This window comes from Nomascus leucogenys, chromosome 5 (assembly GCF_006542625.1).
Source record: "Nomascus leucogenys isolate Asia chromosome 5, Asia_NLE_v1, whole genome shotgun sequence".
In the NCBI taxonomy this organism is placed as follows: Eukaryota; Metazoa; Chordata; class Mammalia; order Primates; family Hylobatidae; genus Nomascus; species Nomascus leucogenys.
In genome coordinates, this window is record NC_044385.1 from 16,536,981 (window position 1) to 16,609,069 (window position 72,089).

At 38.7% G+C, this 72,089-nt stretch overlaps 1 protein-coding gene across 2 annotated transcripts; it reads right to left on the reverse strand.

The window, feature by feature from the left end:
- Positions 1 to 3,739: 3,739 nt before the first annotated feature.
- TSNAX (translin associated factor X) lies at positions 3,740 to 43,487 on the reverse strand. Of its 2 annotated transcripts, XR_004030071.1 has the most exons (7): positions 43,208 to 43,487; positions 42,671 to 42,775; positions 34,365 to 34,479; positions 29,064 to 29,194; positions 8,907 to 9,034; positions 6,612 to 6,776; positions 5,649 to 5,732 (listed from the first exon to the last, which is right to left on the reverse strand). XR_004030071.1 is itself a non-coding variant. In XM_003267262.4 (6 exons), the coding sequence occupies exons 1-6, from the start codon at positions 43,221 to 43,223 to the stop codon at positions 5,355 to 5,357; spliced, it is 873 nt and encodes a 290-aa protein (XP_003267310.1). In that variant the 5' UTR covers positions 43,224 to 43,487; the 3' UTR covers positions 3,740 to 5,354. The 2 variants fall into 2 exon arrangements, 1 of the variants encoding a protein (XP_003267310.1); XM_003267262.4 differs by lacking the exon at positions 6,612 to 6,776 and having other exon boundaries at positions 3,740 to 5,732.
- Between the last annotated feature and the right edge of the window lie 28,602 nt (positions 43,488 to 72,089).

The following is a 72,089-nucleotide window of genomic DNA, read 5'->3' on the forward strand; positions in this document are numbered from 1 at the left end:
CAGAAAAAAAGTAGACCAGTAAGGATGACTTTTATCTTAAAATCTGAAGATGATATAACTAAAAATTAACTATAGATATTCCTTTTATTCTGCAAGGGCAAAAAAAAAAGATTTTTCTTGAGACACACAATTACATATAGATAGAAAACAATCAGAATAGGTAATCTCTGAATTAAAATCAGTGTGACTCTATAAAATGAGAACTTCAGGGGAATGGGGTGCTACAACTATGCAACACTCATTCAAGAGAACTTCATTTATTGTCTTAAAAACAAACATACAAAAGAAAATCCAAATGCTACATAAATACTGAGAACTGCTTAATCTAGTTAAAATCCTAATAGGTTTGGAAAGCCTTTGATGGTGCGTGGGACCTTAAGAAATCATCTATGTGATGGCTAATACCGAATGTCAACTTGATTGGATTGAAGGTTACAAAGTATTGATCTTGGGTGTGTCTGTGAGGGTGTTGCCAAAGGAGAGTAACTTTTGAATCAGTGGCTGGGAAAGGCAGACCCACCCTTAAATCTGGGTGGGCACCATCTAATCAGCTGCCAGCTCGGCTAGAATATAAGCAGGCAGAAAAATGTGAAAGGAGAGACTGGTCTAGCCTCCCAGCCTACATCTTTCTGCCATACTGGATGCTTCCCGCCCTCGAACACTGGACTCCAAATTCTTCAGTTTTGGAACACAGATTGGCTCTCCTTGCTCCACATCCTGCAGACGGTCTACTGTGGGACCTTGTGATCATGTGAGTTAATACTTAATAAACTCTCTCTCTCTCTCTCTCTCTCTCTCTCTCTATATATATATATATATATATATATATATATATTCCATTAGTTCTGTCCCTCTAGAGAACCCTAACCCTAATACAATCTATACCAGGTGATTCTTAGTTTTAAGTCAAAAATCCATTTGAGAAAGATATGAAAGCCATGAGTGTTTCTCTCTAGAGAAACACTCTAACGCCAGGCACGGTGGCTCATGCCTGTAATCCCAGCACTTTGGGAGGCCACGGTGGGTGGATCACCTGAGGTCAGGAGTTCGAGACCAGCCTGCACAACATGGTGAAACCCCGCCTCTACTAAAAATACAAAAACTAGCAGGGTGTAGTGTGCACCTGTAGTCCCAGCTACTTGGGAGGCTGAGACAAGGGTTCTTAATCTGGGTTTCAGCAACATAGTTTTAGAGCATCCATAAATTTCAGAGGATCCATGAATCTCCTTACATTATATGCAAAATATAATTACATATGATTATGCATTATATATAATTGTGGGTATGGTCTATTGAATGAGGTATATTCCTGGGAGGCTGAGGCAAGAGGATCACTTGAGCTTGGGGTTTGAGACCAGCCTGGGAAACAAAGTGAGACCTTGTCTCTACAAAAAAGAAAAGAAGGCTGGGTGTGGTGACTCATACCTGTTATCCCAGCACTTTGGAAGGCCAAGACGGGTGGATCACCTGAGGTCAGGAGCTCGAGACTAGCCTGACCAATATGGTGAAACCCCGTCTCTACTAAAAATACAAAAACTAGCAGGGTGTAGTGGTGTGCGCCTGTATTCCCAGCTACTCGGGAGGCTGAGACAGAAGAATTGCTTGAACCCAGGAGGCGGAGGTTGCAGTGAGCCCAGATCGCACCACTGCACTTTTTACTTCTGTATGGTTGGTAGTAACGTTCCCTCATTCATTCCTATTTTAGTAATTTGAATCTTTTTTTCTTGATCAGCTTAGCCAAAGGTTAATTTTGTTGATCTTCACCAAGAATCAAATTTTGATTTTGTTGCTATTCTCATTATTTATTATTTTTGGATGGAGTCTCGCTCTGTCACCCAGGCTGGAGTGCAGTGGCTCACTGCAACCTCCGCCTCCTGGGTTCAAGAGATTCTCCTACCTCAGCCTCTCAAGTAGCTAGGAATACAGGCACATGCCACCACACCCAACTGACTTTTGTATTTTTTAGTAGAGACAGGGTTTCGCCATGTTGGCCAGACTGGTCTCGAGCTCCTGACCTCAGGTGATCCACCGGCTTCAGCCTCCCAAAGTGCTGGGATTACAGGTGTGAGCCGCCACGCCTAGCCCTCAGTTGTTTTTCTCTTCTGTATTTTGTATTTCTGCTAAAATCTTTATTACCTTTCTTCTGCTTTTGTGGTTTACTTTGCCCTTCTTTTTCTAATTTCTTAAGGCTGAAGTTTAGCTTATTAATTTGAAACCTTCTTTAAATGCAGGCATTTAAAGCTATAAAGTTCCATCTGAACACAGCTCCACTGCATCCCATATGCTATTGTATATAAATTTTTTCTTTCCATTCACCCCAAAGTATTTTCTAATTTCCCTGTGATTTCATCTTTGACCCACTGGTTACTTAGGAGTACGTTGCTTAACTTCCACCTATTAGTAAATTATACCACTTTCCTTCTATTGATTTATAGTTTCATTCCATTGTGGTAAGAGAACACATTTTGTATGATTTCAGTATTTTTAAATTTATTGAGACGTTTTGTGGTCTGAAATTTTGCAAAGAGTGTTTCATGTGCACTTGAGAAAAATATGTATTCTGCTGTTCGGTGGAGTGTTCTGTATATATGTCTGTTAAATCCAATTGGTCTACAGAGTGGTTCAAGTTCCTTACTGATCTTCTGTCATGGTGTCCTAGCCATTGGAAGTGGGGTACTGAAATCTACAATGATTACTGTTGAATTGTCTATTTCTCTCCACTTAAATTTTGCTTTATGTATTTTGGGGCTCTGTTAGAAATATGTGTGTACATGTATACACACACATATATAATTGTTATGTATTCTTGATGGGTTGAGTCTTTTATTATATGTTGTTTCTAGCAAAAAATAATTTTCTTAAAGTCTATTTTGTTGGATATTATTCATATAGCCACTCTAGCTCTCTTTTGGTTACTGTTTGCATAGAATATCTTTTTCCATCCTTTTACTTTCAATCTACTTGTGTGTCTGAATCTAAACTAAGTCTTATGTAGACATAAAGGGATTGGATTAAATTTTCAAATCTGTTCTGCCAATCTAATTTAAATATCATCTTTCTTTGAGGCACCTTCAAAAAGCCCCAGGGCACTCAATGTGTACTTTAAAAATCACTGGTGTAGGCTGCGCACAATGGCTCATGCCTGTAATCCCAACACTTTGGGAGGCTGAAGTGGGAGGATCACTTGAGGTCAGGGGTTTGAGACCAACCTGGCCAACATGATGAAAACCCCATCTCTATTAAAAATAGAAAATTAGCCAGGCATGGTGGCATGTGCTTGTAATCCCAGCTACTTGGGAGGCTGAGGAAGGAAAATCGCTTGAACCCAGGAAGTGGAGGCTGCAGTGAGCCAAGATCATGCCACTACACTCCAGCCTGGGCAACAGAGAGAGACTAAGTCTAAAAAAATTAAAAAGTTCACTGATGTGAATACATGCCGGAAATTATTTATGAAAGAACCCAATATTCTTTCAGAATTTTGTCAGCAACTTACCATATGACCTAGAACCAGTTTCTTTTTCTATTAAAGATGAAAACTGTTACCACACATGATGCCATCATAGTAAGCATTTTTAAAAGTGAGACACTCAGAGTTGGCATAACACCCACAGTACTAGTATGACATGAACTGTGGAGATATATCAGTAGCAATGGCACCAACTCACCTGTAGTGAGTTGACTACAGGTGAGTTGGGAAACCAAAAAGCCCACCATCACTAACACAAACAAAAAAACAGAATTTACTAGGCATGTCCATGTTTTATTTTCTTTAGGTGTTTTTCTGGAAAATTACATTTTCAAGGAATCAGCCCTTACAAACAGAGCTAATCTTTCAAAAAATAAAACCCAGTATCTAGATTCTCAAAACTTACAAAACCAACTGGAAATGTCTGGTTGTCATGCTCAATTCAGTTTCACATCACAAGTAATCATCTATAACTATTTTAGTAGGCAAATTCCAATTCTAAATATTACTAACGATTACCATTGTTATTCTCCACTGTGTTGACAATTGTCTTATTGCTGAATTGTTCATAATACATTTTCTTTGGCAACTTTATTCACACCACGGGACAACTAAAGGTCTGGATTAACTTAGTATTTCAAAACTTCATTATAATTATTTAAATGTAAATGCTAGACTTAAATTATTTAAATTTAAACGCTAGATTTAAATTATTTAATTTTAATAAAATTTAAATTTAAATGCTAGAATAGGAAAGCCTCCAAACATGCCTAATATAACAAAAACAAAAATTGCTAAATAATCACTACTAAAAGCATTTCCATTGTATGTACAAGTATATAATTCAACTTTACCAACAAAAATATTATAATTTAGCTCCAATTCTCTATCAGACCTTCTGTGATTAAAAAAAAACAAAAAATAAATGGAGAAAGTAACATCTGGGCACCTGTCAAATTTTTATGGAAGGTTGTTTTATATAAATTTTAAATGGCCTAAAATCAGCCAGAATGTGAATTTTTCACTATAATACTTTATAAACTTGTACTTTTTTTTTCTTTTCTTTTTTGAGATGGAGTCTTGCTCTGTTACCCAGGCTGGAGTGCAGTGGCGCAATCTCGGCTCACTGCAACCTCTGCCTCCTGGGTTCAAGCGATTCTCCTGCCTCAGCCTCCCAAGTAGCTGGGATTACAGGTACGTGCCACCACATCCAGCTAATTTTTGTATTTTTAGTAGAGGTGAGGTTTTGCCATGTTGGTCAGGCTGGTCTTGATCTCTTGACCTCGTGATCTGCCTACCTCGGCCTCCCAAAGTGCTGGGATTATAGGCGTGAGCCACCACACCTAGCCTAAACTTGTATTTAAATTATATAGTGATAGCTTATTCATTTTTAATTCTTGTTCCATGGAATAAGCCTATTTTTGAGGATTGGCACAATATTAACAAGAAATTTAAACAGGACGCTCAAGTCCAGAAGTTTAACTAAAAAATCTTTCCTATATATAATAAAATCACCAACTTAAATTACAAATTGCTTCCACTAAAAATTATCACTCCAAACTTCAGAAAAAGTAAATTAACATAGGTTTATGGCAAAAAGTACACTCTGAAGCATGTTCACATTACAAAGATAAATGATAAAGGTTAACCAGCAAAAATTCAAAAAGGCATATATGCAAACATCTGTATGCAAACTTTCATGAATAAGATATAAGAAATGATTCATTTGGCTAATTTTATGTACAGCTTGTATACAATTTAAAACAAGTATAACTGATTATGTTTCTATGTAAAAGCCACAATAAAGTTAAATGAAATACTAAATAAGTCTTACAAATTGGTCTCTTAGGAGTTCTCAAAAGAATTAGTAACTGAGTAATGTTAGATTCTAAGAAATGCCCTCTTCTTGATCTATCATTTCTGTTTTAACTGAAAACACATCTGCCAACATATGTTTTGGAATTTCTGACCCTCTGACTTTCAAGGCATAACAAGCATTCTCCACTTTGGCCAAACTTTGTTTCAAGGTATACAGCTTCTTAGACACCTCGTAAGGTCCAGTGTTGCCAATGAATGAAAACCCATCATAAACCTGACGTAAAAACTGGCTCACTTCAAAGGGGGTGTCAATGTCCCCATTCCCCACACTGTTAATACACATCCGCATCAATTCTCCAGTTAAGTCAGCTACTCCCAGAAGGTAATCGACAGGTGTGACTCTCAGTCTCCAAGTACCAAACTGCTTATCCTGTGCATCAGAGGAAGGCTGGTAAAAAAAACACACACACACACACACACAAGAAAGAACACTGTGAAAAAGAGTGAATATAGCATGTATCACATTTATGATAGAAGTACAAAATCAATAGCAAATCAGTCATACTAATTTTTTCTAAATAAAATACATCTATTTTGCTTAATAACCATTTGGGATGTTAAAGGAGGAATCTGTGCCCTGGGTAGTGAATTGAACCAGATGACTTCAAGATACTTTTGAAATATATCATTATGAAACCAACTATTTCCAACTCCACTTGACGTACAAAATAAAAATATTCTTAAACTAGGCTTGGTAACTTTATTGCACGACACTTACTTACTTAAATGAAAAACCATACGGCCCTCCAAGTTTGTGATCCATTAATGTTTTCCTAAGAAGCTCAGTCTTTTTCTGGCTTCTTGTCTTTCCCTACTCAGCCCTGACCATCACGATTTATTATTCTCTCACTGCATCCTCAATTCCCTTAGACTGCTATATTTTCTACTGCACCTACCCATCAAAAACAGAATCCTCAATCAATACTAAAATCTACTCATTAGTCCTTTATTCAGGTGGCTGAGTACCACTCACTGAGTTAAAAAAAAATGGTAATCACAACTGCAGGGTCTGTACCGCTACAAATTACTCTGCAATCCTTTTACTTATCATTAGATGGTTCTCTTTCCAGCCTCTTCAAACACAATTTCAATCCTTTCACCACTCTCTTCAGTGCTCTACTCAAATCCCAAACCTCTTCACTTTCAGTAGACAATCTTGCCCAATTTCAGTGACCTGGTCATTTGCCAGCTTACCTAGCACAATTTCTTGCAACTGCCTTTATCCCTACCAAAAAAAAAAAAAAATTATATCCACACCCATCTTTACCTTCTATCCTCCAGTCTCAGATGATGAGTTGTCCCTCCTCTTGTTTGAGGTTAACTCTTCCAAATGACCTTGACCCATCTCCTCCCACCTCTTCCAGGACCTTGCTTCATAAGGTGTATGCCCTTGGGCAAGTTATTTCATCTCTCTAAACCTCAGTTTCCTCATCTGTAAAATGGGATAACAGTACCTACCTCAGAGGTTTATTTTAAGGGTTAAATAACATTTACCAAGTTCTTGGCATAATGCCCAACACAAAGTAAATATTCAACAAATGCTAGCTGCTATCATGATTACTATCATCATGAAATCTCTCTCCACATCAATTTCCCTCTACTGAATTCTTTCTGGTAGAGACAATGCCTAAATTGTTATTAAAAGCCTGTATGTATAAAAGGGTAGGTGAAGTTGCAGTTACATCAAAGGACATTTCAGGTAGTGGGACCTACAAAGGCGTACAGGTAAGAATTGTCCATTTGAGGAACTAATGAGATAATTATTTTGAGTAAAGTTTAAAGGAAGTTACATAAATATAAGCTGAGACGAGGGAGATAGCTTTATTAAGATCACTCTTTGCTATGTATCTAATACATGAATCCTAACATTGTTTGGACTCTGCAGAGACCATCTGGTGCAACGTCCTCATCATTTAGCATAAGAAATGGGGTCCGAGAAACATCACAGGTAATATGATGTTGAGCTACGGGAATATGATAGCTAGTTAGTGGCACTATTGTTTCCATTCTATTTTTCTGCATGTTTGGAATTTTTCACAAAACTTTTTAAAATAAAAATTAAATAGTTTTGACAATATTCTCAACAGGCAAGTCAGAGCAAAATACCTTTCCCAATCAAATTCCCAGAAATTTCAGCACCAAGCATCTTTAGCACTAAAACTTATTTATGAACACAGTCTTAAACTATTTGAAACGTGTATATGAATATTATAGCCCCATAATCTTAAAATAATCTAGTACCTAAGTCCTGAAAACAGTACTTTGACTCTCCATTTTCTGGCCTTTTCTCCAATATTTTCATTTTGATACACAGAGAACTTTAAAGGAAAGTGTGGTAACTTCCCTAATATCATGTGAGAAGCAGGGTCAAATAGGCCTACTTTACTTCTTTGTGTAATTCAGTCTACACTATATGAATAAAAAATATAAAGAAATTTTACTTCTCAAAATAAATTTCCTCCTTAATACACTTCATAAAATTTAAAAAGTTAATACATGGCTTCCTTAAAGTAAGTTATACCTGTCATGCCAAATTAGTCTCATTTGTATTAATTTTAGTTGATATTCAAGAAAATATTATTTCTACAGTGTCTTCCATCTCCTGCCTACCTACCCTGAATATATGGTGTTTTTAAAAATAATTTTAAAAAGACAAAAAATAAAGAAAAATTTAAAAATATTTAATTTTATCTTTAAGTGTACTGGTATCTCAGAAAGTATCAAATAGTCAATACAGCTTACCTTACTGCCTGAATGTTATATCTTGAAACTCAGAAGGAAAAAAATAGTATTTGTTTAAAAGTCAAACTGCAAAGTTTTTTTCTTAATTCAGAAAAGCTACATAAATTTCAGATACAAGCATTATGAATTGAGTAAATGATCAACAGCTCTCACTATATAAAAACTATAATGGCAAACTACTCAGCACTTCCATGTCAGGTGCTGTATATAATGTATATTACGTGTCAGGTGCTGCTGTATATTGCCTAATTAATAACCTTTAAGTTAAATCCTTTAAAACAACCCTTTGAGGTAGGTACCTGATCCAAGGGATCCCTGTAGCACACTGTGAGAAGCACTGGCAGAGTGGACAAGGGCACAGGCTTGGATTCAAAATACCTAACTTCAAATCTTAGCTCTGCCACACTTTTTAGTTGTGTGGCTTCTGGTAAGTTACTTAACCTCTCTAAAAGCCTGTTTCTTTCTCTGTAAAATGAGAGTAATAATGCTTACCACATACGGTTAATAAAAGGATTGAATAAGACAGTGCTTACAAAGGGCACGTGAAAAATAGAGTGTAAAACCAAAAGAGGACTTACAGTAAGCACTCCATAATGCTGTAGGTGAAGAGCATTACTTTCCCAATATGCCCAGAGTTGTTCTTGTTCTATCCACTAACTGAAACATTTAAAAAGACCATTTCCTAGTTGAGACTCTACAAAACCATACTTCAGAAAGAACATTCCCATCTCAATCTTGGCATAAGCCAGTAAATCTACCAGAATCATCATACTGTTACATAAATTATACAATAAATGTGAAACAAATTTTAAATTCTCACAGTTTTATTTTCTTTCCCATTGTCTTCAGTCGTAAATATCAATTGTTTATTAATTTCATCCATACTAATTAATGATCGTGTTTTGATGAAGTGTTGAAAAGAGACAGCTTCTACATATTCCTGTAGTCCTGAAAACGCAACAAAGAAAATTACCAAGAATAAGCACTTAATTAGTAAGAATGTCATAATAAAAAACTTCAAATTGATCACCATCTAGCTCAAAAAAAAAAAAGCTTAATGGATGCCTACTATAATGCCAGTACTAGACCAGGTACTTAGAATAGAAAGAATGGCCTGGGGGCCAGGCGCGGTGGCTCACGCCTGTAATCCCAGCACTTTAAAAGGCCAAGGTGGGTGGATCACTTCAGGTCAGGAGTTGGAGACCAGCCTGGCCAACATAGCAAAACCCCAACTCTACTAAAAATACAAAAATTAGCGGGACATGGTGGCGGGCGCCTGTAATCTCTGGGCCACTGTGCCTAGCCAGAAAAAAAAATTTTTTAAGAGTTTAAGTAATAAGGATTTAAGAAAAGCCTATTCTGACCAGGCGCGGTGGCTCACGCCTGTAATCCCAGCACTTTGGGAGGCCGAGGTGGGTGGATCACCTGAGGTCAGGAGTTCGAGACCATCCTGGCCAACATAGCGAAACCCCATCTCTACTAAAAATACAAAAAAAATTAGCTGGGGGTGGTGGCAGGAGCCCATAATCCCAGCTACTCGGGAGGCTGAGGCAGGAGAATCACTTGAACCCAGGAGCTGAAGGTTGCAGTGAGTCGAGATTGCGCCATTGCACTCCAGCCTGGGGGACAAGAGCGAGACTTCGTCTCAAGAAAAAAAAAAAAGGAAAAGAAAAGCCTATTCCATAAATTTTGATAGGCTTTAATAAAAATTATACAAATTAATTTTTATTTTGCTAGGTAATGAAGCAATGACTGAAACAAATGAGACATAAAATTAAGAATCATTTGGGCCGTTCGCGATGACTCACGCCTGTAATCCCAGCACTTTGGGAGGCCAAGGTGGGTGGATCACGAGGTCAGGAGATCCAGACCATCCTGGCTAACACAGTGAAACCATCTCTACTAAAAACAAAAAACTTAGCCAGGCGTGGTGGCGGGCACCTGTAGTCCCAGCTACTCAGGAGGCTGAGGCAGGAGAATGGCGTGAACCCAGGAGGCGGAGCTTGCAGTGAGCCGAGATTGTGCCACCGCACTGCAGCCTGGGTGGCAGAGCGAGACTCGTCTCAAAAAAAAAAAAAAAAAAAAAAAAATCATTTGGATTTTTCTTAAAGTTTTAATAGGCAAAATCACTTTAAGTAATGTATGTAAAAGTGTCAAAATACCATTTCTCTCTTCATAGTTCAAAATGGATCTAAGACTAGATAATTCCTTTCTGCTATGGTAGTTTAAGTTTAAAAAAAAAAAGAGCTACGCAATACAATTTTGTACAAGATAGAAACAACCCTTGAATTGAAGAGTAAATTTTGGTAAAGATCAAAATGTAACTTAAATACTTTTAAAAATGTTTATATAAATGTAAAGGGCACAAGTGCAATTTTGTTACACGTCTACAGTACTATACTTTTCCAAGTGTTTTAAAACAACTACTTGGCCGGGCGCGGTGGCTCACGCCTGTAATCCCAGCACTTTGGGAGGCCGAGGCGGGCGGATCACGAGGTCAGGAGATCGAGACCATCCTGGCTAACACGGTGAAACCCCGTCTCTACTAAAAATACAAAAAATTAGCCGGGCGAGGTGGCAGGCGCCTGTAGTCCCAGCTACGCGGGAGGCTGAGACAGGAGAATGGCGTGAACCCCGGGGGGCAGAGCCTACAGTGAGCCGAGATCGCGCCACTGCACTCCAGCCTGGGTGAAAGAGCGAGACTCCGTCTCAAAAAAAAAAAATTTAAAACAACTACTTTCTGGCCGGGCGCCGGTGGCTCACACCTGTAATCCCAGCACTTTGGGACGCCAAGGCCGGCGGATCATGAGGTCAGGAGATCAAGACCATCCTGGCTAACACGGTGAAATCCCGTCTCTACGAAAAATTAGCTGGGCATGGTGGCGGGTACCTGTAGTCCCAGCTACTTGGGAGGCTGAGGCAGGAGAATAGCGTGAACCCGGGAGGCGGAGCTTGCAATGAGCCGAGATTGTGCCACTGCACTCCAGCCTGGGCAAAAGAGCAAGACTCCGTCTCAAAAAAAAAAACAAAACACTACATTCCATAGCCAATATTTTCAATATTATTTTATGTCTTAATCTAAAAGGTGATACAGGGAAAAAGCATTTCTTAATTATCATTATTGTTAGTTTAAGAAACTTTTTAAGGGTTTGCTGTAAAAATAGCAAGAGAATACACTTCTGATTATGCAAAGAAAACTCAGAACTTAACAGGATATTTAAGTTCTCTAACATTTTTTATGACAGAGTCCTGCCTGCTACTTACAAGTCTCCCCCACCTGACACTACACTTCCGGTCTGGCAGCAACAGTGTTGGGAAGGCTAACAGCTGTAGTATCATCACATCAAATGCCAGGCAAAGGTCCAGGATACAATGGAAAATGGGTGACCCTGGTTTTGATAGCACTAAGAAGAAACTTGACTAAATGAAAATATCCTGACTCATTCTGAGCTGCAAATGATGCCCAAATATAGGTCAGAAGGGACAATTTAACAAACCATAATGTTCTGAGAAATTAAACATTAACAAGGTTAAGTTTAACAAAACAGATGATGTCATTTATATTTATAATTAAAAATATTTTTAATTAAATGTTTAATTTTATGAATTAGTTTTATGACTAGGTGACACCACCCAGTTCCCCCCCTAAAGAAAATCTCTATTTCTCATTTCCTTCTAAAGATACTTCATGCACACAAAAGCAAACAGCAAAACGTAAAGATGCATAATTGTATCTCTATGCTCTAATGTGGTTAGCCTCTTATGAGCTAAACAAGAAGATATGCACAAAGATTTACATACAAGGATGCTTGTCACTACAGCAAAAAAAAAATTTTTTTAAGTTAAAAGACCAGTAATAGGTGTATCACTTGTCAATTTTTGTCTCTTAGTTCCATTATTTCAGAAAAAGGAGGTGGATGCTTAAAGCATGTCTCCTATGCCAGCTGGCAATATATTAAGCTTTGTCGGTACAGGGTGCTAGGTGCTCAAAGAACTGTAAAAGAAAGAGCTCTCTGCCTGGTTCTGCTGTGCCCCTCTTCACAGCCCTGAGTGTGGGGCAGCCAGCACTTCAAGGTGGCCAACAGCACATAGCACCTGCCTGGGGACAGCTTCTTTTGTACTCCAGAGAGTGGCTTCCCATTAAGCCACCTCCTTGGGCAGGGAATTCCTTTCCATGGCACTTCCCCATGGACAGCTTCCCAGAGAGTCCATCAGCACAACAGCTCAGCAAACGTCTCTGCCAGCCGATGGGACATGCTCACCCACTCCAGCATGGTGTGGACCTCATCCTGTGAAGGGTGAGGGTTGGGTTCTGCCAAATTTACTTCCTTGGGTGCTCTGCCTCCGCCCTAGGGGTAGTGGCCGCTCACTCCATCTGAGATTCCAGTACTCTTTAGAGTTCTCTTTTACTCTTATAATCCCCTATATGGTTAATAAGTCTGTATGTTGTATTTAACTTTCCCTGTTCATATTACCGTCTAATTTCTGCTTCCTGTTTGGACCCTGATGAATACAACAGGGAATTAGGAAAATAAATAATGGTATTACTTCTCCTTCAGCCCTATTGCCTAGAGAAGGTGTTCCATTTTCTGTGACTAGTCACTGTATTAGGTTCAGATCAAGATTCAGTACCAACTGGGAGCTTCACATGAATTCTCCCTTTAACGTACTAGGTGTTCCCACTTTATTCTATACTGAATCTTACAGAAATACTGAAACACCCTCAGTTCTGTCCTATCCATGAACCCTACATTTCCTCTCAACTATTGCTCCGTCTCCTCCTCCTCGGAGCTAAGTTTCTTGAAGTAGCTGGCTACATCATTTCCTCAGTAACTTCATCTCACACCTCTCAACCTACTTCAATCTAGTTTGGGTACATCTCTAAAACAAAATAGTTCTTGCTAAGATTACCATAATAAATAAGACTAATGGACATTATTTCCATCTTCATCTCAGCAGCATTCAGCATTTTGTGCCACTTCCCCTCTTTAAACAAGTTTTCCTTTGATTCCTTTGACAGCATCATCTCCTGATTTCCCACTTTTCTACCTCTCTAGTCATGTCTTCTTAAGTCTCTGCCTCTAGCAGTCCTAGGTTCCCTCCAGTTCATCTATACTTGGTTTCAAATAAGCTTGCTGCCCTTAAACTTCACATCTCTGGCCAACAGGCACACACATCCAAATGAATATCTGACATCCTTATCAAAGATACCTCAAAATCAACACTTTCAACAATGAACTCACTATCTTCCTTCCAAACCCGGTTGTCTCAAGTTTTGCCAATTCTAAGCATGTCCTGGTCTCTCCCCATCTATTCTTGACCTCTTCACATCCATTCTCACACTGCAGACTGTTTGTCTTTTTAATATGTAACGACCACATCACTCCCCAGTTTAAAGCCCAAATAGCTTCCCATGGCGCTCAGAATAGAGGGCAAAACCACTAACGTGGCTTATAAGACCATGTTTAATCTCACCCCCACTTACATTATCAGCCTCAATTCACGCTATAGTTAAGTCATAACTCACAAAGGCTTGCATTTCCAAGTTGGGTACATAAACATCTATCTGTATGCATGTTGAGCAAAAAATAGCACTGCTTTAAATGGTCAGAATCAAACACAACTGGCAAGGTGCCTGTCTTAAGACATGGCAATAGGTAGGGAGGGAGACAGTATAAAAACTAAAACTACGTCAGTTGAAGGCAATACACACATATTTTCCTGAGCCTTGAATAATATTAAATTCAACAAATAGGATAAACAGCATTACATGGAAACGGGGCTGTTATTCTCTCCACCCCGCCCAATGTAACACTGTTTATCCTATTTGTTAAATTTAGTATTACTTCATATGTAGCTGTTGGTAAGACCACAACACTTTAAGCAACAACATACTACTAATATTCTGTATCATTCAGCAGTGCCTTGTTGCAGAAACAAATAGCATTTCTGTTTGGCTGCCATATAGTTTAGTTTCATTCAAGTACTTTTTTTTTTTCATATTTCAGTGGAAGAATAGTTCAAAATATTTCAAATTTTAAAAGTACCATAGAGATCATGGCATCTAGTACTTTGACAACTGAGGCCCAGGGCTGAAATTTAGTTGTACCTAGTTGATTTTACTAATTACAAATTATTTTTAAAAATAAATTCACTAAAACCATTTTCCATGTTTTGAATTGACTCACGGACAAAACAACTTTTTACAACTAATGAAGGTGAACAAACTTTTTTTTTCCATTGACAAATGCATGATATTTTACCACATAATTGTCTCCGTAATTGTCATCTTTGTTCAATAACATTCATTCAGAAGCAGGAGTAGTTTTAAAAATACTACTTTGCTTTTTGATTGCCTATTGCTTTTCTTTCCCCTCTTCCATTGTGGAACTATGAAATTTAAAATTACTCATCTTTCGTTATCCAAGGCTCTTTGGTTCCTCCCCTCAACTTAGCTCCATTTCTACTCTTGCATGTCCAAAAACTCCTTAAGGACTCTATTCAACAAACGGACATCCACCCTGGGACAAAATCCTTAATTATCACAGAGGACCTAGGAAAACAGGAATTTCAGTCTTTCCTTGAGCAGGAGCAAACTCTAAGATGTGCTTTTACTCCAATCATCTCTGTAAGCCAAATACTGCAATACAGTAAGCAATATTTGCTCCCAACAAAATGAATTATGGCATCTTGCTTAAAGAACTGAAGTGGTTAGAATTCGCTTGATTTTTTTAAAAATTAGCTGTTTCATTTTATTTTTTCTCCGTTTTTTAATTGTGGTAAAACAAACATAACATTTACGAGCTTAGCCATTTTTAAGTGTACAGTTTAGCGTATTAAATACACTCATAATGTTGTACAACCATTATTACCATTCATCTCCAGAATTCTTGTATTAATCTTTCCAAAATGAAACTCTGGACCTAGCATTTCTTAATCTAACTCCCCATCCCTCCTCCCCTCAGCTCCTGCCAACCACCATTCTACTTTCTTGTCTCTGTGATTTTGACTACTCTAGGTACCTCATGTAAGTAACAAATACGGTATTTGCCCTTTTGTGATTGGCTTATTTCCCTTTGCATAATGTCTTCAAGCTTCATCCACATTGTAACATATGTCAGAATTTCCTGTTTAAGGCTGAATAATATTCTGTTGTATGCATATACCACATTTTGTTTATTCACTCATCTATAGACGACAATTGAGTCACTTCCACCTTTTGGCTTTTGTGAGTAACGCTGCTGTAAACATGACTATTCATACCTGTTCAAGTCCCTGCTTTCAATTATTTAGGGGTATCACCCAGAGGCCCTCAACAAACTTTTTAAAAATAAAATAGTAGTTTACTAAGTCTTGAATGTCTACTACATGTAAGAGTATGGATCTGGAACTTTACATCTGTCTTTTTAATGCTCACTATAACCTTATGTGACTGTATTACTATCCTTAATGAACAAATTGAGGCATAGAGAAGTTAAGAAATTCAGCCAGGTCACACAGTAAATAGTGAAAGTTCCTAGAATTCAAAAGCTCACGCCCTTCCCACCTTACCTGCTTCTTGACAGTCATCTCCATATAAAACATACCCATTTTTCTCAACATTTTTCCACACTAAATTCCTGGTTCAGCTTTTCTCCATGTTTTGCTTAACCTTATTCTGTAGTCTTCCAAACACACTATATACTTTCATGATTCCACGCCATTCTGTGACTATGAAGCCTTCTCTCACATCTTTCTCTACCTACAACAGTTTAAATGTTTTAATACACCCCAATCAAGGCGGCACTCGTCTCTTCATTCTCACTATATAAAACCTGTATTTCAATTAAATGTTTCAGTCAGTTTTAGATTACAAACAGCTGTCTGATTACCTATTTTGCACCCTAGAACTCTGAGGGTGGGGACAATGCCCAGACGACTTTGCTCCTTGGCCCTCTCCCAAAGATACTCATATGTACAAGAGACTCAACTGTTTCCCGTAAATTCCTTCTAATAATCTGTTTCTCCTCACCAAGGTCTATGAAACTGTAAGTGCCTCAACAAACAAAAATATTTTAAAATTTGGTATTCAATTATTCAGAACTATTTAGTTGTACTTAATTTAAAATACTTTCTAAAAGATTAGCGTTCAAACTGATGAAGGGCAGAATTTGGGGTCCTGATTTTTTAAAAAGGAAAAGAGAGAATATGGAATAAGAGTTCTTAAACTTTATCTTTGGTGTCAATCTCTATTAAATGTGGGTGAGTGTCAGATATTTAATTTTCAAGTATATCTAGTCATTATATAAGTTGTCCTTGAAATGTGTTAACAAAAGTTACTTCAGAGATGAGATGGCCATTTTTGCTCCATAGAAATTAGGTTTCATGGGCCAGGTGTGGTGGCTCACGCCTGTAATCCCAGCACTTTGGGAGGCCGAGGTGGGTGGATCACCTGAGGTCAGGAGTTCGAGACCAGCCTGACCAACATGGAGAAACCTTGTCTCTACTAAAAATACAAAATTAGCTGGGCGTGGTGGCACATGCCTGTAATCCCAGCTACTCGGGAGGCTGAGGCAGGAGAATCACTTGAACACGGGAGGCGGAGGTTGTGGTGAGCCGAGATCTCGCCATTGCACTCCACCCTGGGCAACAAGAGCAAAACTCCATCTCAAAAAAAAAAAGAAAGAAATTAGGTTTCATGCTATAACGTGGAGAAAGTTCAAGGACATCTGGCCCAAAACACTGAAAAGCATTTTTGGTCACATGTAGGTAAGAGGATGTTTAAACAAGTTATGTTTCAACCTGATAAAAAAGACATCCGCTATTTTCAGTGAATAATCCCCAAGGTGAAAATTTTCAACGTACTGCCATATTCCGTCAAACAATGCCTTCCCCTTCTGTCTTTGCCTTGGATGAAATCCAATTAGAATTATTTACAGAATCAGCTGCCAGTAAGATAGAAGTCTGTAGGTTGCTATTATGTAAATTGTTATTTTTTTCCTTGTTCTCCTATTAGAACATATAACAGGGAAACCCAGTTAAAGGCTTCTGATTATTTTTACATATTCCTTTAATATTTAAGCAATATACATCCAGTCCAAATCTCCATCAAAAACTATATATAAAAGCAAACAGATATGACAGAGGTTTCATTATAAATTTGAACCTCACATGACTCAACTTTGTTTCTTGGTTTTTAATGCTTTTTCAGATATTGTTTAATATATGATTTGGCAATTCCGCTCCTAGGTATATACACCCAAAAGAGCTGAAAGCATATATTCACACAAAGACTTGTAGGCAAATATTAACAGCAGTTATTATTCACAAAGGCCAAAAAGTGGAAACAACCCAAAAGTCCAACTGATGACAGATTAACAAAATACGGTATATCCATAAAAGACTATAATTCAGTTATTAAAAAGGAATGAAATACAGATACATGCTGACATAGCTGAACTCTGAAAACATGCTCAAAGAAACCAGACGCAAGAGGCCATATATGGTTTGATTCAATTTATATGATATCCAGAATAGACAAATCCATAGAGACAGAAAGTAGATTAGTGGTGACCAGGGGCTAACCCTGGTATTAGGAGAAGGGGGAATGGGGAATGACTGCTAATAGGTAGGTTTCTTTTGAGCGTGATAAAATGTTCTAGTATTAGACAGTGATAAGTACATAACCTTGTGAAAATAGTAAAAACAAATGAATTATTCAATTTAAAAGGGTTAATTATGTGGTATGTAATGTCTCAATTTTTAAAAATTGCACTTGTAACTATTTCTCTGAGTACCACAGGAATTTTTAAAACAAGTTAGCGTCACCAAATCATATCACTGAAATGTTAAAATGAAATCAGACTTATTTTGGATTCACAGGCCACTCTGCTAAAAATCTACTTTCAAATATAAGAAGTGCACACTGAAAATAAATATATCTATGTGCCTCAGCTTTGTAAAGTATGTGTGCTTATACTACCAACAGTAAACTCTAAACAGAATTCCACTAATTTGGATTTTGTCTGAGTAGGGTTTGTTTGTTTTGGTTTTTTTTCTGAGACAATCTGGCTCTGTTGCCCAGGATGGAGTGCAGTGGCACGATATTGGCTCACTGCAACCTCCGCCACCTGGGTTCAAGTGATTCTCTCTCCTGCCTCAGCCTCCCGAGTAGCTGGGATTATAAGTGCCTGCTGCCGCACCCAGCTAATTTTTGTAGACGGGGTTTCATCATGTTGTCTAGGCTGGTCTCGAACTCCCGACCTCAGGTGATTCGCCCACCTCGGCCTCCCAAAGTGCTGGGATTAGAGGCGTAAGCCACCGCGCCCGGAATGGGTCTTTCTTTTTTTAAAAAGAGACATGGTCTTGCTCTGTCACACAGGCTGGAGTGCAGTGGCACAATCGTGGCTCACTGCAGCCTCAAACTCCTTGGTTCAAGCGATCCACATGCCTTAGCCTCCCCAGTAAATAGGACTACAGGAGCAAGCAACTATGCCTAGCTAATGGTTTTTTTATTTTTATTTATATCTTTTTTTTTTTTTTTTTTTTTACTTTTTTGTAGAGACAGGGTTTTGCTAAGTTGCACAGACTGGTCTCAAGTGATCCTCCCACCATGACTTCCCAAAGTGCTGGGATTACAGGTATGAGCTACCACTTCCAGCCCTAAGCAGGGTTTTTACATCAGCACTGAAGAACGAGTATTGAGCAAATTGGTACCACCACTGAGTTTTTATCCAAAATGAAAATAAATGTTAAAATTTAGTACAGTATTACAGATTAATTTTGCTAAATTCAAGAAAGGTCAGGAATGAACATTTGTTAATGGTTATATGCCAAACAAAATAAGAAATGCTTTCCATAAATGTATTTTATTTAATTTCCAAAAAATCCAGGAGGTAGCTATTAATGTTCTCATGCTGAAGGAAAGAAAGCTGAAATTCAAATAGGTTGTACGCTTTGTTCCAAGGTTACAGAGATACGGAATATTAAAACATAAAAGCCCAGGTCTGACGGCAAAGTCTATGGCTTTCTACTTCACCTCACTGAGCAAGTCTTATCTCTTATAAGGAGACCTCACAGACTAGAAAACTTAAGACCAATCTGGGGATCTTCTAAAATTGACTTTCCTAATACCAAAGGACCACATTCTCTTCCTATCTTGCTTAATCCTTATAAAAACCACTTAAATAACTCATCTGCACTTTCAACTACCTTGTCCCTTGGAGTAATATTCAAGATATTTTAACAGGAATATAAAGTACTATATAAATAAATATAAACCCCAAATTTTAAATATATTTTTATTTTCTTCATACACTAAACTATATTATAGAACTGCTTACCAAGTGATATAAAATGTAACAAATTATTCCTCAAATCATTCCAATAATTCTCAAATCATTTCTTAATTCTTTAGATGCTGTTGGAAAGGGCTTTTGACTTCCCTTGTCCGAGCCACGATTTGATATGCAAAGTATCATCAAACTCTTCCTATGACCTCCTCCATTAAAATGACAGTTATCAGGCAAGTGGGTTCCTGCCAATGTAGGGGATTCACACAGGCCTGCCCCCATTCTCAGCTTCCAATTCCCCTGACCATTCCTTTAGTCTCTGTTCCTCTTTCATCATACTCTCTCCCCCAAACAATAGGGGATGAAAGGAGTAGAAGAGGAAAAGGAAGGAAGGAAGGAAGAAGAAAAGAAAGAAAATCTGTGTTCTCACTTGCTGGGATGCCTGCTGTCCTGTGATGGTTATCAATAAGGCTCTCTTCCCCCAGACTTTTTCCCTTATGTGCAGAGACAGCCACTTCTCTTTCCACCAGGGGGCCATGCCTCAAATAAAGCAATGCTTCCTGAACCCACCTGAGATTATAAATGCAGCCCGAGAGAATATGCTCTGCATGAAATATCTGTTTATATCCCTGGTTCCCAGTAGTCATCAGACACTATTTGCTTCTCCCCTTAAGGCACCTCTTTTTGGGGGTTTACAAAAGAAGTCCACAGCTCTGCTGCACAACATAAAACCCCCACCCACCCCTGGACTTAAAGGCAACTCCCCAGTCCCTCCACTCCAGAGTAACATTTGTAGCTCATCCTCTAGCTGCAGTGCACAAACCAAAAAGTATCTGTTATGGACTGAACTGGGCTGCCCCAAATATGTTGATCATATGTTGAAGCCCTAACCTCTGGTACCTAAGAATGTGAGTGTATTTGGAGATAAGGTCTTTAAAGAGGGGATTAAGTTAAAATTAGGCCATTGAGGTGTACTTTTACTGAATATGACTGGTGATATAAGGAAAGATTAGGACACACAGAGACAACAGAGATATGTGTGCACGTGTGCACAAGGCCATGTGAAGACCCAGGGAAAAGATAGTCATCTGCGTGTCATGGAAAGAGGCCTCAGGGGAAATCAAACTTGCCAACACCCTGATCTCAGACTTGAGGCCTCCAGAACTGCAAGACAATAAATTTCTGTTTAAGCCACCCAGTCTGTGGTATTTTATTATGGCAGGCCTAGTAAACTAATACAGTATCTTGGAATCAGTGCACCTTTGGCTTCTGAGATAAACCACATGCGCTGAAATTTGTATTATTAATTTTACTACTCATCACAGTTGACAATATACTACTTACCAACGAACACAGAAGTATGTATTTCTATTTTAACAACAAACATGGCCACAATAATGCATCAGGCTGCTTATCTTTTCCTACTTCTCCCACTGTCATCCTGCTGCCAAATAATGAGCATGACCCAAACCATGAATTAATCTAACTTTCTGCCTTATTCATTCCTATTGCTATACAGAAAGGATTATATTTATTGGTCAGGTAAACTTTCAAAAATGATTAACAGTAACTATTAAATATTCCTGGTTAAGTTCCCATCCCCATTACACTCACAGTCATTCTTTTATTTTTCTTTTTGGCTGGGGGCGGGGACGGAGTCTTGCTCTGTCTCCCAGGCTGGAGTGCAGTGGTGCAATCTCGGCTCATTGCAACCTCCGCCTCCTGGGTTCAAGCAATTCTCCTGCCTCAGGTGCACGCCACCATGCCCAGCTAGTTTTTGTATTTTTAGTAGACACGGGGTTTCACCACTTTGGTCAGGCTGGTCTCGAACTCCTGACCTCAGGGGTGATCCGCCCACCTCAGCCTCCCAAAGTGCTGGGATTACAGGCATGAGCCATCAGAGTCATTCTTAAATCTCCAGTCTCGCATCAATTCCATACCATTTCCCCACCACATCCCCTTTTCTCAGCACATGACACGAAAATGGAAGTGACTGAGCAAGAATTTTCTCAATTCCCTACCTCTATACCCATCTGGGAAGAGGGGGCTGTCCTGTCATACAAGGCTTAAGCTCTGGATCCCATTCTCAGGTCTTGATTATTCAGGGATATTACTCCCTTAAATATTATATTGTATTTCCTTTAGTTAAGGTTCCCAGCCTTGGTTTTATTCTCACTCTACACTCTCCTTAGACAATCTTATCCACGTCTTTAAAATTAACTACAATTTATGAGCTCATGACTCCAAGGCTATAACTGCAGATGCATCCTGAGTTCTCTAGACCTACGTATCAAATTGCCTCCTAGGCAGCAACCTGTACGTCCTAAGATTTCCAATTAATTTTTCCAAAACCCATTCCACCTTCCTGTTTTCTCCTCTTAACAAATAACATTCCTATTCATCCAGTTGGCCAAACCAGAAACCTAAAGGCATCCCTAGACTATTCCCTTTATGTTTTTTAAAAATAAACTGTCTTCTAAAAACACGCCCATTCGTCTCTATTCCCACTGCTAACACCAAACTTAAGGCCCTATTCATTTCACACCAAGAAGGACCACTACAGCTGCCTCACCTCTCTGCCTTTAGCTTCCCACTGAATAAAATATGATAATAGCAAAACAGAAAGCAGAGACTTGAAGAGAGGATGTCCTAGGTTCTAAAGCTAATTCAGTCTCTTGCAAGCAGTGTGAACTGAGGTAAGTTTACTCATTTTACTGTATTCCAATTTTCTCATCTGTAAAGTGCAGGCATCTGTTTACATAGTAGGGTTTATATAGAATAATGTATCAGTGTCTGGTATAAGGGCCCTTTGTATCTGTTTACTAAATTAAACTATGAGAAGAATAAAATAAGAATTACTGCCATTAATTTTTGTTAGACAATATTTTATAATGTCTTTAAAGAAAGCAACGGTGGCGAGGCACGGTGGCTCACGCCTGTAATCCCAGCACTTTGGGAGGCCAAGGCGGGTGGATCACGGAGATTGAGACCATCCTAATAGGGTGAAACCTCGTCTCTACTAAAAATACAAAAAATTAGCCAGGTGTGGTAGCGGGCGCCTGTAGTCCCAGCTACTCAGGAAGCTGAGGCAGGAGAATGGCATGAACCCGGGAGGCGGAGCTTGCAGTGAGCCGAGACCGTGCCACTGCACTCCAGCCTGGGCGACAAAGTGAGACTCTGTCTCCAAAAAAAAAAAGGCAAGCAAGCAATGGTTTTTTGTTCTTTGGATTTCTTTTCCCTTTTATTAGCTTACAATTAAAAGGGGCTATTATTCTTCTAAAATGTTATCCTAAGTCAATATGTACTACGATTCTCAAATACTTTTTGGTTTGCTAAGAAGTAACAGCAAATTGGCTGGGCACAGTGGCTCACGCCTGTAATCCCCAGCACTTTGGGAGGCCAATGTGGGTGGATCAGTTGAGGTCAGGAGTTTGAGACCAGCCTGGTCAACATGGTGAAACCCAACTCTACTAAAAATACAAAAATTAGCTGGGCATGGTGGCATTTGCCTGTAATCCCAGCTACTCGGGAGGCTGAGGCACAAGAATCACTTGAACCTCGGAGATGGGAGGTTGCAGTGAGCCCAGATCATGCCACTGTAATCCAGCCTGGGTGACAGAAAGACTGTCTCAAAAAAAAAAAAAAAAAAAAAAAAAAACAACAACAACAAAAAAAGAAGTACTAGCAAACTATGTTAACAGAACACTATTTTTATCCTACTAAGCCATGATAAATTAAGATAAGATTAAGTCAAGGAATAAGGATCTCTCTGACTTGATGCAATATGTCCAAAACTGAGTAAGATATTGTCTCTTCTTCTCCATGTTGCCTATTTAGCCCTACCTTTATCAACTGGCAGACAGACCTCAGGTCAAAAGAATAACCTTCTGAAACAAGATTTCAGAAACAGAATGGGAATACTCAGAGATGAAAAGAGAAATTAGACTAAAAGACCATCATACATTTGGACAGTCCAAGTAGCGTATATCAGACATTTATCTATAAAGAGTATTTACAAGCCAAGTTTTCATAACCCAGAAAATGTCTATAGACAGATTTTCTCATGGTCATAGTAGTCATCACAAAAGTTCACAGTATGAAATATACACTTACTAAATTGTGATTGAAACAGGTCACCAAAAAATGCCTAATGAGTCATCTGACATTTACATGCAACCCTAAACTGTTTCTATTTTACATAATTACATTACATAAATTAAGTAATTTGGCCCAGTGCGGTGGCTCACGCCTGTTAATCCCAGCACTTTGGGAGGTCAAGGTGGTTGGATCAAAGTCAGCAGCTCAAGACCAGCCTGGCCAAGACGGTGAAACCCCATCTCTACTAAAAATACAAAAATTAGCAGGGCATGGTGGTGTGCGCCTGTAATCCCAGCTACTCGGGAGGCTGAAGCAGAGAACTGCTTGAACCCGGGAGGCGGAGGTTGCAGTGAGCCGAGATTAATCGCACCACTGCACTCTAGCCTGGGCAACAGAGCGAGACTGTCTCAAAAAAAAAAAAAAAAAAAAAAAAAATTGCATAATTTATGTAATTACATGTATAGGTAAAATTAAGGATGATGAATGTCTTTAACAAGATATAGAATCTTCAAGAAAAGAGATCTTCAAGAAAAAGCCTTTGGTGGCTGGGCGTGGTGGCTTACGCCTGTAATCCCAGCACTTTGGGAGGCCGAGGCAGGCGGATCACGAGGTCAGGAGATGGAGACCATCCTGGCTAACACAGTGAAACCCCGTCTCTACTAAAAATACAAAAAATTAGCCAGGTGTGGTGGCGGGCGCCTGTAGTCCCAGCTACTTGGGAGGCTGAGGCAGGAGAATGGCATGAACTTGAGAGGCGGAGCTTGCAGTGAGCCAAGATCACACCACTGCACTCCAGCCTGGGCGACAGAGCGAGACTCTGTCTGAAAAAAAAAAAAAAGAAAAAGAAAAAGCCTTTGGCTTTAGATAAAACAGTTTAAAGCACTAGACACTAGCTATCAGAGATGGATAATAGTCTAGCAGAAAGTCTATCAAAGTAGATAAAACAAGTCAGATTCCAATTCCAATACTATCACTCACCTCATTTACAAAATTAGGTAGTAGAACTAGAAGTCTTCTCACCAGTTATAAAATCACTTTCGAACAGACAAATGAATGCTTTCAAACAAAAGAAAAATCTATTCAGAAAAAAATGTTAAATCAATCAACAGGCATATACCTGAATTTTCTATTACACCAAAAGAACATCAAATTACCGTATCAGGCAGAGAAAAATTAACTATTCATCAAACATTTTGTTTTCCTTGGCACACACAGAGACCGTATTTCCCATTCTTCCTTAAAGCTGGTGTGGCCATGTGACTAGCCAACAAAATGTGGGCAGGAAGTGCTCCATGCCACTTCCAGGGCTGGTGCATAAAATCCTCAGGCACCATCCCACACTCCTCCCTTTTCCACAACCTGTCAGCTCTATGTTGATGCCCTGGCTCATCTTAGAAATCATGTACTGGTAACAGCAGAGCCCCAGACAGCATGAATCTGTGAATAAGTGGGCAGAGCACACTCAAACTACCACCACAAAGCCTGGTCTTCAAGAGAGAAAGATAACGATTTCTATTTTGTTATGCCACTGCAACGTCACAGTTTATTAATCTGTTTCTGCACTTAGCTTTACCTTAACTAACCAACATCTCTGGTACTTCCCTCTTAATCTCACTCATTAACAGATAAATTCAATTTTTAGCTATATTATTCCATCCACTACACTCTTCCTACTGTTTCTCCAAAAGCTTACAGAGATTCACGTCATAGTTCATTTTTCCAGTGGGCACTCACAATTTTGCCAATATGCTGAACCTACACAGAATTTCTCTGTACTGCTATAGTAGCTTTGGAACTTCCCTAAACATTAATATTGATCCTATTCCTGCTAGTATGTGTAAGAAATAGGTCCTGGAAACTTGCGTTCTTTTGGAAGAAACAAAAAACAGTAAAACATAAACTCGTGAAAGCAAATCATCAGATAAAGCATATGGCTGAACAACAACAACAAAAAGCCTTTTAAAATTAGTTTTGTTCTTCATTCTTTCAACATTTATATTTATGGAGACTTATTAGGTGTCTGGTATATATAAAGTGAAAAACAGGAATGAAATCTTTGTAGAGATTTATAGAGTCTACATTCTAGTAAGGGAAAGAGAGATAATGAAGAAATATAATATATAAAGAGATTACACATTAGAAGTTGAGAAGTGCTATGAAAAAAGGGCCACAGTGTGTGCTGGGTGTATGACGAAAACCTCAGTATTTGGGGTAAGTAAAATAAAGCCTTTCCTAGGAGTTAGCTTGTAAAGTCAAGAGGTAAATGAAATCCATGTGGGAAGAAACCAATGGGACCACATGCTAGCTTATGACCCTGAGCATCACTTGTGAGCCTCAATCTCCCCGCTTGTGAAGTGGTAAAAAATCTATGATTTAGAGGTATTGCAAAAACCTATGAGATTGTGAATATAAAGAATAGTGGCTAAAAACATATCTTAACTGGCCCAAAAGATCCACTTTACCCATCATTCACATTCTTGGATAAAAGAATTAAAATATTAATTAGGATATAAACTTAGTTTTGTGTACCGAAATGTCTCAAAAAATGACAATTCTCATCATTATCAGTGATATAAACTAAACTTAAGAAAAAAACATGTACTTTTTCTTTGAAATGGAGGACATTTCCCCTAAACTGTTAATTTTTCAACAAGAGGGAAAAAAAAATGACAGGACACAATTTTTTTTTTAAGTGACTTATTTCAAATAGCTAATTATTTGTTCATTTGTTTAACCATCCCTTGGGACAATCTGTAATCTACTCTGATAAGAAATGTGTAGAAAACAGACCTGACGTTTTGTTGTTGTTCAATTATTAGGATACTCAATGTTTGAGCTCACACAAGTATCCCTTAGGGAAATGCTCTGCGTGCCATTAGCACTATTCTTAATGAGGAAAAGCACAGAACTCCTTTAGTTCATTGCCAGAATTGTTTTATCTTCAAGTCAAAAGAACAACTATTTGGAGTAATACCAAAACAAGCATTTAACAATTACAAGCAGCAAGCTATTCATAAGCATTATATTGTTAATGCTAATCCAATTATAAATAACCTTATTTTATCAAATAAAATATCTGTCAGCAAAATTTTCGGTCCTAGACACCTCTTTACTTGACTGCTTTATTCCTTAACTTTAAGAAAAAACATCTTTATTGCTTCAATTCGAAGAACTTCATTTTAAAGACTTTTTACAGAAAAGATATAGAAAATCCTTCATTATTTTAATCCATGAGTAAGTTATCTTCAAAGGAAACTTACAAATCATAAACGAAGGCCTAAAAGAGACCACTGTGCTTATAATAATCCTCAATGATACAGTGAAGTAGGAAAACCTGAAGATCGATCATTCCCATTTTATTAATGTCCTATCTTTCCAAGAGTACAGCACTTCCTTCCTGAATTAGGAAATACTCTACTGAATATTTCCCTTTCACCTTTTTCTCTCCATTTCTCTGTTCTACAAGACAATGTATAGCTTTCTAGGTTGCTATACGGTCTTGGCCCTTATTTATCTATATGGTCTTGGCCCTTATTTAAACTCTTTATCTTTATACTTCACGGATGCACGAGGACATACAAAATAGAACTACTGGACCAAATACAGCAAATCTGAAATGTCCCATATGTCCCACAGATATTTGGGGAACTTGATGTTGTCACAATTAGTAGAGCCTAATCATGCACTAATAAGGAATTGAGAAGTTTAAACATGAAAAACGTTTTCACACGAGGCACCAACATTGTGGGGAAAATATGTGAATTTTTATTAAAATACAAGTTTTACGCAGACTGAAGTCCAAAGTGAGAACTACTGTGATCAGCTTTTATTACTTTAACTGTCATGAATTTTTGCAAGATAGGCATACTACATGATGATGTGATAGAACGATAAAGATTATGGAAGTTATTCAAACTCTTGCCTTGAGTCATTCAGGTTAATAGGATACTTAGGAAAAGCTGTAGAATTGGATTTCTGTTTAATACAGGCATTTAGACTGTACTGCTGCTTCAGTTCAAGCACTTTCCAGAAACTAAGAGACCTAATTTGGTCCCCCACCACCACCAACACTATCACCCAGTAGCCCTCAAGATTACACATGCATACCTAACTTAGGTATAGCAGGACTACTCTGTCTGAAATATTTTCCTGCTATGAATCTATCTGTAGTATGGTCACAGCTACTATTATAAAGATATTCTCATGTTTTCTGCCAAGCTTGATTTACCTTTTACTTCACCCTTCTTCCCACCAGTACTTCTGATCCTCTCTCCCACTCCAGCCAAATCTGTCACACTTTACAGGTTGTGCCACTTTACAACAAACTAAATTCATGAAGTCATCTTTATTGTGTGTGCTATTATTAAAAAATCAAATAAACCCCTGATATTAATAAATTATGATGGCAGACTGTATTTCATTTGGTAATATGTTATAATAACTCCTCACAGAAGTGTTTCACACTTCAGTTTCCAACAATGCACCCTCAGTTTTAACTAATGTATGCTGGTACTTTCTCTTACCCATATTAGAAGACATATCAACATTTCTGAAAAAACAAGTGCTGAAATTATAAACGTTTAGGCTAAAACTGGGTATTCGTATTAAGCAGATACCACATAAACTCATTTCCCAGTCTTCCTGCAAATCTTAAGGTACTGATATTGAGCATTCCTAATCTAAAAATCCTAAATCCGAAATGGCCCAAAATTCAAAACATTTTGAGTGCTGACACGATGCTCAAAGGTCATGCTCAAAAGAAATGCTCATTGGAGCATTTCAGGTTTCTGGATTAGAGATGCTAGAGCAGTAAACTGTGAATATTTCAACACTCAAAATCTGAAACACTTCTGTTCCCAAGCATTTTAGATAAGGGATACTGAACCTGTATCTGAATTATCTAGCATCTGTCCTATCAATGAACCCACATTAGAAAAAGAAGGAAGAGGAAAGAACCAAGTACTTTATATATTTATTCAATTTATTTGAAAATAATGATAACCATCAAGATCCAGTACACCCTCAAATTTTTTTTTTTTTTTGAGACGGAGTCTTGCGCTGACACCCAGGCTGGAGTGCAGTGGTGCGATCTTGGCTCACTGCAACCTTCACCTCCTGGGTTCAAGTGATTCTCCTGCCTCAGCCTCCGGAGTAGCTGGGATTACAGGCACCTGCCACCGCACCTGGCTAAGTTTTGTATTTTTTAGTTGAGTCGGGGTTTCATCATCTTGGCCAGGCTGGTCTCGAACTCCTGACCTGGTGATCCACCCGCCTTGGCCTTCCAAAGTGCTGGGATTACAGGCGTGAGCCACCACTGAGATGTGCCCTGTCTGAACACATCCTACATACTCAAGAATAAAGTTGATCCTATTAAATCTGTGTTCTCAAATACTTTATTAAAATCAATCAATGACCATCACTACACTGTTAAAAAAAAAAATAAAGCCAACTTGCTTTTGGATTACTTCTATATTACTACAAAGTTGCAGCTCTTTAAAAGCCAGTTTTATTATTTCATCAGGTGTCACTTAAAATTCATGCAACTCACATGTTAATCATGTAGCACACTATTTAAAATATATATTACCCCGAAACAAACCTAGACTTACCTGTAGTAATGGCTCGATGGAACTGATGCATATCTTCCCCCGATAGCTCTTGGGCTACCTGGAGTATCTTTTGTCTGACACCATCCAATTTAATTTCTGATTCAGTCAATATATCTTCCATATCAGAAGCACTATGATCAAGATATTGGGAACTTTTAGAACATCAGATGCTTTAATAGTGAAAAACTAAAATAACCTAATTATCAACATAGGGCTAAATATTGTATGCATTCATATACTTCTAACTCAAAACTATTCATAGTATGGAGAACATGAAAATGCTATTAACACACTGTTAAGTGAAAAACGTATACAAAAATTATATGTTTACTATAACTAAGAAAAATTTTGTTCATAAAAATATGATAGATGGATAGAGGTCTGCTTTCAGTAAGGGCAGAGTAACATGGACTGGATTTATCCTCCCACCTTAAACAACTAAAAAGAAAAAATAAATACAGAAAACAATGGTTACAGACACTGGACTACAGGCAGCATGGAGCAGTGATCCCTGGGGAAAGGGAGGAGAACAACATATACCCTCTGACTGCCCCATCTTATTGCCTGGAAAGCTTCCAAGTGACAGTACAGACACAGGAAACTTAGGTGGAGCCTGGGAGTCAGCCTGAGTAGAAAAGGAGTTGGGAGCTTTGGGGGATCAAGTCAGCTAAAATTTGCAGAGCAGAGTAACAATGAGGAGAAAGCTGTATAAACAGAAAGCTTCAGAGATTTATAGAAGCAACCTCCTCAAGTCTTCAGTTGAGTACTGATCAGTGCAGGCCTGCGAGGAAACTACCTAAGGCTGGAAAAAGAATTGCCCAAAGTGAGCAGGCAGAACAATCCCCTTAGTTCACAGAGCCAGAAAGAATTGATTCATCATCAGCAGACTGACACTACAAAAATATTAAAGAAGTTCTTTAGGCAAAAAGAATGATACCAGATAAAAATCTGAATCTATACACAAAGGAATGAACATTTACAAAAATTGGTAAATGTGGATAAATAAATATTTTTCTTATTTTTAAATCATACTGTTTAAAGTAAAAATCATAACATATTGTGGAAACAACAAAAGTAGAAATAACATGAATCACAACAGTAGCACAAAAGGCCAAGCTAGTAGAGGGGAAATGGAAAAGGAAGTATAAGATTTTTATACCATATGCGAAGTGATAAGTAAATAGTCCTTACTTTGCATGGTACTGTGTTAACTGAAACTTGGGCACATCAACACTGTGACCTTCAATGCCAAAGTAACTGTTACCAAAAAATCATGCAAAGTGAAAAGATTCTTATATGCACAAATTTTAGTAAACACAGTATTGTACAAAGTGAGAATAGTTGACAATAAGATATATATTATGAACCATAAAACAATCACTACAAAAACAAAACAAAAAAGGCATAGCTAATAAGCCTACAAATAAGATAAAATGGGATCATAAAAAATTATCCAAAATAAGGCAGGAAGGAGAGAATAGATGGTAGATTTAATTATAACCATATCAATAACTACATTAAATGTAAACAGTCTAAACACCTGCACTAACAAGCAGATTTTCAGAATGGATTTTTTAAAAGCAAGAGAGACAAGAAATCCATGTTAAATATAAACACAAATAGATTAAAAATAAAAGGATGAAAAGATATACGGTCTGATAAGAATCAAAAGGAGTAGCTATATTAATATCAAACTTTGGGCAAAGCCTATATCCAGGGATACCATCATAATGATAAAGGGTCAATTCATTAAATGCATAACAATCCTAAATATTAATGTACCAAATAAAAGAGCTTCAAGATACTTGAAGAAAAAACTGATAGGACTTCAAGGAGAAAGTCAAATCTACAATTATCGTCAAGAGAGGTCACCCTCTTTCTCTCTCTCAATAACTGACAGAGCGAGTATACAGAAAATCATAAGGAAATAAGTGACGAGGACAACACTATCAACCAATCTGACTTAATTACACCTAACAATAGCAGAATACACACTCTTCAAGTGCACACACAACATTCACCAGATAGACCATATCCTGGGCCAAAATTAAGGCTCCATAAATTTAAAAGGATTCAAATTATAGAAAGTATGTTCTCTGACCACATGAAATTAAATTAGAAATCAGTATCAGAAAGTTGTCTGGAAAACTCCCAAAATATTTGGACACAAAATAACATACTTAAATTACTCTTGGGTCAAAGGTGAAATCAAAATGAAAATAGCACCAGTAAATTTCAAAACTTAGAGGAAATGGCAAATTCCTTGAAAGACACAAACTACTGAACCTCACTGAAGAAGAGTTATCTATGTCTATTAAAATAATTTTGTAGTTAAAATACATGAGGTCTTCTCACTAACAGTTTTTCAGGTGTACTGTGACTGGCTCATTTCTTTCATAAAGTTTTTTTTTTTTTTTTTTTTTTTTGAGACAGAGTCCTATTCTGTCACCCAGGCTGGAGTGCAGTGGCATAATTCTGAGTTCAAGCAACCTCTGCCTCCTGAGTTCAAGCAATTCTCCTGCCTCGGCCTCTCGAGTAGCTGGGATGCCACCAAGCGCGGCTAATTTTTATATTTTCAGTAGAGATGGGGTTTTGCCATGTTGGCCAGGCTGGTCTCAAACTCCTGACCTCAAGTGATCTGCCTGCCTTGGCCTCCCAAAGTGCTGGGATTACAGGCGTGAGCCTCCGCATCCAGCCTCTTTCATGAAGTATTTTTACTTTCCTGAAGTTTCCAATATTTCTAAAGTTTCTATTTTTTCTGAAGTTTCTTATTTTTCTTAAGTCTATTATTTTCTCAGTTTACTAGTCAAAACTGTATGAACAGTATGATCACAACTATGATAAAAAATAGTGCATAAAATAGGAAATCTGCTAGTTGATAGAGGCTATCTTTGGGTACTACAGACTGATTTGTCTCATTAAGTAGCTTTACTTTTCTGTCATTTGTAATTTTTCTAAAGACTACCATTTTCTAAGTTTACTATAATGAGCATTTATTTTTTGGTGGAAAAATATTTAAAAGATGACTTCACACAGTAACGCAGATTTTTCTAAAATATTAAGGTCTCCTGTCATATTCCTATTACAGGTTGAGCATTCCTAATCTGAAAATCCAAAATCCAAAATGCTCCAAAATCCAAAACTTTCTTAGCAACAAGAAGACACTCAAAGGAAATGCTCACAAGAGCACTTCAGATTTCAGATTTCCAGATTAGGGATGCTCAACCCATACATTATCTGCAAGTACTTCAAAATCCGCAATCCAAAACACTTATAGTCCCAAGCATTTGGGATACTCAATCCGTATGTTTTTCTTTATATTATTGCTTTTGTTATTTATTTATATTACTGCTGAATATTGATAGCAATTGTTTTAGAATTGCAAAAGGTACTAAAAAAAGTGTCCATAATTAATCAGAACGGTATTGCTTCTTTTGATAATACAAGCCTTATTATGTACAAGCTATCTAAGAATGATATGAGAAAACAAGCAAAAACTAATTTTACACGGTCAGGTAAGAAAAAGAAAATGTTAACAGTGCCATATTTCAATAAATCTACGTATGGCAAATTAGATTCCATTTAATGAAATAAAAATTAAAATGTGAGAATTATCTTAAAAGTTTCATGTTACTGAATGGAATCCTTCAGTATCTTTTTTTTTTTTTTTTTTTTTTTTGAGACAGGGTCTCATTCTGTCGCCCAGGCTGGGGTACAGTGGCCCGACCATGGCTCACTGCAGCCTTGACCACCTGGGCTCAATCAATCCTCTTGCCTCAGTCTCCTGAGCAGCTGGGACTACAGGTACGTACCACCATCTCCAGCTAGTTTTTTGTATTTTTTGTAGAGATGGGGTTTTGCCATGTTGCCCATACAGGTGTGAGCCACCATGCCCGGGCAATAATATCTTCAATAATGAAAAGCTAATAAATCATATGTGGTCTTCCCCACATTTTTTCTATGATATATAGTATAAAGCCAATCACAGCTACCCTTCTGGAGACATCTGGAATTTGTAACAACAATCCGTCTTCAGAAGCTGGACTAAAACACATAAGCTGGGGAGTTGTAGGGTAGATACTATTCTACCTCTAGTGAAACAGAAAGGCAAAGGAATCAGGTCAAATGAATTATGAGGCAAACAAAGAAGCAAAGATGGAAAATAGAGATCCTCAGCTGCTCATAAAATAGTGTTGAATCTTGAGAAGTTCTAATTTTTCTGAAGTCTACTATTTTCTCAGTTTACTAGTCAAAACTGTATGAACAATATGATCACAACTGTAATAAAAATAATGCATAAAATAAGAAATCTGCTAGTTGATAGTGGCTTTTTTTATAATTAATTTCCCCATTCTGCTTAGACTAGTTTAAGTTAGTTTCTTTTACTTGCAATCACGAAGTCTATCAAATATACAAAGCCTGAGTAGAAAAATAAAATAGTAAATTTCTAGAGAAAAAAAATTTAAACAAAAGTCACAAAACCAAAACAAGAACTTTCAAAAAAGAATTAAGTAGTCAACAGTATCATATGCTACAAAAATGTAAAATAAGAAAACAGAGACTTAATAATATGAAGGTTACAAGGGCATTTCAATAATTGTGAGGCAGAAAGCCAGATTGCAACAAGTTCAAATATGAATGAGAAAATAGGTTATGCAGATTTTAACAGTTATCTAATATTAAAAGTTTCATGCAAATCATCCAAATAAAGTTTAATGTAACAGGCTCTAACAATCAAAATATTTAATATATTTTCACAGACAATAGCTGTATCTTAATGAACAATCTTAACATAACACAAAATCCCTAGCTGCTCTGAAAGTAAGAATTTTTCTTTAAGTCCACCCAACCCCTACAGACTTTTTTTTTTTTTTTTTTTTTTTTGAGACAGGGTCTGGCTCAGTCGCCCAGGATGGAGTGTGGTGGTGGGATCTCGGCACACTGCAGCCTCTGCCCCCAGGCTCAAGCAAGCCTCCCACCTCAGCCTCCCGAGTAGCTGGGACGATAGGTGTGCACCACCAATCTCCCCTAATTTTTGTATTTTTAGTAGAGATAGGGTTTCACCATGTTGCCCAGACTGGTCTCAACCTTCTGAGCTCAAGTGATCTGCCCACCTTGGCCTCCCAAAGTGCTGAGATTACAGGCGTGAGCCAGCACACCCAGCTGAGACCTATTTTTATTAAAATATTAACTCTTAAGTTGTACCTGCTGCTGCTGTTTTCTAATCCTCACACTCAAAAGTCACAGAATATTCTAATAGCTAGTATCAAACTGTAATAAATTCTAAAGATGCTTACTCACCTTGTAATCCTATGGAGGAGAAAAATTGTCCTTTTACTTTCAACAGTTATATCCCGACTAAGTTTCACAAGTCTCTCGTATTTGTCATGCCTTGCATCAAGTTCCTGCTGAAATGCTAAAAACACATTATTATGATCATAAGCATGTATATTCTATACTCAAAGCCTACCAAACAATATTTTTAAGATGTATGTCACATAGGCTGGGTGCGGTGGCTCATGCCTGTAATCCATCCCAGCACTTTGGAAGGCCATGGTAGGTGGATCACAAGGTCAAGAGATCAAGACCATCCTGGCCTAGATGATGAAACCCCGTATCTACAAAAAAACAAAACAATTAGCTGGGAATGGTGGCACGCGCCTGTAGTCCCAGCTACTCGGGAGGCTGAGGCAGGAGAATCACTTGAACCCTGGATGCAGAGGTTGCAGTGAGTCGAGATCAAGTCACTGCACTCCAGCCTGGCGACAGAGTGAGACTCTGTCTCAAAAAAAGAAAAAAAAAAGATGTCACAATGTAAATGCAGACAATGACTGTAGTCACCTGACTTCATTCAGAAGTAGAACATGACGGTAATGACACTAATTCTCAAAACACAAAAAGGTGATTATAAACAATCTCTAGCACTTACTGACCCTAGTGTTAATTGTCAAATATCCTAGGTATACATCACTAACAGCGCTAAAGTACCTCAAGAGGTCCACTTAATGTTCCCAGATTTTAAACCTTTAAAACTAAGTATCTACTAATAATTTCTGTAAATGCCAACAACGCACAGCAGATCACAAATTCCTGAATCCTTGAAGATTTTCTAAAAATCTGTCAATTGTAGTAAGGTAGCACACGTATATTAAAATGAACATGAAACAAATTTCTTAAAAGTGAATGCCACAGTATGTGTATTATATCTTCATTTTTTAAAAAGCTACCATATTATTATCACATTTAAATATTAAGTAAAAATCTAGTTAGCCCATTTAGTTTAGAAAGCACATAATCTCAAATTTACTGTTTTACCATGTAGTAATATTGCATACATAAGCATAATCTACTTGAGAAATATTATTTTCAGACAGATTAGTAAAGAGGAAAAAAAGGAAAAATGACTGAAAATAGACAATCACTACGTGAGTTAGTTTTGTTACAACTAGGGAACTAGATCATAAAGTAGTTCTGCAATCAATAGAAAGCTGTGGCAGAGTTCATCTGAAAATGGTAAGAAACATCAAAATTTAATTAGGCTGGAAAAAAGTCAGCTGAAAATTGAGTTAGGATGTAGAAATCTAGGAAGAGAACTGAAAGTAGGAGAAAATGAAGAAGAGTTCCTGAGATCGATGAAAGGCTGAATGCAGGCTGTGGTGTCCAATTCTTATATACTATCTTCGAAGACTCAACACTTCCACATAGAAATTAATCTTCAACCTGTCAAATTGTTATGGACACAAATTTCCCATAACATAATATTACATTAAGAAAAGAGTTCCTCTCCACTTTCATACATCCTTTTCCTTACATAACAAAGCATTTTCAGAATTCTAACATGTCTTGCCTTCAGGAAAATTTTCACACATTTGTCTCCTTAAATGTCAGCACTTTGATTCCTTATAGTTACTGTTTCCTCCTTACCTGCATTCTATCAGCACTTAATGCTCAATGGAATACTTTTATTTATATCTCTTACATATAATTGCCAATCTGCTTACCTTTTATGCTAACTTAAGTTTCATCTATTCTGCTTAATTTGTTTTAGTCTCGAATATTGAGACTCAAAGAATTTTACCTTGGTAAACTTTTTACAGAAAGCCTAACTTGAGACTGCCAAACAAAAACACTGTTTTAAGTTTTTTAAAAGAACCAAAAGCTTTCATTATACCACTATCAGATGTTTCAGCCTCAAAATTTTTTCCTTACTAAAATTCTTAACAATTAACAAAATAATTACTTTTTATTATTGTTTAAAAGACTACATCTAAAGTTTTGTGAATATACTTAGAGCAAAAGGTATTAAATAAATTTAACTGAAGGAAAACTGTTTACCTTTTCTAGAACACAAAGCTATACTTACAGAACGTTGTATATACCTAACATTTAATAAAACAGTACAACTGGGAGTCTACATAAAGATTACATTCCCTATGGGAAAAATAACCCACAGAATCTAGAATCTTTTCACAGTAAATTCATGCCTCTAACACATTAAACTGCCTCATGTCCTGCCCTTAGCTCATGAGCCAGGCAGACTATGTCTTCTTGCTAGTCCTGTTTCTCTAAGCTTGCACTTTTCTCGATGCCTCTATTTTTGCTACTGCCTCTCATCATCTCACATTCCACTTTCATCATTCAGATATCATTCTGCTCAAGGACTGCTTAAGAATCACGTGCCTCCCTCCTCCCTTACTCTCCATTCCTTACCATGCTTCACTGATTTACATTTATCCTTCGCTAGCTAAAATTATATTATTATTTGTAAATGTACTTGTTTCACCACTGTATCAGAGCATAGATCCATGTCTAGCAGCAGGTGTTCACAAAACATTTCCTGATTGAACTGCTTGTTGAAGTCATAAGCGGTATAACATACTGGATAAGAGCATCTGTTGTAGTTTGAGATAAACGTACTAAGGGTATGCAATCTCCTGGGAACTAAGAAATTGTTGAAAAGGAACTGCAAATCCATGTGCCCAATAAGCACTGCCCCTAACATGGCATAACGTCTTATTATTTTGCTGCTTAGCTATTACTTTTTCAAATGTATGTTAATGCAGCTAGAATAAAATAAAAATTACTCATAATAGTAATATAAGTTAACTTTATAAAGCACTGTTGAATCTGTCTTATCAGCTTCATTACTGTCATCCAAATCTAAGTTACCTTATGACTTTATTATCTCTAAGTTACCTTACAAATACCTTACTGTACCGGAACTACAAAATAGTCTCTTGTCTGGTCTGCGTCTGCCCACCTTGCCTTTCTATAGCTGCCAGAGTGACATTTCTAAAATATTCTTTAGTCTTTAAGACTCTCTAATGACTCTGCATTACATTTAACAAACTCTAAACTCCTTATGAAGCCTTACATTACTTGGTCCCTTGCAATACCCCCAAAAAGAACAAATCAACAAATCATCATTTATGTAGTATTCCAGCCAGGGATGCATAACCTGAATCTAACCATGAGAAAATATTAATCAAATCTAAGTTGAGGAATATTCTATTAAATAAGACCTATATTCTTCAATCAACATCATTGTCAAGAAAGACAAAGACTGAGAAACTGTTCCAGATCACAGAAAACTAAAAAGAGACATTACAATGTAATATGTGATCCTGTTCTAGATTACTGGACTAGAGAGAAAAAAAGCTGGAAGGAACCCTTTTGAGACAATTGTCAAAATATGCACTGTAGATTAAAGTATTGTGTCAGTGTTAAATCTCCTGAAATTAGTTAACAATACTATAGTTATACAACAGAATAGTCTTCTTCCTAGGAAATATATTCTGAAGTATTAACAAGTAAAGGGGTATGATGAATGCAACTTGTTCTTAAATGGTTCAGAATACATGGTTAGATATATAAATTTACATATATAGACAGAATAATAAAGCAAAAGTGGCAAAATGTTAAAAATTGGTCAATCTAAGTCAAGGCTATACAGAAATTCTCTGTACTATTTTTCCAACTGCATAAGTCTTCCAATTTTTTTTTTTTTTTTTTTTTTTTTGAGATGGAGTCTTGCTCTGTCGCCCAGGCTGGAGTGCAGTGGCGCAATCTCGGCTCACTGCAAGCTCCGCCTCCCAGGTTCACGCCATTCTCCTGCCTCAGCCTCTCCGCGTAGCTGGGACTACAGGCGCCCGCCACCACGCCCGGCTAATTTTTTGTATTTTTAATAGAGACGGGGTTTCACTGTGGTCTCCATCTCCTGACCTCGGGATCCGCCCGCCTCGGCCTCCCAAAGTGCTGGGATTACAAGCGTGAGCCACTGCACCTGGCCTTCCAATTTTTTAAATAAATTTGAGATTACTTCAAAATAAATTTAAAAAGAAACAGTATTTCTTTATTCAGATGATTCAACAACAGTAGAATATTGATCTGATAACTCCTTTTAATGCAATTAACTCAAACTTTGATAGCAAAGTCGTTGCTCAGACATTAAAGATCCTGGGTTTGAGTTGAACAAACTATACTATCTCATGAAATTTTCTCTGGAAGCTAGTGCTTCTCATTAAAGACTTTCTGGGCAGGGCACAATGGCTCATGCCTAGAATCCCAGCACTCTGGGAGGCTGAGGTGGGTGGATCACTTGAGGTCAAGAGTTCAAAACCAGCCTAGCCAATATATAGTGAAACCCCTTGTCTACTAAAAATACAAAAATTAGCCGGGCCTGGTGGCACAGGCCTGTAGTCCCAGCTACCTGGGAGGCTGAGGCAGGAGAATCACTTGAACCTGGGAGGCGGAGGTTGCAGTGAGCTGAGACTGCACCACTGCACGCCAGCCTGGGTGACAGAGTGAGAGTCCATCTCAAAAAAAAAAAAAAAAAAGACTTCCCATGTAATCCCTTTTAAAATCTCCTCTGACAGACCCGTAAGCTTTTATGTTAAACTTTTTCAAAACACTTGCTAAATCTTATGAAAGGAAAAAAAAGGGAAATGATTTTAATTTTCTTGGAATATAAATGGCTAGAAAGCAAAAACAGTCTGTACCTAAAAGTACTGTCTCTATATGTAAGAAAGCAACTATTATTCAGTTTATAAAAATGAAGAGAATAAAATCATCTTGTTTATTTCTAAATTACATGGAAATCAAAAAGGCTCCACTAACTAAAATATTGTCTTCTTTAAATATAGGTATGCCTTAACTGGGTTTTATCACTCAGTCTTACAATGGGAATACTGTACAAGTTGTAAAAAATGAACTTAGTAAACAAGAGATTATCACAAAATGACACGTAACAAAAATTACTTTTATGTAACAAAAAGTTACATAAAGTTTTAAAAATTACTTTAACCACATATATTAATAATGTAAACATCTCCAAAAAAAGAAACTTGGACCTTTTTTTTCAAGTTTATTAAAATTTTTTTCCCTGTTGTCTTCCTGCTTTTCCACCTTTACTGGGGTATAACTGACAATTAAAAATTATAAGGCCAGGCATGGTTGATTATGCCCGTAATCCCAGCACTTTGGGAGGCTAAGGGGGACAGATCACCTGAGCCCAGGAGTTCGAGACCAGCAGGGGCAACACAGTGAGACCCTGCCTCTACAAAAAAATCTAAAAACTAGCCACGTGTGGTGGCACATGCCTGTAGTCCCAGCTACTTGGAGGTTGAGGTGGGAGGATCACTTGAGCCCAAGAGGCTACGCTTGCAGTGAACGAAGATCACGCCACTGCACTTCAGCCTGGGCCAGGGTGAGGCGCTGTCTCCCCAAAAAAAAAAAAAAAAAAAAAAAAAAACCTGTGTGTGTGTGTGTGTGTGTGGTGTGTGTGTGTATGGTATATAAGGTGACACTTTGATATATGCTGTGAAATGATTACCACTATCAAGCTAATTAACGTATCCATCACCTCAGTTAGCTTTTTTTTTTTTCCTTTTTGAGTCAGGGTCTCTGTTGCCCAGGCTGGAGTGCAGTGGCCCAATCACAGCTCACTGTAGCCTCAAACTTCTGAGTTCAAGCAGTCCTCCTGCCCCAGCCCCTCCGGAGTAGCTAGGACTATAAGCATACTACAGGCGCATGCCGTCATGCTCAGCTAATTGTGGTAAAAACATTTAAGATCTACTTACTTAGCAAATTTCAAGTATAAACTTTCTGAATTTATCAAGCTCTATACATTGAAATACCCTTAAACCACTTAACTCTCTTAATAACGCCTTTATTTCCAAAGTCTTTTCATTCCACAGCCCCACAAGCTGCCTGGCCTATAGGAAACACCCAATCATGTATACTGCACGAAATGAAAAAACGAGAACTTAAACTATTAACTAAATTAGTAGCTGACAAGGACCTAAATACATCTAGTCTTTTATTACTGAGATAATAATTAGGCCAGGGTTAAGATAATCAATATGTATTCATTATTTATTATGGCCATATTAATGACCACTGTAAGTCAGATACTATGAACACAAAGTTAGATAAGGTACAGTTCCTATCCTCAAGGAGCTCAGTCCTGTATGAGGGACAGAGATGTAAACAAATAAAATGTAATCATGCTATAACAAATATATGTAAAAAACTTAGGAAAGCAGAAAGCACATTTCTTGTTCACTACTAATACATGCGAGAACATAGCAGATACTCAATAAATATTTCACGTTGGTCACCAAGTCAACTTGAGAGAAAAATCAGAACGCATTCACAGGAAAGAAGCTACTTGAGCTAGGTCTTAAAGAAAATTGTAGTTCAGGCCAGGCGCAGAGGCTCACGCCTGTAATCCCAGCACTTTGAGAGGCCGAGAGGGGCGGACTGCTTGAGCTCGGAGTTCAAGACCAGCCTCCAGCAACATGGCGAAACCTTGTCTCTACAAAAAAACTTAAAAAAATTAGGCATGGTGACACACGCCTGTACTCCCAGCTACTCAGGAGGCTGAGGTAGGAAAATGGCTTGAGCCCAGGAGGCAGAGGTTTTGCAGTGAGCCAAGATCGTGCCTAATTATTATCTCAGCCTGTGTGACAGAGACTCTGTCTCAAAAAACAAAAACAAAAACACCCAAAAAACTGTAGTTCAGCAGACAGGTAATGAGGACACCACCTTAGAAGCAACTTCACCTTTTCTTTTTTTTTGAGATGGAGTCTCATTCTGTCGCCGGGGCTGGAGTGCAACGGCGCGATCTCAGCTCACTGCAACCTCCGCGTTCCGGGTTCAAGCGATTCTCCTGCCTCAGCCTCCGGAGTAGCTGGGATTACAGGCACCTGCCACTACGCCCAGCTAATTTTTCGTACTTTTTTTTTTTTTTTTTGAGACGGAGCCTTGCTCTGTTGCCCAGGCTGGAGTGCAGTGGCACGATCTCGGCTCACTGCAAGCTCCGCCTCCTGGGTTCACGCCATTCTCCTGCCTTAGCCTCCCAAGGAGCAGGGACTACAGAGGCCCGGCCAATTTTTTCTATTTTTGGTAGAGACGGGGTTTCACCGTGTACTTTATTAGAGTCAGGGTTTCACCATGTTGGCCAGGCTGGTCTCAAACTCATGACCTCGTCATCCACCCGCCTCGGCCTACCAAAGTGCTGGGATTACGGGCGTGAGCCACCACACCCAGCCGCAACTCCACCTTCTGTATCAGTACGCTCTTTATTCAATTACGGCCAGCTGTCTTAAACTTCTGACAATTACAGTAGATACTGTGGTGGTTTTAAAATATATCCACAAATACCTGAGACTCCTCCCTCCAAAGGGTGGGACATAATTTCCCTCCCCTTCAATGTGAGACAGTTTTTAAAACTGCCTCCCTTCTAACAAACACAATATGACAAAAATGACGGTGTCTGATGTCTGAGATTAGGACATAAAGAGATTGTGGTTTCCTCCTTGCTCTCTTGCACTCTCTCTCTCTCTCTGGAGGCCAGATGCCACACCAAAGGACATCCAAGCAGCACAAGAAGTTCATGTGGACAGGAACAGAGAGCTGGTTGCAGGCAAAAGGCCTAAACTATCAACAGCTGTGGATCCTTCAGCCCCAGTCAAGGTTTCAGGTGATTGCAAATAGGAATCAACCAGCTAAGCCCTTCCCAGATTCCTTAATCACAGAAATGTAAGATACAGGATAGTCGATAGACAGGGACAAAAGGAAGAGGATTTTATTTTGTGTTTGTTTTGAAATGAAGAATAACTTGTCCAAGTTAATATGCTGAGAAAAGGGGACTGTGAAAATATGTGTATATAGATATACGAGATTCACTAATAGATACAAGCTCCCATTCTGTGCAGTGTTACAGTTAAAGATACCGTCCCTGTCTTCAAGTCTAGTAGAGGAAACAAATACACACTAAATGAAAATATATTTTAGCATATAACAGATGAGTAAATATTATCAAGTACACAATTCCTGAGTATGTGACATGTCTAATAATTAGCTAATGTTTACTGTTTCTTGTGTTTAAGTCATGTTTACCTGATTACTAATACTAATATTTCTCTTAATGGGACATAAAAGTGAAGGCCTTTGTAATCCAGACTTTTAGGGTAGATCTAGCGACATCACAAAACCTCCAGCTAAAGTTTCACATCTAAATTCTTAGGGACTGTTTTCTGGCGCATAACCATGGCTAAATAATTTTGTTCTCTCCCCTTCATCAACTTACATTGCAGAGAACTTACATTTAAAGGCCAACATCACGGGTGAAGATGAATTAACATCCTTCCCTTCTCTTCTTTGGTTATGTGGGAAATTGTCATGCTTCCTTTTCCTGAACCCTCCTGATCCTTATATAGAGAAGAAAAAAAGTTAGAGAGGGATCTTCCATCACGAAGAGTTTGCAAAACAGAATATAGGCAAACCTCCTCCTTGCTTTAAAACCAGATACCCACAGGGCCCTCGCCTTAGAGGCTTTCTCCGCAGACTGACAGAGACGCTGCCCAGGCCTTTCCAAGCAAATCATCCAAGTTTCCACCAACTGGTGCTATGATCTGTCATTACAGCAATTACTGAACTAGGATAAAATCACACCTCAAAGATTTAAGAAAAAGGGAGGTGTAAACACGGCCGATGTGGCCGGGGAGAGAACCAGAGCTGCCGCCCCCGAGTCTGCAAGGGACCAAGGCATCCTTCAAGGGTGAAAAGGGGAAAATTGCATAGAAAGACTGGAGAACCACCCCCTCTGGATAAATAACGCCCCGTGTTGTTAAGGACGCCACCTTCTTTGTTGCTCATGTCGTCACAGCCTACGGTGAGACAAGCGGAGACCGAAGGACCTGGAGCAAGAGGAGTGTGCGAGGTACAGGCCGAGGGAACCTGGGAAAACAGCCCGCAGAAAAACGCTTTGCAGCCGGGCCGACTACAACGCAGTGGCCGGAAGTCTACGCGCACGTACTTCCGGCCTGCGTCCGGAGGGGAGGGGAGGCCGCCGCAGCTGGCTCCGCCCACCGCGTGGTCCAGGGACCACCACCCCCGCCGTCGCGCGAGCGTACTATTGCGGCCGCCCTCTGCTGTGCCTGAAGACAGAAGCGACTCTACACGCCTCACAGCATGCACTGTTACTAAAAAGACGATGCCTCCTCCTGGAGCTGAGATCTGTGTGATCGTGGGAAAGCAACGAAAAGCGTACGTAATTTTTTTCTGAAGGCACCTTCGGGACACCTTACCCTTCCCTCAGCGGGGGCCCAGCTTCGCGCGCGGTGCGTTGTGGGGGTTGTAGTTCGTCCGCGGGAGCGGGACCTCCGGTGCCCCGGGCCAGGGGTGTGAGAAAGAAGCGAGCCCTCGAGTTCCTCGGGGCATGTGGGAAGGTTTTTTTCAGGATCCAGGCAGAACCTTACAGAGCTGGGAGTTTTTTAACTTTCCATTCCTGGCAGTGACGCCAGGAGCTTTAAGTGATGGAAATATGCGAGTCAATCAGTGGATGGTGTTAGTACTGTTTTCTCTTATGAAGATCAAGCCTGCCCTTCGGGTCTGCTTCCACCTTTTCCCCCTGCCCGTCTCCCACCGACTCCCTCCTTTCCACTGGCTCTCAGGAGCCGGACAGCCTGTGTTCAATTTGCCTCCAAGGAGTGGTTGTGTGACCTTGATGAAGCAAGCAACTTCTCTGCCTCAGTTTCCTTATCTGTAACATAGGGATAGAATAGTACCCGCCTTGTAGGGTTATTTGAGGATGAAAGGAGTTAAGTCTCGTGAAGACGCTCTTTCACATATAACTGCTCAATTAAATATCATACTCCTCTCCCACCAGGGCTCTCCCAAAGAAAATGACAGAAAAGTGAGTAATAGCAGGTGTGTTCCACTAAACTGTGGGCCTTTCATTATGAGCAGGTGCTGCCGTATCTAGACTTTGTGCCCCTCCTAGCCCCAGTGCTTCTCAGAGCTGTGATCCGGCCCCATGTAAGCTTCGGTCAATGTTTGTTGAAGAATCACGTTCCTGGCGTCAGGATGGGTAACTAGGTGGCAATTCAGCACCGTCTAGAGAGAATCTAAGGCCAAGGCTTGGTAAGTGGGGTGCCCTAGGCCTAGTACAGAAAACACAAGTACATTTTAAGCTTTCTCTAAATAACCTCTATATTGTAGTCATGTGTTGTACACACAGTCTTTTCTCCTTGTTAATTTAGGAACAAAGGAACAGTAAATGTAATAACTTGGCTAGAATATGGCAGTAACTACAAGGCATGTTCTGCTCTGGCACGAAGGTAACCACCACTCATACCTCTGCAGCCCTGTGAATACGTGAATTGACTAAGCAGGTTCCTTAAGGATAAAGTAGGCTCCTGGGGACCTTGCTTGTTGGGCTACTTGCTTTGTGGATGTTAAACAGATAATTCTCATGAGTTTGAGTGACGTCTGATCTACCAGTATTCCCCCTACTCTGATTAGAAATGACTTGACCATGCCAAAAAGAATAAAAGACAGCTCTGATACAAATCTAGCCACTTTAATGTGACTCCCTCTAGATCCAAGGAAGCCAGTACTTACGAACATTTTCAGAGTCGATACTTACTGTGCTGTACCATAGTTGAGGAAAAGGGTATTTTTCCTAACTCTCCTGCAGTAGCACATCCCAAGATCTCAACTTTCCAAAACCTGGATCAACTGTATTTCTTTTCTTTCTCCAGCCACTACTCCCCTAGCCTGTTCAACTACAGCTATGTTACCTGAACTGCTTTCCACTCTTTCCCATAAATGTAATGATTAGAACACTAAGTTTCATAACCTATAATGACTTCTGAAAGTATTTAAGGGAGGTGAATCCCAGTAGCACTTTCCCAGCACTTATTTGCATATGCATTTACCCCAGGCTTCCCCAGGTGTCCCAACTTGTAGCTACTCCTTTGTCAGGAAATAGATTTCAACGTCTGTAACAACCTGCATCCCTACCCTGTCTCCTTGTTTTATTGCTTCAGATGCAAACACATAGTTTTGGTACTTGGCAAAACAGTTTTTTGTTTGTTTTTTAAAGGAAGACAACCACCTCAAGTCAGGGAGAGGAAGGTAAAGATTTTTAGTAAGATTTTACCTCTGATGTTTGTTTTTACTTGTTATTGTTGCTTTTTTTTTTTTTTTTTTTTTGACACGGTTTCACTCTGTCACCCAGGCTGCAGTCCACCGCTCACTCACTACAGCCTTGACCTCCTCGGGCTCAAGTGATCCTCCCACCTCAGCCTCCCAGGTTGTTGGGACTACAAGCACATGCTACTATGCACGGCTAATTTTTTTTCTCTCTCTCTATTTTGTGGAGACAGGGTTTCGCCATGTTGCCCAGGCTGGTCTCAAACACCTGGGCTCAAGTGATCCACCTGCCTAGGCCTCCCAAAGTGCTGGGATTACAGTGAGCCACTGTGCCTGGCCCCCTGTTGCATTCTAATTGCCTATATTTGGCTCTCAATGAAGCACTAAACCTTTCAATTGCATGGTGGCTATTCAGTTCATAAATCCTCTCATTGGTCACCATTAGATTAAGAGAAAAATCGCATATCAAAACTGGTTTGGGAGGCCAAGGCGTGCAGATCATTTGAGTTCGAGACCAGCCTGGCCAACATGGTGAAACAGTCTCTACTAAAAAATACAAAAATTATCTGGGCGTGGTGGCACGCACCTGTAATCCCCAGAGGCTAAGGCCGAAGAAACTCTTGAACCCAGGGTGGGAGTTTGCAATAAGCCAAGATAGTGCCACTGACCTCCAGCCTGGGCCACAGAACAAGACTTCACCTCAAAAAAAAAAAAAAAAACACAAACAAAACTGGTTTTGGATAGTGAAAGAAAATCATATAATCCAGTAAAGAGAAGATAATTAAGAGATTATCTATTTCAGCATTTCCCTTATTTAGTTATTACATAAATAACTAAATCCTGGGATAGAAGAGATCGAGGGGAATTGTAAGAATCTGGAGTTTCTGTTTTTTGTTTTTTTTTTTTGAGACGGAGTCTCGCTCTGTCGCCCAGGCTGGAGTGCAGTGCAGTGGTGCAATCTCGGCTCACTGCAAGCTCCACCTCCCAGGTTCACGCCATTCTCCTGCCTCAGCCTCCCGCATAGCTGGGACTACAGGGCCCGCCACCACACCCGGCTAATTTTTTGTATTTTTAGTAGAGACGGGGTTTCATCGTGGTCTCGATCTCCTGACCTCGTGATCCACCCGCCTCGGCCTCCCAAAGTGCTGAGATTACAAGCGTGAGCCACCGCGCCCGGCCTGGAGTTTCTGTTTTTTAAAAGATAACCATAATATTTAAAAGATATCTGTGGGATCCAGAGTGGTATTGTGAAGTGTACACATTATTGTGAATAAATTCAAAGATTTATTTTTCAAGCAATGCTAGGATGTAGTAGGAGAAAATGATGTTCCAGTTTTATAACACAAGAAAGAGAAGCTCATATGAAGAAGTAAAGAGTAATGGGCAAAACCACAATGAGATATCACTTCGAATCCACTAGGATGATTATATTTAAAAAGAAGACAGAAAATAATAATTGGTGAAGATATGAAGAAACTGGAACCCTGATCAATTGCTGGTAGGAATGTAAAATGGTCCAGCCACTATAGAAGACAATTTGGCAGTTCCTCAAAGAGCTGGACATAGAATTACCATATGACCCAGCAATTCCACTGTTAACTATATACCTTGAACACAAATGTTCATAGCACTACTCACAATAACGAAAAAGTAGAAATAACCCAAATGTCTATCAGTAGATAAATGGATAAACAAAATGATATATCATTTGGCAATAAAAAGGAATGAAGTACTATTCATGCTGCAACATGGATGAAACTTGAAAACAAGCGGAGTGAAAGGAGTCAGTCACAAAAGACCACTTATTATATGATTCCATATATACAAAATGTCCAAAATAGGCAAATCTATAGATAGAAAGTAGATTCATGGTTGCCTAGGGCTAGGGGCCATGGAACAGTGAGGTGGAGGGGTGATAGCTAAAGGATGTGGGGTTTCTTTGTGAGGAGATGGAAATGTTCTAAAATTGACTAGGGTGATGGTTTCACCTATTTGTGAATATACTAAAAATTGTTGAATCAGTCAGTTTAAATGATGAGTTACATGTGAATTATACTTCAATGAAGCTATTAAAACAAATTTTTAAAAGTGTTGGGAAACATTCCTTTCAAGTCTTGTAAATATATTGTGTATATATATGTAAATTTACTATATACATGTAAATATATAGATAATTCAATGTTATTAGGAAAAAGCATTAAACAATATGGCTTAAGTTTATTTTTATTTTTATTTATTTATTTATTTTTTGAGATGGAGTCTCACTCTGTCACCCAGGCTGGAGTGCAATGGTACGATCTTGGCTCACTGCAACCTCTGCCTCCCGGGTTCAAGCGATTCTTCTGCCTCAGCCTCCTGAGTAGCTGGGATTGCAGGTGTGTGTCACCATGCCCAGCTAATTTTTTTTTTTTTTTTTTTGTAGTTTTAGTAGAGACGGGGTTTCACCATGTTGGCCAGGCTGGTCTCGAACTCCTGACCTTGTGATCCGCCCACCTCAGCCTCCCAAAATGCTGAAATTACAAGTGTGAGCTACCGTGCCTGGTCGGCTTAAGTTTATTTTTAATACTCCATAATAAAAAAGATGTAAAGTACTTTATGGGTTTGATAATATTTCAACAAATATTTCTGTGCCTGGTTTATGCCTGACAATGTGATTGGTGCCATACAGGATGCAAACATTTACTATCTCTACTTCTCCCATTCTTCTTGATCTATCTCTAATCAGGCTTTCACCCCATCATTTCTCAGAAACTGCTCTTGTCAAAATCTAGGGATTTTGCAATGACTTCCGCATTGCAAAATCTGATTGTCAATTCTTACTCCTCATCTCACTTGACCCTGAAGCAGCATTTAAAACAGTTGTCATTCCCTGTGTCTAGAAACCACATTCTCTTGACTCTCCTTCTATAGTACCTCTGTAGCCACTTCTTCCCAGTCCTTTATAGTTTCTCCTTACCTTCCCAAACACTGAATTGCTGCAGAAGTCCTCCTCTCTTCTCTATTACACTTACTCTCTTGTTGATCCCATTCTTATGGTTTTAAATGCCATCTATAATCTAACAATTCCCCCACTTTATATATTCAGTTCAGAAAACTCATAAATCCAGTCCAAACTCATATCAAATTACTTATTTACTATATTCTCTTGAGCATCTAACATGCTTCTCAAAATTAACATGTCTAAAACTGAACATAGCCATCTTCCAATACCTATTTCTTCAGCAGTGTTCCCTATTTCAGTTAATTTCTATTCTTCCAGCAGATCAGACTAAACACTAGAGTCATCTTTGACTCCTCTTTCCCATTCCATATCCTATTTGCTATGGATTGAATTCTGACCACCCTCCCCCGCAAATTCATGTTGAAGCCTAATCCTTAGTGTGACTATATTTGGAGATAGGGCTTTTAGGAGATAAGTAAGGTTAAATGAGGTCATAAGAGTGGTGTTTTGATCCATTAGGATTGGATTGGTGGCCTTACAAGAAAATATCTCTTTCTCTGTCCATGCACCAAGGAAAGGCTACATCTCTTTCTCTGTCCGTGCACCAGGGAAAGGTTTTGATCCATTAGGATTGGTGGCCTCATAAGAAAAGATCTCTTTCTCTTTCCATACACCAAGGAAAGGCTATTTGAAGACAGAGAAAGAAGGTGGTTATCTACAAGCCAGGAAGAGAGTCCTCACCAAAACACAACCATGCTGGTACCCAGATCTTCAACTTCCAGTCTTGAGCTGTTGAGAAAATAAACTTTTATTGTTTAAGCCACCCAGTCTATGGTATTTTGTTATGGCAGCCTGAGCAGACTAAGATACTTTTTATTACCAAAATCCTTTTGGATCTACCTTCAAAACATATTCGTATTACAACCAGTCTCCCCAAATTCTGTTAGTACCTTAACTCAAGTTACTATCATCTGTCACTTGAAATAGAGCAATAGCCTCCTAACTATATACGGATGTCAGTCCTCCTCATTGAGATTCAGTCCATTTCCTCCCTGAAACTGAGCAGGCCTTTTGACTTGCTTTGAACAATAGAATTTGAAGAAATGATGCTGAGCCAGTTCCAGGCCTACTCCTTAAGGAGACGTGACACTTTCTACTTTAGCTCTCTTGGAACTTTGAGCCACCACGTGAGAAGTCTGATTACCCATTCGCAAGTGAAGCCTAAACAGCCCCTGTTCCTTCCAGACAACCCACCTGAGGCACCAGACACATGAGTGAAGCCATCTTGACATCCCAGTCACTGCCAAACTCACTCCTGAGTGCATCTGCATGATGAACCCAGCAATCCCCCCCATGGAGCAAAGGATCCATCCAGTCAACCCAAAGAATCATGAAAAATAATTGTTGTTTTAAAGTTTTGGAATAGCTTGTTATGCAACAATACATAATTAATACACTGGTCTCCCACTTTCAAGTTTGATTAACTTTCAGCTATTTTTCCACATAGGCAGAGTGATTCCCTTAAAACATACATCAGATAATGTCACTGCACTAAGTAAACTCTACGAGGACTCTCATCTCCCTCAGAGTAAAGGTCGCAGTCGTTACAAGGTCCTACGTAATGTGGCCCTCACCACCACTCCATTACCTTTTTCTTATCTACTATTTGCTAACTTTGCTTTGTCCTCTTTTCTGTTCTGAAACAGGCTAGGCATGGTTCTGCCTCAAGGCCTTCGCACCATCTACTCTGTCTGCTTGGATTGTTCTTCCCACAGATTTCTTGCTCCCTTCTTCCTTCATGAAGAAATGTCATGAAATGTCCTTCCTTCATGAAATGTCACCTTCTCATTGAGGCCTTCTGTAGTACCCCAAATAATGGCCCCCAAAGATGTCCACATCCTTATCCCCAGAACCTGTGAATGTGTTATCTTAATGGCAAAAGTGACTTTGCAAATGTGCTTATATTTAAGGATCTTAAGGTGGAGATTATCCTGGATTATCCAGGATGGCCCAATGTAATCACAAGGGCCCTTATAAGTGAAAGAGGGAGGCAACAGAGAGAAGGAGATGTCAGAATGAAAACAGATCCAAGTGATGAGATTGCTGGCTGGGGTGGAGGTGGAGGGGAGTACAATCCAAGGAATGCAAGAAGCCTCTAAAAGCTAGGAAATGTCAGGACACAAATTCTCCCCTAGAATCTCAGGAAGAAACCCAGGTTTATGGACACTGATTTTAACCCAGTAAGTCCGTTTTCTGACTGCTGACCTCCAAAACTGTAAGATGATAAATTTGTGTTACTTTAAGCCAACTGAGTTTGTGATAATTTAGTTATGGCAGCAATAGAAAACCAGCACACCTTCCTAGCCATCCTATCTAAAATGGCAACCCATGTCCTTCCTGGCACTTCCTATCTCCCTTCCATGTTTTTTTAAAATCATATATACAATATATTTTACTATTTTATCTATTGTCTTTTCCACCAGAAAGTAAACTCCACGTAAATAGGGATTCATCTGTTTTATTCTTTGCGATATCTCCACTGCCTAGGATAGCATCTGCACATACTGCACACTCAGTACACATTTGTTGAATGAGGTCAGGTGCGGTGGTTCACATCTGTAATCCCAGCACTTTGGGAGGCCAAGGTGGGTGGATCACCTTAGGTTAGGAGTTCGAGGCCAGCCTGGCCAACGTGGTGAAACCACATCTTTACTAAAAATACAAAAATTAGTTGGGCGTGGTGGCATGTGCCTGTAATCCCAGCTACTTGGGAGGCTGTGGCAGGAGAGTCACTTGAATCTGGGAGGTGGAGGTTGCAGTGAACCAAGATTGTGCCACTCCACTCCAGCCTGGGCAACAGAGTGAGACTCTGGCTCAAAAAAAAAAAAAAGAAAAAGAAAAAGAAAAAAAAACCATATTTGTTGAATGAACAAGTGAATAAACAAATGATATGCAAATATATTATCCCTATCTGTAGCTTGCCTTTTAATTTTGTTATAGTAACTTTGGTTGAAAAGAAGTTCTAAAATCTTTAATCAAATGTATCAATCTTTTCAACTTGTATATTTTATGCCTTGTTTAATCTACTGTCTTATATCAAAATTATAAAAGTATTACCCTGTATTTTCTTATAAAAGTTTTAAATCTTTTCTTTTTCCACTTAGATCACTAATCAACTTGGAATTGGTGTTATATACTGGTAAATGATTGTCCCAGGACCACATATTGAATATTTTACCATTTCTCCACTGATTTGTAACAACACAGTGGTTATGTATCCCGTTTATACATGGGTCTGTCTCTAGGTTTCCTGTTCTGTTTCAGTGGTCTGTTTGCTTACCCTTCTACTAATAGCACATTGGCCTAATTACCGTAACTTTATAATATGGCTGAATCTCTGGAAAACCACATACCCCTCCCCTCCTCTTTCTATAATATTCTTATATTTTGCAACTGGCCTTTAATATTTTGTATTAGTTTTAACAATACCTTATATACCCACATATATTAGATACTCTTAGCATCACTATAGCATCTAAAAATTGGAAATTATTTAAATGTCCACCAATACATTAGTTAAATAAATTAGGTTATACTCGCACAGTGGAATACGATACTGGCTTTCAAAAGAATGAGGTAAATTTACATATTTACATTAAAAGGTATTCAAGATATCAGAAAAAAGGGCAAGTTGCAAAACAATATTTAGAGTAAGAACCTATTCATGAATTTTTAAAAATGTAACTTGGGTTACATGTAGAAAAAAATATGGACAAGAAAACACCAAATGTTAACAGTGGTTATATCTGAGGATCAGGAATAGGAAGAACATTCACTTTCTAAGGTATGTATTCCTATAATTCGTAGATATGACAATAACCAAGTATTACTTTTACAATAGAATACATAGGTTTTAACTTTGGTTAAAGCAAATACATATATATATATATATTTATATATTTATTTATTTATTTTTTGAGACGGAGTCTCGCTCGGTCGCCCAGGCTGGAGTGCAGTGGCGTTATCTCAGCTCACTGCAAGTTCCGCCTCCCAGGTTCACGCCATTCTCTTGCATCAGCCTCCCGAGTAGCTGATACTACAGGTGCCCGCCACCATGCCTGGCTAATTTTTTATATTTTTTAGTAGAGACAGGGTTTCACCGTGTTAGCCAAGATGGTTTCGATCTCCTGACCTTGTGATCTGCCCACCTTGGCCTCCCAAAGTGCTTGGATTACAGGTGTGAGCCACTGCCCCTGGCCGCAAATATATCTTAATGTTAAATATGTATTTTTCTGATGATAAAATTATGAGAAATGTTATTTTCATTTTGTTTTCCAAATTGTTTACAATAAGTATACATTATAATAAAGGTGGAAGCATTATTTAGAAAAATATTAACAATGTTTTTTAATATTGGGGTATGGTGATTTTTTTCCTTCCTCTCTATAGAGCTCGAGTTTTCCATGACAAATTTATTGCTTAATATGCAATTCTGCTTAGCATCCATTCCTTGAATGAATCACCCCTTTCATACTCTCCTGGTAAATTGCCCTTCAATAGTCCTGGTATGGCTGCAATTTGAAGGATCTTCACCATTCCAAGCATAGGCTTTGCTGGTGAAGAAGTGATAGAACAAAGGAGAAGAGCATTCATGAAGGAACACTGGCTTGAGACCCTCATTTGTCCCTTTAGGGCTCTTCAAACCACTAACCCAGTGGTTCTCAGCAAAAGGTGATTTTCCTCTCAGAAGATGTTTGGCAATGTCTGGGGACCTTTTTAGTTGTCATAACTGGGGAGTGGGAATAGGGTTGCTACTAATATCTAGTGAATAAAAGCCGAGGATACATTTTACAATGCACAGGACAACCTCCCACACACAACAAAGAATTTTTCAGTCCACAAATGTCAATAGCATAGCAGCTAAGAAACTAAGAAACCCTGTGCAGGGCAGTGGTGGCTTCGCAGCAGGAAGACACCTGCTAACTGACCTTGGCTACCAAAAGGAAAGGAAACAGGATCACTGTTTCACAATAGAAGCCGGGAGAAGTACAGCTGGATCACAAGAGATCCCCAGGGGTCCTTTGTTGTATACCATGTGCAGTGGTGAAAATTATCAGCTGACTGTAGCAACCCATCACAGACAGAACCACTAAGGATTCAAGCCCCAAGAAATAAAGGTGTGCATTGCCCTATCAGGCAAAGAACTTCAACCAGCTTCAGTGTGAACGAAAGATAGGCAAAACGTGGAATAGCTGGTAGGAGAGGAAAATACCAGTTATAGCCTCAAGACCAGCTGTACGAAGAAGAGCTATAGGCTCTACCTCTATTTCTTTGCCTGCTGCATCTTACATTAACATTTTTTTCCTTTTCTTTACCATGCAATTGTATCTGTGGTATAATGGTGGTTGTTACATTTGCTGTTTGTCCATAATTATGGAGAAAATATTGACCGTGAACTAGAGTAGAAATGAACTAAGAGGATCTTGAACTCTGGGGACAGTGGCTTGTGGTAACATTTGGGATATTTTTATTTCTGTTTCCATTGAGTGGTATAAAAATTCCTTTCAAAAGAGGAATTTTCTGAGAAGTTGAACCTCTCCAGGTGCCCAAGAATAGATATCATAAACTTTGGATTGAACAGAAGACAAAAAGAAAAAGATATCTGCATGTAGATAACTGATAGACACAGAGAATTAAGGACCTCACTGATGACTTTCATAGAATTTTTTAAATGCTAATGGAAACAGAGTCAGATAGGAGAATGTCAGCCTTTAAGGAAATTAGCAATGAGGAATGGACTTTACTTCATAAATTTGTTTTGCCATTTTTGTGGAAGGGGGGAGCTAACAGCTGCATTTTCAGAATAATCTCTATGTATAAAGTCACATGAATGGATTTCAAAAGTTATAGTTGGGTAAACAGCATCTTCCTTTTATCAAAATTACTTTTTCCATTTAGATCAGTTCAAATCCCTGAATAAATTCCTTTTCTGATAAACTAGTTATAAAGGAGTGCATAGTTGCAATGAAAAACTCTTAATTGGTACAGAAAGTGTTATGAAGAAGAGTTTCAGGGCACAGATCCTCAAGGAAGTGATTATTGAGCTTAGTTGGATCTGAAGACACTGAGGATTCAAAGAGAGTGTTTCTCAGGTGGATTATAGCATATAGAGGCAAAAGAGTTATTGTTATTTCCTATGCCAACTGTAATGAAGTGCCTGAAGGAAGGTTTTGGGGGACAAGTGGCATGGTTCCTTAAGTGCTGCCAAACTTTAAAGAAAGATAATGACAGGCTTAAGATAAAAATTGTTGGCTCCAAACAGAAAACCAAGGGCTGTCTTTAACTGCTAAGAGAACATTTAGGTTACTAGCCTCAGAAATGAAGTAACAAAATCAAACTCAAAATTTGAAACTGTGGACTGTAAAATTGAAGAGTAAGTTGTATTTACAGCATCACCAGATCTCATGCAAAATTAGTGCAGTGATTGGGATAGATTGGAAGACCCTGAGAATTGAAATGAGGAAAGAGAGGAGAATTTGGGTGACTTAGATTATTCCAAACTCCACTGCACATTCCTTGCAAGCTGGAATTTCCCAACCCACACATCTAGTGAGGCTATTCTTGTTTTGCTTGAAGATCTTATCACAACTTTGCCTCAGACACTTACTTTGTAGGAGGTGGCCAAATTCTCTCATGCCCCATTTCTATCGCTACTAATTTGCCTTTGTATCTACAATTAGGGCCAATTGTATCAGGCACATGAAGGCCAATTATAAAGTCAAACTCTGAAGAGAAGGCTCATAAAACAAAACAATTTTGTTCATTTATATGGCAAGAACCTGAAGAATATCAACGATAATGCATTCTTAGAGTGTTAGACGAGGGAAAGGAGAATCATTTAAGATCGAACACCTTTATTGAAAGGTGTTCAAGCAGATGGGAGTGATTTTAGTAGTTCATGTATTCAATTATCTAAAAACAGGACTCAATGGTAGCCAAAAACAAAATGTAATAATGTTGCAAGAAGTTTCTTTCTACTAAATACAGGAAGGAAGATGGGAATGTTAGAATGGATTTATCAAATATGTCTACTCAGCCATCATTAACTATATCCAATAAGAGGACTCTTTTTAGTAGTCTGGGGGTACAAATAGTTGATTCTGCCATTGAAATGGACTCTTTGGTTTCAGTGGGGTTTATGGGATAATAATTTAAAAAGCAAGGTGGGCATGGTTATTATAATAGACAGCAGGGTAAGAGTAATAATCAAAATGGTTCTAGATCACACAGACCCTAGGACCAAACTGCCCACTAAGTTCCTAGCAGATAGAGCCTCACGTAAGCCTCCTTGGTTGAACAACACCATCCCTCATCTAATTCTCCTCCTGAATAAATTCAGGACTTAGAGATCTTTGAAGAAAAAGCATGGTAAGATACTCTTGAAGAAGACACCAGCAATAACATCACTAGCACATTCTTTAAATTATCTTCCTAGGCTTCCACTTAGGGATTTGTGTTCATTTACCAGGGTTATTATGGCACAGACTAACTGGGATCCAGGAAGCTACTATGGTCAACTGGTAAGTGTGGGAGTTTATTGGGATTAGGTGATGAACAGGGTTGTTGTTTTTTGTATGCCTCATGGTGCACTCAATGGGACTCTTAGCCCATTCTATTGTCACTTCCTGAATAAATAAATATATAGTTGGAATACAAGTCCTCAACAGTTGGCAGAATTTTCACTTTGACCTTCTGATCTGTGAAATATATACTATAATTGTAGGAAGGACCAAGTGGAAATCTTTGAAGCTCTTCCTATCAAAAGGCAAAGCCAAAGCAATACTACATTCCTAGAGAAATCTGAGGCTATTACCGTCATCAAAGACTTGAAAGAAACAGGAACAACTATTCTTAGCACATCCCTGTTTAACTTCCTTCTTTGGCCAGTGCAAAATGAGTCTTGGACAGTGAGAGTGTTAATTAGGCAGTGATTCCAATTGCAGGTGTTCTAGGTAGAGTTTCTTTTCTCAAGTAAATCAACACAGCCCCCAGCATCTGAAATTATAGCCATTGATCTAACTGGTTCATTTTTCTTTCCATAAATAAGAAAAGAACGTCAGACGTAGTTTACTTTTACCTCACAGGGATACCAGAACATACTCACTTCTTATGTCAAGGCTGTCAGCTCAACAGCTTTGTGCAAGAATTCAGTCTGCAGAGATTTTATTCATAATCACTATCCTGTAGGACATTGCTTTGGTCCACTTATCAGGAGAATCATGCTAACTTAAAGTAACATTTTTAAATGTCTTCAGATGTTCAGAGTTCCATCATTTGTAACAGCAAATCAAGAAACTGTCTAAATATCAACAATAAGGACATGAACAAAATCATGGTCTAGCTATGTGGTATAATATGAAAAAAAATTTACCAAGAACTTGAAACATATTGGCAAATTTTTATATTACTATACTAAGTGAATAAATGGTACAGTATAATCATACTTATGTTTTTTACTATGCACAGAAAATGATATTAACAGTATAATCTGCTGGGTGCAGTGGCTCACACCTGTAATTTCAGCACTTTGAGAGGCTGATGCAGGAGGCTAGCTTGAGTCCAGGAGTTCAAGACCAGCCTGAGCAACATAGTGAGACCCTGTCTCTACAAATAATTAAAAAATTAGTGGGGTGGTTGAGCTACTAGGGAGGCTGAGGTGAGAGGATTGCTTGAGCCTAGGAGATTGAGGCTGCAGTGAGCCGAAATCATGCCACTGCACTCCAGCCTGGGCAACAGAGCAAGACTCCATCTCAAATAAATAAATAAATAATAAAATCAATGATAAGGGTTCAAGCAATACATGCACACATATTGGTGAATGGAATCCAAATTCTATAACCTTTTGCAAAGTAATTTGTAAATATATGTCAAAAGCCTTAAAAAAATTCATATACAGAACTACCATTTGACCTAGCAATCCCACTACTGAGCATCTACCCAAAGGAAATCATTATATTAAAAAAGACCTGCACTCGTATGTTTATTGCAGCACTATTCACGATAGCAAAGTCACAGAATCAACCTAAGTGTCCATCAGTGGTTGACTGGATAAAGGAGGTGTGGTACATATACACCATGGGATACTCTGCAGCCAAAAAAAGAATAAAATCATGTCCTTTTTAGCAACATGGATGCAGCTGGAGACCATCATCCTAGGTGAAGTAACTCAGAAACAGAAAATCAAATACTGCATGTTCTTATAAGTGGGAGCTACACAATGGGTACACATGGCCATAAAGATGGAAGTAATAGAAACTGGGGACTCCAAAGGTAGAAGGGTAGAAGGAGAGTGAGAGTTTAAAATATTACCTATTAGATACAATGTTCTCTGTTTGGATGATGGGTATACTAGAAGCCCAAACTTCACCATTACCCAATATATCCATGTAACAAATCTGCACATATACCCCCGAATCTAAAATTTTAAAAAGTTTGTTTTAATGTAATAAACCTACACGTTCTGCACATGTACCCCAGAACTTAAAGTATATTTAAAAAGTTTGTTTTAATGTTCTTATTATTTGTTCCAACCATTTCACTCCCAGGAATCTCCCCTAAAATTATTGAGATGCAAATAAAGCTTTAGATACAGAAATATTCAATGCAGGATTACTTCTATTAATCATACTTGAGAACAACTTAAAACTCTCAAATGTGGGAATAATTATATTAACTCATGACACCTGTATGAAATGAAATATTAATACAGGGTTTATGAGTTAATATAATTATTCAGATTTTGATAACATTTAAAAAGTTTGTGATATGCAAACTTATAAAGCAAGACCTAAGTTCACATATGCTATGATATCAATCTATTAAATATGTGCATTTTATGGAAATACTGATTCAGAAACACAAGTCAGCATAATATATGGCCAAGGATTTTTCACTGAAATAGGAATAGTGAAAAACCTGAAACAAATGTCCATCAGTAGGATTATTTCAGCAAATTATGGTATATTCATTCAGTAGGATAAAATAGGGCTGTTAAAAGAATGAGGTTAGAACTGTATGTACTAACATGGAGATGCTTTCAAGATAAGAGAGTTCAGTGGCATAAAAGTAAGACAGTATTTAATGTAAGAAAAATAGAATCCAATTTTCATTAAAATAGTAACAATATATGCATGTAAAGAAAGGATGGAAAAAAACTTTTAACAGTGATTCTTTCTGGGAGTCAGAATTATAGATGTTTGCTTTATATTGTATATATTTCTGCAGTGTAACTCAGCATGTATTATGGTTGTGATTAAAAATTTTTTTAATTTAATTCATTTTTAAAAATTTTTTGTGGAGAGAGGGACTCGTTATATTGAGCAGGCTGGTCTGAAACTCCTGGCCTCAACTGATCCTCCCACCTAGGCCACCCAAAGTGTTGGGATTACAGGCATGAGCCACCGCACCCAGCCAGAAAAAACCTTTTAACTTTAAGTTTTTTTTTTTTTTTTTTGAGACGGAGTTTCACTCTTGTTGCCCAGGCTGGAGTGCAATGGCGCGATCTTGGCTCACTGCAACCTCCACCTTCTGGGTTCAAGCGATTCTCCTGCCTCAGCCTCCCAAGTAGCTGGGATTACAGGCATGTGCCACCACACCCAGCTAATTTTTGTATTTTTAGTAGAGACAGGGTTTCGCCATGTTGGTGAGGCTGGTCTCGAACTCCTGACCTCAGGTGATCCATCTGACTTGGCCTCCCAAAGTGCTGGGATTACAGGCGTGAGCCACTGTGCCTGGCTGACTTTAAGATTTTAATGAAGGCATGAATACCACCAAAATGTAAAGATTGTTTATATCTACATATTTACTGGCGTTTTCAATTTTCTGTATACATTTGAATTGTTCCAAATTGTCTATGGCAGCTTTCCTAATCTATTGAGGAAACATTATTTAGAAAAAGAATAACAGTGAATATCTTTTGTTAGTGGGACATGGTAGGTTCCTATCTTCCCCATTTTCTGGATTTTTTTATTTTTCCAAAAGTGCTTATATTAGAATATATTATTAGATGTTATTATATTATTATATTATATAATATGTTGTTTTGCCATGCCCAGTATTATTTCCTTTCGGCACTTGTTCTTCTCTATGCCATATAATCCTAAATCAATCTATTATCTCTCATGGAATTTGACTTTAAAACAGACACACCCTAGGAGGAAAAATGATTGTAGCTGAGTCATTTGCTTGACTTCCCAAGGATAAAATCCCTGAAACTGCACTGGTTCCTGTTCTCCCCAAGGACTCATTGTTCATCTTTAATTTTGATGCTGGTTGCTCGTCAGAACCTCAAATAAATTCTTTCTTATTACCTAAGTTAGAGTTCATTTCTATTGCTTGCCACACAAGAACTTTAACTGATTCAGAAATTGTAACCACAAAGTGAATCACAGGGAACTATGGAGAACACAGAGTTGGTCATGAGGAAAAGATGAAACCAAAAGAGAGTCCTGTTTTACATTCCAAGATGAGAAGATAGCAGCCCACACACAGTACACAATGGCAAAATGTCATTACCTGTGACCATCTAGGCCCATGTGACCTCTGCAAGTGAAGTTCAATCACTTTGTAAAACATTTTGTCATTATCTGTTGAAGTTGAACCTGTGCATATCTCATGACCTAGCAGTTTCACTCTTGGTACACTCACGCACCAAGAGTCTCATAAAAGAACATTCAGAGCAACAGTACTTGGAGTAGCCAGAGACTAAAGAAAACTGAAATTTCCATTAACAATTTAAATATTTTTGTTTCTGTTTGTGAAATAGTTGCAAAAATCCTAAACAAAAACAATAGCAAGGCAAATGCAGCTTTGTCTAAAAGGATAATGAGCGCCTATAAATTTCTGTTTATTTCTGTAGTGAAAGCTTGGTTTAACATTTGCTATATTAAACATCAAGACTTACTATAAAGTTAAAGTAATTTAAACAGTATAGGCTATGGACGTACAATTTATGACAAGTCTTGATTTTTGCATTTGTCTTTACAAAAGAGAGTGTCGGCGGGCGCAGTGGCTAACGCCTGTAATCCCAGCACTTTGGGAGCCAAGGCGGGTAGAATGCTTGAGCTCGGGAGTTCAAGATCAGCTTGGGCAACATGGCAATGCCTTGTTTCTATAAAAAATACAAAAATTAGCTGTGTGGTGGCTTGGGCCTATAATTCTAGCTCCTGGGGGGCTGAGGTGGGAGGATGGCTTGAGTCAGGGAGGTTGAGGCTGCAGTGAGCCAAGATCATGCCACTGCACTCCAGCCTGGGTGACGGAAATGAAACCCTGTCTCCAAAAACAAAAAAGTGTCCTTTAATTTTTCTTTGTTCTCTTTTTTTTTTTTTTTGGATGTCTTTTTTCGAGTTTGGGTATCAAGGCAATGCTGGCTTCATAAGAACAAATTGGGGAGTGGTTCTTCTTTCCATATCTTATTTCTCTGGATGAATTTGTGTAAAACTAATGTTACTTCTTCCTGAAATGTCGGTGGAATTTATCACCAAAATAATTAGCCCATGAGGTGCGCGTGTGTGTATTCCTGTTAAACTGAACTGTTTTTCCTTTAACCACGAAATTCTTTTTCTTTAATAACAATTTTCACTTCATTATTTTTTAAATTTTTGTTTTATTGATTGATTGATTGATTTTGAGAAAGGATCTCACTCTGTTGGCCAGGCAAGGGATCCACCCGTCTTGGCCTCCCAAAGTGCTGGGATTACAGGTGTAAGCCACTGCACTCAGCCCAGAACTGTCTTTTTATATTTCACTGGTTGGATCAAATTTTCTTCTGTTGGTTTAAGTGCTATCCTTTTGTTACTTTTTTTCTTATGATAATTGTCCTTTTCTTAACCCAACTGAAATGATTTCTTAGGCTTATCCGCATCTATATCTTCCGCTCAGACAAGCACTTTAGCTTCTAACATTTCTTATAGATACAATTTTAATTGTGAGGTTTTAAAAAATGTTTTTCAAAAAATGTTTGCCCTTCCTTTTTTATCAAATTATCAATTCATCCTCTATATTTTCGATCTATTGCAGCATTCCCTTGAGTTTTTCTCATTTGACTGCTTCTCCAGTAATTTTTTTTTTTTTGAGACGGAGTCTCACTCTGTTGCCCAGGCTGGAGTGCAGTGGCACGATCTCGGCTCACTGTAACCTCCGCCTCCCCGGCTCAAGCGATTCTCCTGCCTCAGCCTCCTGAGTAGCTGGAACTACAGGTACACGCCACTATGCCCGGCTAATTTTTGTATTTTTTAGTAGAGACGGGGTTTCACCATATTGGCCAGGTTGGTCGTGAACTCCTGAACTCGTGATCTGCCTGCCTCGGCCTCCCAAAGTACTGGGATTACTAGGCCTGACTCACCGCGCCTGGCCTCCAGTAATATTTTTTAAATAACCTTTTGTGTGACAAACTTGTTGTATGCCTGAGACTATCTTTAATATTATTATTACACACATTTAAATGAGAGTTTGGCTGAATATAAAATTCTAGGCACAAAATGCTTCTTCAGTACTTCTATTACTTCATTATCTTCCTGTGTCCAGCATTCTGATAAAATGTGTCAATCTAATTATTGTTTCTTTGAAAAACAAGCTTTTAAATGTTGTATTCATCTTAGCTATTCTTTTTTTTTTTTTGAGACGGAGTCTTGCTCTGTCGCCCAGGCTGGAGTGCAGTGGCGCGATCTCGGCTCACTGCAAGCTCCGCCTCCCGGGTTCACGCCATTCTCCTGCCTCAGCCGCCCAAGTAGCTGGGACTACAGGCGCCCGCCACCACGCCCGGCTAATTTGTTGTATTTTTAGTAGAAACGGGGTTTCACCGTGTTAGCCAGGTATGTTAGCTATTCCTACCTTTCTTTGTGTTATGTCTAGGTATAGGTTTTTCCTTATCTCTCCTCTTTAGCCTTCTCTGAGCCCTTTAAATCTCGAGACTTCCATCTTTAATTTTGCGGAATTTACCACCATTAGCTTCAAATATTTTATCCCCTTAGTTTGTTTCTTTTCTCTTATTTTCCAGATGTTGGCACTTCTACACTTCATTTCACTTACCTTTATCCTCCTCTCCCTTCTATTTATCTTGCTTACTAATTCCTGCTTTGGTTCTATCTATCTGCTATTTGTGTCACAGAACCACAATATCTGTGTTTAAATCCTAGCTTCCCCTTGGGCAATTTACTTAACCTCTTTGTGCCTCAATTCTTTCATGTGAAAAGTAGAAATACTAATAGTACCTACCCTGGAAGATTGTCGTGGGAGCTAAGTGTATTAGTACTGTATATGAATGCACATAAAGCATTACCTGGTACATAGTAAATAATATATAAATGCTAGTTATTATCTATTGTGTTCTTTATTATATTGTTCACACCTATTATTTCTACTTGTTCTTTCTTTGACCTTTTGTACCAGCTTCAAATTACTAATATCTTTCGTGAGGATATTTGTTGCTTATTTTTAAATTCACAGCCTATCTGTACCAATAATTCTGCTTTCAAAATTCAAGTAGTGTATGCAATTCAGTTTTGTTGTTTTTCCAATTAGGGAAGGGCCAAAGCCCAGGGCCTAGTTTGTGTTCCTCTTGGTGACTGTAAAGTAATAAAAGAGATGAGCCTCAGGGCAGAGAGCCCCAGGGATCAGGAAGGGGCTGGTCTCAGCCCTGCTTCTTGCCACCACACAAGACAAACTCCTTTGATCAGGGATTTGCTCTTCAAGTAATAGACTCTGCGCACTGGGAAGAGACACTCTACTTGGGGTGTAATGCGCAAGTCTTGGTGGTTGGAGAGGGAGCGGGTGCAGGTGTGAGTGTTTGAGAACGTCTGATCAGTTAGCTTCTGTTTTCATTAGTACCTCTCCTCACCCGTGCAGGCCTTTGAGGCTGCCCTAGTATTATCCTGAGATAGCAGCTGGCCAGAGATTGCTTCCATGATGGGCTTTCCAGGGCAATGTGGGAGAGAAGCAGGGTTAGAATTTAAAAACCCGTCCTGGCGCGGTGGCTCACGCTTGTAATCCCAGCACTTCGGGAGGCCGAGGCGGGCGGATCACGAGGTCAGGAGATTGAGACCACGGTGTAAACCCCGTCTCTACTAAAAATACAAAAAAAATTAGCTAGGCGTGGTGGCAGGCGCCTGTAATCCCAGCTACTCGGAGAGGCTGAGGCAGGAGAATGGCGTGAACCCGGGAGGCGGAGCTTGCAGTGAGCCGAGATTGCGCCACTGCACTCCAGCCTGGGCGACAGAGCGAGACTCCATCTCAAAAAAAAAAAGCCCGTCCTTACGTTTATGCCTTTTCCTTCAGTGGCCCTTCACCCCAAGCCATTCTCCTCACCAGGCTGAAGCCTCCACTGGCCATCCCCTTCCTCACACAAGATAATGAATCCTTTAGTCTGTACTGAGGTTTCTCACAATTTTTATGTTGAGTCATCAAATCCTTGCTTTGCTTTCATTTCTGACTTGGTGAGATGGAGCCAACAGTCTGCGCTAGTCACTTTCTTGTCAGGAGACAGAAATTTTCTAGGCCTTTTTCCTTCTCCGGTTTCAAAAATAAACTAGATTGTCAAACATTGTGTTTTGGATGAAAGATACCTAGAAAGCTATAGTTATTTAGAAGTTCAGTTTGTCTCTTAAAAGAGCACCATGGATTTATACTCTTTGAAATAGGGCTTCATAGAAAGACCAAGCACCCCTACCAACCCCCTAAATACAGGAGATGCCTTTTTTTGTTGTTGTTGTTTTTCTCTTTAAAGCATAGTGCTTGTACGTAACTTGGTAACTATATATTGACGTGATTTTGATCTATATTTAACTCTGTCATGAGATACTTTTAAAAGAACCAACTAAACCATCTGTAATGGAAAGTCTCTGCCATTCTTAATTTTAAACTGACGAAAGAGTCTAAGTGCAAGTTCTGATGAAGGGTGTGTGCAAGTGTAGAACAAATTCCTTCCATGATTAGTCAAGCTACCTGACTTCAAACAAGTTTTATTTTTGTCTCTATTACTGTTAAACTGCATGGCCTATTTCTGCTGGGCTCACAGCAGGTTTGATCAACGTGTTTGGCCAGGGCAAACCAATAAATCCCTAAATAAATCAACTTGTTTGGGCAAAACAAATGACTCTATTATGACATGAACCAAGCAGAAACTTCCCCTGCAACTTTTCTATGAATATGCCATGTTTCATGTCCAACGGTTCCACCCGCTACTTCATGGAGCAAAGCTGTTGTACCTGGCTTAGAGCACGTTGGAGCTGACACAAGTTTAGTTGTCTGTGTCATACTGTTGCTTTGACTCAGAATTGAGTGATGGACAGATTAATGTTACCTGGAGAACATCTGATCTTAATCTCAAATCTGCCTCTGGTTTTGGTGAGACTGTTGAGAGCTCTGAGAAAGAAAACAGACATGCTCTCCTGTCTGGCATGTCAGAATAAATGAAATACCTTTAATTTTTAACAGCACCCTTTTGAAAGTGCCTAAATAAGCCTGTAGAAGTATGAGTTTCTGCCATACTTTGTGCAGTTTCAAGTCTACTGAAAATGTAGTTTCTCATATCTGGTATTTCACAATGAGTTTTCTTGGTTCTCAGTGATTAACAGGTACCTGTATAACAAGAAAATCTATGGCTGTTACAGTTTACACATAGTCCCAGGCATTCCATACTCAAATATAAATATTTGAAATGATCACTAGCAGCCAAAGTGTGTCCTTGTATTGGAGTAGGACATATTTAGAGGCAGCACTGTGGAGCAAAATGTGGAGCAAAATAGCGTAGTTTTGGGAGTTAAATGAGCCTGTTTTTGAGTACTGACTCTGCCAGCGAGTTGAAGCTTATGCTTTCAAGCATATAATTTTATCTCTCTGGGCCTCATCTGTGTAATGATGCTAATTAAGTGAGATGATGTATGGAAAGTGTCTGATACATAGAGATGCTTAAATGATAGTTGCAATGAACCATTAAAGTTACATTTACCTAATAAGCATTTATTTTAATGTGTTCTGATTTCCAGTAAAGAATGGAACACAAATTTTTCTCTCGCCTTTGAACATACACATGTCAGTATATAGAAAATTTATGTTACAGATATGCATATTGGGTTAATATACATAAATATGTCACATACCTCCCACATAATTCTGAAAGTTAGAAATTGGAAAGGCAATGAGATGGCATTCCATTTGTTTTCACCAGGATTTAAATCATTCCAGATCCTTTGAATGACCATAATATCAATTGAATGTAAACTGAAGTATTATACAGCTACATATTCCTGAGTTATTACATTTATTCCTGGAATGCAATAAAATGTTGTGACATTCTTATTTCATCACTTTCATTCATGCCCTTAGCCTCAGCATTTTTTACTATAAATTTTAAATATTATATATAATAAATTATTTTAGACCTGTTTTAAAGATATTTACATAAGAAATAATACTTTTAATATATTAATAAAATTAGGGTACTATCATGCCAAAACTTGATAAAGGTAATTCTCACAGTATTTCAGACTTTTTCATTATTATTATATCTGTTATGGTGATCTGTTATCAGTGATCTTTGATGTTACTACTGTAATTATTTTGGGGCATAACGAACAGCACCCATATAAGATGGCAAACTTAATTGATAAATGTGCTCTGTATGCTCCACCAATCAGCTCTGCCCCCATCTCTCTCTCTCCTCAGGCTTCCCTATCCCCTGAGACCTAACCTACTATGTGTCCAAGTGAACAGGAGATTTGCACATCTCTCATAAAGCAAGTTCTTAGAGACTACAAAGAGACTTGGATTCCCACACAATAAGTGGGAGACTTCAACACCCCACTGACCATATTAGACAGATCATCAAGGCAGATAATTATCAGAGATATTCAGGACCTGAAGCCAACACTCGACCAAATGGACCTAATAGACAGCTACAGGACTCCCCACCCCAAAAGAATGTGAGAATAATACACATTCTTCTCATCACAACATGGCACATACTCCAAAATCAGCCACACAACTGGACATAAAAAATACTCAGAAAATTTGAAAAAATAGAAACAACCACATTCTCAGACCACAGTGCAATAAAAACAGAAATCAATACTAAGAAAATCACTCAAAACCATACAGTTACTTGGAAACTGAATCCCTGAACAGACCAACATTGAGTTCAGAAATTGAGTTGCTAATAAAAGGCCTACAGCCAAAAAAAAAAGCCCAGGACCAGATGGATTCACAGCCGAATTCTACCAGATGCATAAAGAAGGGCTGATACCATTCTTACTGAAACTGTTCTAAAAAATTGAGGAGCAGGGACTAATTCCCAATTTTTCCTATAAGGCCAGCATCATTCTGATACTAAAACCTGGCAGAGACACAACAAAAAGAAAATGTCAGGCCAATACCTTTGATGAACATAGGTGCAAAAATTTGCAACAAAATACTAGCAAATTAAATCCAGCAGCACATCTCAAAGCTAATCCACCATGGTTAAGTAGGCTCTATCCCTGGGATGCAAGGTTGGTTCAACATATGCTAATCAATAAGTGTCATTCATCACATAAACAGAACTAAAAACAAAAACCACATGATTATCTCAACAGATACAGAAAAAGTGTTTGATAAAATTCAACATCCCTTCCTGTTAAAAACCCTCAACAAACTAGGCATTGAAGGAACATACCTCAAAATATTAAAAGCCATTTGTAGCCACCCACAGCCAACACCATACTGAATGGGCAAAAGCTGGAAACATTCCCCTTGAAAGCTGGCACAAGACAAAGATGCCATCTCTCACACTACTCTTATTCAACATAGTATTGGAAATCCTGGCGAGAGCAATCAGGCAAGAGAAAGAAAAGACATCCAAATAGGAAGAGAGGAAGTCAAATTATTACTGTTTATAGGCAATATGATTCTAGATCTAGAAAACCACATAACCTCTGTCCAAAAGCTCCTTGATCTGGTAACTTCAGCAAAGTTTCAGGATACAAAATCAACATACAAAAATCAATAGCATTCCTATACACAAACAACATCCAAATCAACAGCCAAACCAGGAATGCAATCCCACTCACAATTACTACCAAAATAATAAAATACCTAGGAATACAGCTAAACAAGGAGATGAAACATCTCTACAATGAGAATTGCAAAACACTGCTCAAAGAAATCAGAGATGACACAAATGGAAAACCATTCTATGCTCATAGATAGGAAGAATCAATATCATTAAAATGGCCATACTGCCCAAAGCAATTTACAGATTCCATACTATTTCTATCAAACTACCAATGGCATTTTTCACAGAATTAGAAAAAACTATTTTACAATTTATATGGAATGAAAAAAGAGCCCAAATAGCCAAGGCGATTCTAAACAAAAAGAACAAAACTGGAGGCATCACATTACCTGACTTCAAACTATACTACAGGGCTGCAGTAACCCAAGTAGCACGGTACGGGTACAAAACAGACACATACACCAATAGAACAGAATAGGGAGCCCAGAAATAATGCCACACACCTACAACCATCTGATCTTTGAAAAAGTTAACAAAAACAAGCAATGGAGAAAGGACTCCCCATTCAAAAATGGTGCTGAGATAGCTGGCTAGCCATATGCAGAAGATTGAATCCGGACCCCTACCTTATATTACATATAAAAATCAACTTGGCTGGGTGTGGTGGCTCATGCCTGTAATCCCAGCACTTTGGGAGGCAGAGGCGGGCGGATCACGAGGTCAGGAGATCCAGACCATCCTGGCTAACATGGTGAAACCCCGTCTCTACTAAAAATACAAAAAAATTAGCTGGGTAGGGTGGCGGCCGCCTGTAGTCCCAGCTACTCGAGAGGCAGAGGCAGGAGAATGGCGTGAACCCAGGAGGCGGAGCTTGCAGTGAGCCGAAATCACGCCACTGCACTCCAGCCTGGGCGACAGAGCGAGACTCTGTCTCAAAAAAAAAAAAAAAAAAAAAAAAAGAACATGAACACTTTTCCAAAGAAGACATACATGCGGCCAACAAGCATATGAAAAAATTCCCAGCATCACAAATCTTTAGAGAAATGCAAATCAAAATCACAATGAAATACCATTTCATAACAGTCAGAATGGCTATTATTAGAAAGTCAAAAAATAACAAATGCTGGTGAGGTTGTGGAGAAAGGGGAATGTTTATATTCTGCTGGTGGGAGTGTAAATTAGTTCAGCCATTGTGGAGAACAGTGTGGCAATTCCTCAAAGAACTAAAAATGGAATTACCATTTGACCTAGAAATCCCATTATTGGGTATATACTGCCATAAAGACACCTGCATGAATATATTCATTGCAGCACTATGTACAATAGCAAAAACATAGAATCAACCTAAATGCCCATCAATGGCAGACTGGGTAAAGGAAATAGGGTACTGTATATACCATGGAATACTATGCAGCCATAAAAAGAATGAGATCATGTCCTTTGCAGCAACATGGTTGGAGCTGGAGGCCATTATCCTAAGCAAACTGTATTAGTGCATTTTCATGCTGCTGATAAAGACATACCTGAGACTGGGTAATTTATAAAGAAAAAGAGGTTTAATGGACTCACAGTTCCACATGGCTGGAGAGTCCTCACAGTCTTGGCAGAAGGTGAAAGGCACATCTTACATGGCAGCAGGCAAAGAGAGAATGAGAACCAAGTGAAAGGGGTTTCCCCTTATAAAACCATCAGATCTTGTGAGACTTATTCACTAGCACGAGAACAGTCTGGGGGAAATCACCCCCATGAGTCAATTATCTCCCACCAGCTCCCTCCCACAACAAGTGGGAATTATGGGAGCTACAATTCAAGATAAGATTTAGGCAGAGACACAGCCAAACCATATCACAAACTAACACAGGAACAGAAAACCAAATATGGAGTGTTCTCCACTTTTAAATGGGAGCTAAACAATGAGAACACATGGATACTAGGAGGGGAACAACAGACACACGGGCCTACTTGAGGGTGGAGGCTGGGAGGAAGGAAGGAATAAAAAAAATCTGTTAGATACTATGCGTACTACCCAGATGATGAAGTTATCTGTACACCAAACCTCGTGAAATGCAGTTTACCTGTATAACAAACCTGCACATGGATCTCTGAAACGAAAATAAAAGTTAAAAGAAAAATGGGCAAAAATATAACCAGACAGATCTCTGAAAAAAGAGATATAAATTGACAATAAATCAATGACAGTGCACTCTCAATTACAGAAATGCAAATTAAAACAAAATACTATGTATACTTATCAGATAGGCAAAAAAGATAAAGTTTGATAACACCCAGTGCTGTTAAGAGGAAGGGAAAATACACATTCATACATTTCTGGTGAAGATATAAATGGCACATCCATTTTGGGGACAAACTATCACAATTTATTAACTTTTAAAATGTATTTTTGGTTTTATAGAAATGAACTGATGCCTGTGATTTGTAAAGTTCTCTGAAATGGAGCATTTGAACTCAAATTTATCAGCCATGTGCCTTGTGTAATGAAACCTAATCTAGATATAAAGGCTGAGTCTTAGGATTTGATATAAACAAGGAAAAAAAAAAACACTGGCATATAGATAGGACTAAATCTATATACTTCAGTTTTTTTCTTTGAGGTACAACCATAACTCTGTGTAAGTACTTATATAGATGATTCTGTCAGTCAAAAGAAAAATCCAAGTAAATGCTGCTTGAAGATGTAGAAACACGATAGAGTTTAGAGCCAGGCCAACCCATGAGCATATCTTATCTCTAGTGCTTACTTGGTATGGGACTTGGATAAGACATTTTCATTAAGATTTGGAAGCCAGGCCTGGTGGCTCACGCCTGTAATCCTAGCACTTTGGGAGGCCAAGTCAGGAGGATCGTTTTAGCCCAGGAGTTTGATACCAGCCTGGGCAACATGGCAAAATCTTGTCCCTACAAAAAAATACAAAAATTAGCCAGGCATCGTTGCACACACCTGTGGTCTCAGCTACATGGGAGGCTGAGGTGGGGGGATCACTGGAGCCCAGGAGGAGGAGGTTGCAGTGAATTGAGATCATGCCACTGCATTCCAGCCTGGGCAACAGAATGACACCTTGTCTCAAAAAAAAATTTTTGGAAGTAAGTAGAGCAACCTCTGCTTCACAGAACTGTGGTAAGGACCAAATGAGATAACACATAAAGGTTCTATGGTGTTACCTGACACATAGTATATAGTGAAAAAATACTAACTACTAGTATTGCACTTTTAGCCCACTATCTTGGCTATTTACCCATTTAAAAATGCTGTTTTGTGCTTCATTTAATAGAGTTCTGGGGGAAAGGAGGCCATTTGAATTGAGTAGTTGTAATGCCTCTGCTATGATCTGAATGTTTGTATTTCTCCAAAATTCATAAGTTGAAACCTAATCTCTATGCAATAGATTAAGAGGTGGAGCCTTTGAGAGGTGACTAAGGTAATGAATGGGATTATTGCCCTTATAAAAGAGGTTTAATGGGGCCCTTTTGCCTTTCTGCCATGTGAGGACACATAGAAGGACCATCAATGAGGAACAGGCCCTCACCAGACACCAAATCTTCAGGCATCTTGATCTTGAACATATCAGCCTCCAGAACTGTAAGCAATAAACTTCTGTTGTTTATAAATTACCCAGTCTAAGATATTTTGTTATAGCAGCTGAATGGACTAAGATAGTCTCTCCTATTGTAAACATCCACTTGCTGTTTGTTTTTCAGTTCTTGCTATAAAGTTCTTACTTCATATCTTCAGTCAATACAAAGGTACTATTCCAGGTCCCTCTCTTGTTTTATGATTACTGTAGGTCAGGACACCCATGTGCAAAAATATCTTGCATTTCATAATAGTTGAACTTCCTTGTAGAAGCCAAACTGACAAAAGGGGCAGCTAATCCCAAAGAATGTCACAGTTTGCTGATGTGGAATCTATCATTGGAACTAGTAACATCTATTCATAGCAGTCCCATGGGTGACATTACATTTGTGTTTGGGAGATTGCAGAAGAAGAAGTCACTTACTGTTCTTTTGGAGCTGAGAAAACTCCAGGTCAAATTCAGCTTCAGTAAAATTTTTATTTATTCCAAAATATAATTGTACCTGCTTGAGATAAGAGAATCTGACATACTAGAGCCAGGTATGAAGAGTGGAGATTTGAGTGGTGATATGGTTTGGCAGTGTCCCCACCCAAATCTTATTTCAAAGTATAGTTCCCATAATCCCCATGTGTCGTGGGAGGGACCTGGTGGGAGGTAGTTGAATTATGGGGTCATTTACCCTCATGCTGTTCTCATGATAGTGGGTGAGTTCTCATGATATCTGATGATTTTAGAAGGGGCTTTTACCTGTTTTGCTCGGCACTTCTTCCTGATGTCATGTGAAGAAGGACATATTTGCTTCCCCTTCTGCCATGATTGTAAATTTCCTGAGACCTCTCCAGCCATCCTGAACTGTGAGTCAATTAAACCTCTTTCCTTTATAAATTACCCCGTCTCAATTATGTCTTTATTAGCAGCATGAGAATGGAGTAATACTGTAAATTGGTACCAGGAGTAGGATGCTGCTCTAAAGATACCCAAAAATGTGGAAGCAACTTTGGAATTGG

Bases quoted from the DNA above. Each gene is read 5' to 3' on its own strand.
- TSNAX (XM_003267262.4), bottom strand. The intron at 34,480-42,670 runs GTAAGTTCTCTG...ATGTGTTTTTAG, and splicing joins CGTGATGTTGGCCTTTAAAT to CATTTCAGCAGGAACTTGAT. The intron at 29,195-34,364 runs GTGAGTAAGCAT...TCTTGATCATAG, and splicing joins CTCCTCCATAGGATTACAAG to TGCTTCTGATATGGAAGATA.